The sequence below is a fragment of the Zea mays genome, chromosome 10 (genome assembly GCF_902167145.1).
Source record: "Zea mays cultivar B73 chromosome 10, Zm-B73-REFERENCE-NAM-5.0, whole genome shotgun sequence".
NCBI lineage: Eukaryota > Viridiplantae > Streptophyta > Magnoliopsida > Poales > Poaceae > Zea > Zea mays.
The window spans coordinates 93,378,983-93,451,071 of record NC_050105.1 but is presented as its reverse complement, the minus strand read 5'-3'; the positions used below and the strand labels follow the sequence as shown (position 1 = coordinate 93,451,071).

General features: G+C 45.6%; 1 protein-coding gene across 1 annotated transcript; it reads right to left on the bottom strand.

Moving 5' to 3' along the window:
* Positions 1–42,359: 42,359 nt before the first annotated feature.
* On the bottom strand, positions 42,360–52,632 carry LOC103641401 (AT-rich interactive domain-containing protein 2). Its single transcript, XM_008664756.4, has 2 exons — positions 51,583–52,632; positions 42,360–43,755 (listed from the first exon to the last, which is right to left on the bottom strand). The coding sequence occupies exons 1-2, from the start codon at positions 52,288–52,290 to the stop codon at positions 42,925–42,927; spliced, it is 1,539 nt and encodes a 512-aa protein (XP_008662978.1). The 5' UTR covers positions 52,291–52,632; the 3' UTR covers positions 42,360–42,924.
* Positions 52,633–72,089: the final 19,457 nt, after the last annotated feature.

The window sequence follows — 72,089 nt, the reverse complement described above, 5'->3', positions numbered from 1 at the left end:
TGACCACGATGGGTCTTAAAGGCTGTCTTATGCTCATCTCTATCCCCATTCTTATTTGGTGATAACCTGCAGTCAGGTCCAAACTTGTGAAATAGCGAGTGCCTGCCAACTCATCAAGAATCTCATCCACAAGAGGCATTGGAAACCTATTTTTGATTGTCATATCATTAACTTTTCCATAATCCACACAAAACCTCCATGAGTCATCTTTCTTCTGCACAAGTAGCACATGAGAGGCAAAAGGGCTAACTCTTGGCACTATATGGCCTGCCTTTAAAAATTTTGCAACTTGCCTCTTGATTTCAGACTTGTGCAATGGTGAATACCTATATGGTCTTGCATTCACAGGCACTAATCCTGGAAGTAAAGGGATATGGTGATCATAAGGTCTGGTGGGTGGTAGAGCCTTTGGTGTTTCAAAGATGTCCTGAAATTCCTTTAGTAACTCATTCAGAGGTTCATGCTCCACATTTTCCACTAGTTCAGGAACAGGTTCGAACAGAACAAATACCCAAACATGATTTCCTTTTACCCATTTCTGCACCTTCAGTGTTGCCACTTCTGGAACTTCGGTCACCAACACAGAATCCCCCTTCAACTGAATTTATTCTCCTTGATGAACAAAGGACAGGGTCCTATTTTCCCAATCACATTGCATTGGACTATAGAATTTTAACCAGTCAAATCCCAGAATGGCATCATACACACTAATATCCAAAACCCTCATAGATGACACAAAAGTGTGTCCCCTGTCCACCAGTCAAATGATGAAGTCGTTGTTTTTTAAGAGTTTCTTTAGAGCGGGACTTCGTGTACGAAATGATCAGTGAAGTTTTGAAGAAGTTTGAAATCTATCTTCATAAACTGACTCCAAACGCTATAGTCATGCTTAGCGTGTACATATGGGCTTTACGAAGTCAAAGAAAAAGTGCTAATGCTGAAGGATTCTGTAGAGTTCACGAGCTTCATTATCAAACCAAAGCAAGGGAAGATGGCTTACATAAAAACTTTAGATGCTACAATTTTGCATACCGGAAAGACACAAAGGCTCCAGTGATTGGCTATCGTACCAAGTGGCCAACTGGTTGGAGAAATGAATGGTTTTATGAAAAAGCTGATGAAAAGAAAAAGGAAAAACTTATGAGTATGGTAATGAGTCCCTTGAAATTAAGCTTCGACATGACGAGACCATTGTGTAACATGCAGTTCGGCTCCCCATGCCAATTGGCCAAAGTGGAATTTAGAGTCGTGGCAAAGCACATTAGTACTCGAGATTTGGTGCAAGAATATCTGGCTATCAAAACCTTTCCAACATCTGGTGGGTGGGGAATGCCGAAGAAGAAGGAAGAAGGGAAAAATTTGAGCTTGTTCGGTTGCCATATCGGTTCAAGCTTCAGAACACTTTTAGTGGTTCACATTCTTCACCTGTAGGCCTATATAAACAAATGAGTTGGTGAGAAGTTACCACAACATTCATTGCTATTGCATCGTTGTGCTGTTGAAATTTTTTACTGAAGCCAAAGCTTTCTGCTTTCTGTGTGCTTGATGTGTAAGCTTTGGACAAACATCAAGTTAGTTGAATTTAACTTCGTCTTAAGGATCAGGTCTACTGCTAGACTAACAAACGAAGGTGAGGATACTGAAGCAACTAAGAAGGCCCCAATCTCAGAAGTAATGAAACGTTCTAGGCTGGTTGTTCAAGAGGGAGAAGAGGTTATCCCGGAGAAGGATGATGCTATTGCCAAAGCTACTACTGATGATGAACAAGATGATGGCATTTTGAGTCCAAGCAAGCCTAGCCATATTGAATTTGTAAAGTCCACTGTTAAGGCAGAAGATTTGATTTTAATGAAGAAGCTAGGATATTTTGGAAAAATGTTGATGAATTGATACAGTTCACTAGGGATGAAGTAGTTCCAGAATCAAGAAATGATGAAGTCGTTGTTTTTAAGAGCTTCTTTAGAGCGGGACTTCGATTCCCTCTACACGAAACGATGAGTGAAGTTTTGAAGAAGTTTGAAATCTATCTTCATAAACTGACTCCAAACGCTATAGTTAGGCTTAACGTGTACATATGGGCCTTACAAAGTCAAGGAAAAAGTGCTAATGTCGAAGGATTCTGTAGAGTTCACAAGCTTCATTATCAAACCAAAGCAAGGGCAGATGGCTTACATAAATGTGACACCCCAGTGTCACCTAGGGTTCTTCTCAGTACTAGCTCAAGTACCATCATTTCATGTAAGCCAAATTGAGCAAGAAGCACCAATCAACTTAAGAATAAAAGATCCACTAAGTTATAGCTAAAGAATCATGTCTAAAACAAATGAGGTTTTCAAAAAAAAGAGAAAAATGTTGAAACCCTAATACCAACCCTAAATAAGCCACTTAAGTAGAGAGGAAGAAAAGGGATGAAAGACCATGAAAAACATGAAATCATGGCTTAGGCCAATTATAAAAATTGAAACACACTAACTAAGCTACAATAAATATTATAAAAGTTTGGCCAAAATAGTTTGTTAAAAACTCCAAACAAGCCATTCAAGTGCAGGTTTAATGGGGAAATCTAAAATTCAGATTTCTGAATTTTTAGCCTTTGAACCAAAACCAAGTGCGTTCACCTTGATCTCTATCTCAAAACTCTAAGCTCCCATTGACAAAAATGTGTCTAACTAACCCCTATACCTCATACCAGAAGATGGCATCGGGACGCATGCTCTGGGCACGTCAAACCCGGGATCTTCTCTCTGTGTTCGGCAGTGAGACAAACCCAACTTCACCCCTCCATATCTCTTGATCCAGTCAGCGAAACCTGCAAGCCTCCACACACAAACGACAAAGAAATGTCAGGGGAAGAGATCTCTCAATGGGATCATGGCCATAATCTCAAAGATTTGGAGCCAATCCGCGCTTGAACACGACCTCTCTCTGCGCTGCCTCGTGCTCGACGTTGTGCTAGACGCTAGAGCGCGCACTCGTGCTCGCCCGCGCATGCCTCGAGCGCTTGTCAGAGCCTCCCCTCGACCGCACTCGCCCGCGCCTTTAAAACCACCCCCGGGCGCGCCTCACCCCACCCTGCGCTCACCCTCGCTGGCCAGACACCCCTCCCTTAGCTCCGGTGAGCCTTCCTCCGCCCGCCATCATTGCCCAAGCCTCGGCCACAGTGGCCAGCTCGCTCCAGCCGCGTCCAAGTTGCGCATGTCTCTCGGTTAGCATCGCCAGTGTCTCATGAAGCTTTCCAAGCTCTCAAACCCGACAGAACCTCACCGGAGACCCAAGATCGCCTTCGCCGGAGTTCGGTCGCCCGCGGCCGCGTGTAGACCGAGCAATCCAGTGAGCCATTCTCAAATTCCTCGTGCACACATCTCCTTGATCTCTGGTGAAGCTCCCTGATCCATTTAATTTATCTATCACGCCCTGGTTAGGCCGGATTCCTCGCTGCAGACAAGCTCCCCCGCCTGCGCGCGTGGACCGACCTCCTCCGACCACCGTCGCCGGCGATCCGCACCTCGACGTGATCGCCAGAGACTCCCGGACCTCACCCGACCCCTCACCGGAGCAACCTCGCCACCGGTAAGCCCCTCCACCCTTTTCCTCTGCCGCAGTCACTGTTCCATTATGGGAAGGATCGCGGGTTCGATTTCGGGAAACCCTAGGGGGTTTTCTGCAGAGCATAGACTCAGATGAATAGTGAATCGAGGACCTGTCTGTAATACATTTAAAACCTTTCTCCAGGGACCCCAGTGCAAAACCATTTTTCCTTTATCCATTTCTATTTAATATTTTTAAATTCAGCAGAGAACTTAGGAAAATTATATCTTGAGTTATATTCAACCAAATTTAACCAAACCAATTTTGCTGGATTAAAAATATTATGAACTATCACCTAAAAATACTGAACCCTATGCTTTTTGTTTTAAATTTTAGAGTTTGAAATTAATTAAGGAAACTAACCAAACCTTATTAAAATAAGAAAAATTAGTTATGCTTCTGTGCTGAACTTAAGAAAATTTGTAGAAGTTCAAACCTCACTTAGGCACTGTTTAAAAATAGTGAGCACCCCAGTATTAAATATTTAGACAAGGTTACTTATTAAAAGCCATATTTGCCCAAAACTTAGAAAAATGAGAAAGGCACTGGAAAATAATGAACAGTGAATGCAATTATTTTTCCTAGTCCACTTAAGTAATAAAGAACCTAAGAAAAATAAAGGGAACCCTAGTCCAGAGCAAATTCTAGGTGAAATGTTTTATTAGGCACTGACCAAACTAGAAAAACAATTATTAGAATTATGAAAACAATTCCAAAATTGTTAAGAAAAATCCAGTGGATTTGTAACCTCTCGGACACCACTACAAAAATGATAAACACCCCAGCCCATCATTCTAAGTAGGATGAATAAATAGAACTTGATATTGAGCCATAGTTCAATTAAATCATGAGCAAGCCAAAAAGAGTGCAACAGTGGGCAAATAAATTTTTACCAGATTAATAATGAAGTAGGCCACCAGAGAAAAATGCAAAACCCAATTGAAAGCGGCAAAATAATACCCATTACCCCTAGTTCATGAAAAAGGCCATTTAGTTCAAGAAATTCCTACCACCCTACCCTTAAGCAAAAAAGTTACCAAACTTCAGAATGATTGCTCTTGCACAAAGAAGAAGATAGGAAAAATTAGAAATCTATTGTTTGATATTTTTCAAATATAGTGGAAGTAGAAAGCACCCCTTTGGCTAGAAATTTTAGAAAATCATAACAAAATAACTAATAAGTATTAGTGGCTAAAACTTTGTACAAAGTCATGTTATAACATCTACATGCCAGAAAAAATATGTATTATAAAATAACCCACTGTTAAAAAGGAGTTGTAGTTCAAAACACCCCCTCTGCCCTAATATTTGATAATTTTATACAGAGGGAACCCCTCACTGTTTAGGCCCCAAATTTTGAGACAGAGAATTATACACCAGTAAGAAGCCACTATAAGTTTTGCAGAATTTGTGAAAAATTATTAAGCTATCTTGTAGTTCAAACCCACCTTAAAAACATAAAAAAAATAGAAAGGAAGAGAGGGAATAACAAATCTCACTCCAATAAGTTCAGCTAGAAATCTTAATAAACTCTCACTAAGACATAAAAGAAATCAGTGGAACACCAAAATGGACTTACCAATTAGCTTAACTAAGCTTGACCCTAATTTGCTAAGTGTACCCCAAAAATCTTCAGTAGTAAGAATAAGCCCTACCTTATTAAATTGATCATCCCCCCATCAAATCTTAATTGTAATTACATATCATGCCATGCATATATCTTACTCATTGCACATATCATCACTTATGGAGAGTACGTGCTCATCCCTGAGCAAGGAGCTGTCCACGAGGAAGACCAGGAGCAAGCTCCCGAGACTGCCATCGAGGATCTCCCCGCGGCCCCAGCTATTGAAGGCAAGTCCCGGTTTTATGCATAACTGTATCTATATATGCTACTTTACTACACTTAATGTTTGTAGGATTGTAATGTGCACTTAAGTATAGGAGTTGCTTGAAACCTCTAGTTGCATGAACTCAAGATCCTTTTTGAGATGGATACTAGTATGCTAGGTCGAGTAGCTGCTTTGCTAATCAGGATCTCGGTAGAACTCGAGTGATTTTTATAGCACTCGCGCGAGGTCAGAAATTGACTGTATTCATCTTGATAACAGAATCTATGCTAGTCTATGGACTTGGATCCAGGGAGGATGCCTTGTCCATAAGACGGGAAAAGGAATTAAGGATTAATGTGTGGATACCTGAGTCAAGCGTTTGAATGTTTGAATGTACTAAGCACATGTCGGGAAATATGATAACCGGTAAACCTAGTACTTGAGTGAAGCCGGGCGCGGACTTTACCCCTCACGCGACCTGAGACTGGGTCTCCCATGCTAGCTATGGTGGGTACAAGTGCGGCCACTGCACGGCGGCAGCCGGGTCAGTGGAGCATTGTATGCCAAGGCGGTGAGGCCTGGCCGCGAACGGGGAATCGATGGGGACGGTTGACGTGTGTGGGGACGGAGTGCCCTGACATGTCGTGTGTTTAGGTTTACCTTGCAAGGCTTTAAAACTCGATTTGAATCATCTACTTCTCGCAGCTGATGAGACTGCTTGACCCCTTGTACTACATTGAGTAAGAAGTGAAATGAGGTTTACTTGAGATAACTTGTTGATTGTACTAAATGCTTGCTACCATGTATGCTTAGAAGGAGCAAACTTAGCTAAGATAATGATGCTAGAAATTGAAAAGCTAAAAATTGATTTTAGACTCAGCTAGTGCTTTTGGCAAACCAAACCCCTCAGCCAAACAGCTGCATGGTCTAGAGGTAGAGGAGTAGACTCCTCACACCGGGTAAGTCTAGCTGAGTATTAGTATACTCAGCCTTGCTTGTGGCATAATGTTTGCATGTACGCTTCAGGATATGGTTGATGGTGTGACTTGGCCTACTACCCTGCCACTGGATTGGACGGTCGAGTGGGATGCTGCTCCAGCAGGAGAGGAGCAGGAGAAGTAGTGGGCTAGGCCTTGCCCTATTCCTCGCTGTGACGACATCGATTATCCGCTGCAAATCTATCTTATGAACTATTTCAGTTTACTTGAGAAACTCTGATTTATGTAATAACTCAGTACTTTAATTTGAGGTTTTCCTGTTTTATTGTATTTCTTCTATGACTCACCATCGAGTGGGTTTGTGCTATTTGATCCTGGTTAAGTGGCTTTATCGGACTAGATCTGAGGGACTGACGGGTTATTTCGATTTAAGTGTGTTACGGCCCCTGAGGCGTGACTTAGGCACTTAAGCTGGAATAATTCGGGCGATTCTGCCACAGCTGGTATCGGAGCAAATACCACCACAGAGAAGGACAATAAACCATGAACACCGATTTTCAAAAATCTAAAACTTGCTTAGAAACTAGTATGAATCGTCAGGACTAGAACGCTAGACCTAGGACGAAAGGCCCTAGGAATAGAGGGAGAAATAGGTGGCTAAGTAAGTAGGCCCTGTGGGCCAGTTTTTAGATTTTTAAAAGATTCCCTAAGAGCACCCTTTTATTCGGGGAGGAGACATTATTTTTAGCATCCATGCATTATAACACTAAAAGGATTAAAAATTAAAGAGGTAAAAATTTGAGCTAACCCGCTTCCTTTTAAACCACCCAGGGTCTTTTTATTTTTCCTCTTCCACCATAATCTTTACATCTGATACCCTTCCGCAGATGACCTCACCTACCCCCGCCAGTGGAGGAGACACTCGTTTCAGCTCTGACTTCCTTTCTCATGATGGTTTCCTTCCATCTTGTGGGAAGTGCTTAACTCCGCCGGTTACCCTACGCCCCCTTTGTACACGGTGCAGTTGTACGAGGAGCATCGGGTACCACGTTGCCAGGTCTGGCTGACTTTGGAGGCTCATCCCCTTCAGTCAGGTTGGCGTTCTCTTGACTCCGAGACGATTGGATTCAGGACGGACGACACCACTAAAGTGGAAGCGATGAAGACTCTGATGACTTTCTGTGGCTACCATCCCCTGGAGATGGTGATGCACCCCTTGGGACTCTTCCCTACTGAGAAGAAGGATGACCCCATGTAGTGCAACCATGTGAGCCATGTGAAGGATGTGTGGGCAATGTATCCTGACTTGGTTGGGAGGGTCATTGTTCAGTGCATGAGTGTGCTGTACCGCCTTTAGGCCCTGCAGAGCGACACTATGGCACATCTTGCTAACATCGCTCAAACCATCAAGCTCACCCTCGACAGCCGAGAAGACTTTGTGGTCGACTTGTCCTCCGAGTTGGTGGAGAAAGACCTACAGGTGGAAAGGCTGAGCCAGCGCATCACCACCTTGGAGCAGCAGGTGGAAATCCAAGACAACACTATTGATGTCTTGGAGAACCAGCTCCATGATGTGCAGCAGGAACTTGAAGAAGCTAATGACCACCTGGACATGCACCACTTAGAGATGGAGGCCAATGAGGCTGGAAGCGAGGGAGAAGAGGCTCCTGAGGAGTTAGGACCAGCCCCTGGTGCCAATGGGACTACCTCCGCGATGCCCCCTTCACCCGCATCCAGTGTCACTTCTACTACTTAGGGTTGATAAGTCATTTTGACGCTTTAGCCGGGTAGAAACCTACGCAAGCTTAGTAATGGCAGATTTTTGGCTAGGCTTACGGGTACTTCCCTAATTGATGTAACCCTTGTGAACTTTTGAGATCTGTGGGATGTTTGTAACCATGTTATCTTCATTCGAACCTAATGTTATGATTATGGCAATTTTCTTTCCATAAGAGATAATAGCATGTTGTTCAAAATTGTGAATTGGGATAACAATGGCGACGATCTCTATTTTCAGATGGCAGCTAGGCAGCATCGCGGGCATAACGAGCAAGTTCCCCCGCCACCTCCTCTAGCTCCCACAGTGCAGGAGCTGATGGCCCAGCAGAACGAGATTCTGTGACAGCTCTTGCAGCGCCAGCCCCACCCTCAGCAGCATGGTGGAGGCCAGCCGCAGCGACCTCCGGCAGCGGCAACCTACCAGGAATTCCTGAGCACGTAGCCGCCCTTGTTCACTAAGGCAGAGGATATGTTGGATGCCGACGTGTGGTTACGCGTTGTGGAGTCCAAGTTTCGCCTCCTCGCGGGAGACTGCCCTGATGATACCAAGGCTCGCTTCGCCGCGCAGCAGCTTCGTGGCCCTGCTCGGACTTGGTGGGACCACTTCCGTGCTATACTACCTGCTGATCGTGAAGTGCCTTGGGAGGAATTCAAGACTGCTTTCAGAGGGCACCACATCCCAGCTGGAATTCTCGATCGCAAGCTGAATGAGTTCCTGGCACTCAATCAAGGAACCCGCACGGTATTGCAGTACGCTCAGGCCTTCAACAACCTATGCCAGTATGCAGGTTATCATGCTGATTCCGATGAGAAGAAGAGAGACCGCTTCCGCAGGGGTCTCAACACCAAGCTATGTGAACGTCTCAACACTGTCCGAGCTGATAGCTTCAATGAGTTGGTCAACCTGGCCATCTCCTAGGAGGATTGTATTATAGCTCACCGGGCAGAGAAGAAAAGAAAGGCACCAATGGCAGCACCCTCCGCTTAGACCCAGAGGTTTAGGATTGTTTCTCACAACCAGAGCAGGGGATTTCAGCAGTAGGCAGGCAGATGGGTGATTAGGCCACCTCAACAGCAGCAGCCGGCACCCACTCGTTTTCCAGCTCCCGCTCCAAGGAACAATCAGCCTCCTCAGCAGCAGTTCCGCCATGGAAATGAGAACAAGTGCTTCACTTATGGCAATGTGGGCCACTATGCCAAGAATTGCCCAAGAAATCAGCAGAGGCAGATGCCAGCACCAAATCAAGACAAGGGAAGAAAGCAGAAGGTACAAGTCAGGCAAGGGAAGCTCAACTTCACTACTCTGGAGGAGTTACCTGAGGGAGCCCCCATCATGACTGGTATCTTTTCAGTTTATAATCAACCTGCATTAATTTTGTTTGATTCTAGTGCATCTCATAGTTTCATTAGCCAAAAGTTCAGTGCTAAATGTCAACTGCCTTTCTATCACACAAAATGGTCTTTCATGATAGCCACACCTGGGGGAAAATTTGCAACTAACCAATTAAACCAAAGTGTGCCTATTCAACTGGGAAGCCACATGATCAAAACCACCCTCCTTGTTTTGGGTTTGGAGAATGTGGATATTATTCTGGGAACCAATTGGATGACCAGACACCAAGTAGTGCTCGATGTAGCCAGCCGCATCGTTGAAATCAATTCCCCAATCTGTGGGAGTTTCACCTTGTTTCTGCCCAGTCAAGATTCTACTCAGTCATGTGCTTTTGCTATGACGGAGTTACCCCTCAAGAAGATTCCAGTGGTCTGTGAGTATGCAGTTGTTTTTCCAGATGAATTACCAAGAATGCCACCAGACCGGGATATCGAATTCGCCATCGAGTTGCAACCGGGAACGACACCTATTTCCAAGAGGCCTTACCGGATGCCACCCGCTGAGTTGGCAGAATTGAAGAAGCAATTGCAAGAATTGGTGGACAAAGGTTTTATCCGCCCAAGTACTTCGCCTTGGGGATGTCTAGCCTTGTTTGTAAAGAAGAAGGATGAAAGCTTGAGGCTATGCATAGATTACCACCCACTTAACGCGGTGACTATCAAGAACAAGTATCCTTTGCCTCGTATTGATGTTCTTTTCGATCAGTTGGTCAGAGCCAAAGTGTTTTCCAAGATAGACCTTCGCTCCGGCTATCATCAGATCAAGATACGAGCAAGCGATATTCCGAAGACCGCCTTCTCGACCAGATATGGGCTGTACGAATTCTTGGTGATGTCTTTTGGGTTGACTAATGCACCAGCATATTTCATGTATCTGATGAACTCTGTTTTCATGCTTGAATTGGACAAGTTCGTAGTGGTTTTCATCGATGATATCTTGGTGTACTCAAAGAACGAAGAAGAACATGTCGGGCATTTGCATGTAGTGCTTCAACGTCTGCGAGAGCACCATCTTTATGCCAAATTGTCAAAATGTGATTTTTGGCTAAAGGAGATCAAATTCTTGCATCACACTATCTCTCAGGCAGGTATAGTTGTTGATCCTGATAAGGTGCAAGAGGTGATGAACTGGAAGCTGCCAACGACTGTCCGTCAGATTCGAAGTTTTCTGGGATTGGCTGGTTATTACCGAAGATTCATTTCGGATTTCTCTCGAATTGCGAAGCTCATAACTGAATTGCTCAAGAAAGAAGCCAAGTTTGTTTGGGGTCACAAGTGCGAAGATTCCTTCCATGCATTGAGACAACATCTGACCACAGCACCGGTGTTAGCGCAACCCGACAGCAGCAAGCCATTTGATGTGTACTGTGATGCCTCTGGCACAGGACTAGGTTGTGTCAACCGAGTCATTGCTTACGCATCAAGAGCACTCAGGCCTCATGAGCAAAATTATCCCACTCATGACTTGGAGTTAGCAGCCATGGTCCATGCATTGAAAATGTGGAGACACTATTTGATGGGAACCCACTGCAACATCTTCACTGATCATAAGAGCCTTAAGTATATCTTTACTCAGGCTGATCTCAACATGAGGCAGAGAAGATGGCTAGAGCTGATCAAGGACTATGACCTAGAGGTACATTATCACCCAGGAAAGGCCAATGTAGTGGCAGATGCCTTGAGTCGGAAATTGCAATGCAACTGTGTTATGATGGATTCTCGCATTGACACCGTGTGTGATGAGCTGAGCAAAATGAAGATTGAAGTGATTCCTTTTGGTGCTTTGTCTCACATTTCCGTTGAGCCAGCTTTGCAAGACCAGATCATCATGGCCCAGCTCAATGACAAGGGAGTGCAAATTATTAAGGAGAACCTCCATCAGAAGACTGAGAAGTATAAATGTTTCCGCTAAGATGGAAAGGGTATATTGTGGTTTGAAAGCAGATTGGTGGTTCCTAAAAATAAAGATCTCAAGAAGAAAATCTTGGATGAGGCCCATCTCTCCAAATTCTCCATGCATCCAGGGAGCACCAAAATGTACCATGATCTGAAGCCCTTGTATTGGTGGACCAGAATGAAGAGGGATATAGCCCAATATGTATCAGAATGTGACACCTGTCAGAGGATAAAGGCAAGCCACTTGAAATCAGCTGGAGCTTTGCAACCCCTATCTATACCTTCGTGGAAATGGGATGACATCAGCATGGATTTCATTGTGGGTCTGCCCAATACCCCTCATCATCATGATTCGATTTGGGTTATTGTGGACCGACTGATGAAAGTGGCACATTTTCTCCCAGTGCACACCAATGATAAGGCTCAAAAGTATGCAGAGTTGTACATTGACAGAATCGTGTGTTTGCACGGATTGCCCCGGACCATTGTTTTTGACCGAGGAGCCCAATTTATTGCCAGATTTTGGGAACAACTATAAGAGTCTTTGGGAACCAAGCTAATCAGAAGTTCAGCTTACCACCCACAGACTGATGGTCAGACTGAGAGGGTAAATCAAATTCTTGAAGATATGCTGAGGGCTTGTGCGATCGATTGTGGCAAGAACTGGGATAAGCACCTCTCCTTGGCAAAGTTTGCTTATAACAACAGTTATCAATCTAGCCTAAAGATGGCACCCTTTGAATCACTCTATGGGAGAAGGTGTAGAACACCCCTCAATTGGTCTCAGACTGGAGAAAGAGAAGTTTTCGGACCTGACTTAGTGACTGAAGCCAAAAGGAAGGTCAAACTAATCAGGAAGAATATAGAAGCTGCTCAGGCCAGGCAAAAGAGTTACCATGATATGAGAAGGAAACCTCTCCAGTTCGAGGTGGGAGATTTCGTATATCTGAAGGTATCACCCACCAAGGGAGTGCAGAGATTCGGGATCAAAGGCAAGTTAACCCCTCGTTACATTGGACCTTATGAGATCATAGAAGCATGTGGACCCGTGGCATACAAATTGAAGTTACCTCCAAAGATGTCTGCCATCCACAATGTATTCCATGTATCCCAACTGAAGAAGTATGTTCGATTGTCGACTGAGATCATAGCAGAACCAGAATTGGAGATAGAGCCAGATATATCGTACCAAGAGTACCCTTCCAAGATTCTGGATTGCAAAGAAAGATCAACTCGGGCTAAATCGATCAAGATGTATAAGATCCAATGGAGTAATCACTCAGAGGAAGAGGCTACTTGAGACTGAGGAATTTCTGTGTTCCAACTTTCCCGATTATCTAACTACGGAAATTGGTATGTAATCATGCATAACCCCTCCCCTGCCCTTCGAATCAAAACATAAGAAAAATGATCTTAAATTAGAAAGAGTTACTTGTAAAGCAAAAATTTAAAAGAACTTCCTTCTGAAGTTGCAAAGAGAATGACATTCGAAGAGCAGTTGCCTTAATAAATAAAGCACCCACTTCAAGTAAGTTTCACCCTTCGCTTCACCCCGGGAGGACTCCGACCTGAATCTCGGGACGAGATTCCTTTAAGGGGGGAAGGTTGTGACACCCCAGTGTCACCTAGGGTTCTTCTCAGTACTAGCTCAAGTACCATCATTTCATGTAAGCCAAATAGAGCAAGAAGCACCAATCAACTTAAGAATAAAAGATCCACTAAATTAGAGCTAAAGAATCATGTCTAAAACAAATGAGGTTTTCAAAAAAAGAGAAAACTGTTGAAACCCTAATACCAACCCTAAATAAGCCACTTAAGTAGAGAAGAAGAAAAGGGATGAAAGACCATGACAAACATGAAATCATGACTTAGGCCAATTATAAAAATTGAAATACACTAACTAAATACAATAAAGATTATAAAAGTTTGGCCAAAATAGTTTGTTAAAAACTCCAAACAAGCCATTCAAGTGGAGGTTTAATGGGGAAATCTGAAATTCAGATTTCTGAATTTTCAGCCTTTGAACCAAAACCGAGCGCGTTCACCTTGATCTCTATCTCAAAACTCTAAGCTCCCATTGAAAAAAATGTGTCTAACTAACCCCTCTACCTCATACCAGAAGATGGCATCGGGACGCGTGCTCTGGACACGTCAAACCCGAGATCTTCTCTCTGTGTTCGGCAGTGAGACAAACCCAACTTCACCCCTCCATATCTATTGATCCAGTCAGCGAAACCTGCAAGCCTCCACACACAAACTGAAAGTCGCCTAGAGGGGGGTGAATAGGGCGAATCTGAAATTTATAAACTTAAGCACAACTACAAGCCGGGTTAGCGTTAGAAATAGAAACGAGTCCGAGAGAGAGGGCGCAAAACAAATCGTGAGCGAATAAAGAGCGAGACACGATGATTTGTTTTACCGAGGTTCGGTTCTTGCAAACCTACTCCCCGTTGAGGTGGTCACAAAGACCGGGTCTCTTTCAACCCTTTCCCTCTCTCAAACGGTCCCTCGGACCGAGTGAGCTTCTCTTCTCAATCAAACGGGACAACAAGCCCCGCAAGGACCACCACACAATTGGTGTCTCTTGCCTCGGTTACAATTGAGATGATCACAAGAATAAAGAAAGAAAAGAAGTGATCCAAGCGCAAGAGCTCAAATGAACACGACAAATCACTCTCTCTAATCACTAAAGCTTTGTGTGGAGTTGGGAGAGGATTTTATCTCTTTGGTGTGTCTTGTATTGAATGCTAGCTCTTGTAAGGTGTAGAAGAGTGGAAAACTTGGATAGCCATTGAATGTGGGGTGGTTGGGGTATTTATAGCCCCAACCACCAAAAATGGTCGTTGGAAGGCTGCAGTCGTATGGCGCACCGGACAGTCCGGTGCGCCACCGGACACTGTCCGGTGCGCCTGCCACGTCACGTAGCCGTTGGATTCTGACCGTTGGAGCTGAAGTCTTCTGGGCCATCGGACAGTCCGGTGGTGCACCGGACAGGTCCTGTAGACTGTCCGGTGCGCCTTCTCGCGCGTGCCTGACTTCTGCGCGCTCTGGCGCGCATTAAATGCTATAGCAGGTGACCGTTGGCGCGGAAGGAGTCGTTGCTCCGCTGGCATACCGGACAGTCCGGTGACTCACCGGACAGTCTGGTGAATTATAGCGGAGCGCCCTCTGATTTTCCCGAAGGTGACGAGTTCGAGCTGAAGTGCCCTGGTGCATTGGACAGTCCGGTGCGCCAGACCAGGGTGCCTTTCGGGTTGTCCTTTGCTCTCTTGTTTGAACCCTTGTCTTGGTCTTTTTATTGGCTTATTGTGAACCTTTGGCACCTGAAGAACTTATAGACTAGAGCAAACTAGTTAGTCCAATTATTTGTGTTGGGCAATTCAACCACCAAAATCAATTAGAAAATAGGTGTAAGCCTAATTCCCTTTCACAAACAACAAAGGAATGTCAGGGTAAGAGATCTCTCAACGGGATCATGGCCATAATCTCAAAGATTTGGAGCCAATCTGCGCTTGAACACGACCTCTCTCTGCGCTGCCTCGTGCTCGATGCTGTGCCAGACACCAGAGCATGCACTGGCGCTCGCCCACGCACGCCCCGAGCGCTTGTCAGAGCCTCCCCTCGACCGCGCTCGCCTGCGCCTTTAAAACCACCCCGGGCGTGCCTCACCTCACCCCGCGCTCACCCTCGCTGACCAAAGACCCCTCCCTTAGCTCCGGCGAGCCTTCCTCCGCCCGCCATCACTACCCAAGCCTCGGCCACCGTGGCCAGCTCGCTCCAGCCGCGTCCAAGTTGCACCTGTCTCTCGGTTAGCTTCGCCAGTGGCCCGTGAAGCTTTCCAAGCTCTCGGACCCGACAGAAACTCACTGGAGACCCAAGATCGCCTTCGTCGGACTTCGGTCGCCCGCGGCCGTGCCTAGACCGAGCAATCCGGTGAGCCATTCTCAAATTCCTTGCGCACACATCTTCCTTGATCTCTGGTGAAGCTCCCTAACCCATTTAATTGATCTATCGCGCCCTGGTTAGGCCGGATTCCTCGCCGCCGACGAGCTCCCCTGCCTGCGCGCGTGGACCGACCGCCTCCGACCACCGTCGCCAATGATCCGCACCTGGACGTGATCGCCAGAGACTCCCGAACCTCACCTGACCCCTCACCGGAGCAACCTCGCCGCCGGTAAGCCCCTCCGCCCTTTTCTTCCGCCGCGGTCACTGTTCCATTAGGGGAAGGATCGCGGGTTCGATTTCGGGAAACCCTAGAGGGTTTTCTGCAGAGTCATAGACTCAGATGATTAGTGAACCGAGGACCTATCTGTAATACATTTAAAACCTTTCGCCAGGGACCCCAGTGCAAAACCATTTTTCCTTTATCCATTTCTATTTAATCTTTTTAAATTCAGCAGAGAACTTAAAATTATATCTTGAGTTATATTCAACCAAATTTAATCAAACCAATTTTGTTGGATTCAAAATATTATGAACTATCACCTGAAATACTGAACCCTATGCTTTCAGTTTTAAATTTTAGAGTTTGAAATTAATTAAGGAAATTGACAAAACCTTATTAAAATAAGAAAAATTAGTTATGATTCTGTGCTGAACTTAAGAAAATTTGTAGAAGTTCAAACCCCACTTAGGCACTGTTTAAAAATAGTGAGCACCCCAGTATTAAAGATTTAGACAAGGTTACTTATTAAAATCCATATTTGCCCAAAACTTAGAAAAATAAGAAAGGCACTGGAAAATAATGAACAGTGAATGCAATTATTTTTCCTAGTCCACTTAAGTAATAAAGAACCTAGGAAAAATAAAAGGAACCCTAGTCCAAAGCAAATTCTAGGTGAAATGTTTTATTAGGCACTAACCAAACTAGAAAAACAATTATTAGAATTATGAAAACAATTCCAAAATTGTTAAGAAAATTCTAGTGGAATTGTAACCACTAGGACACCACTACAAAAATGATAAACACCCCAGCCCATCATTCTAAGTAGGATGAACAAATAGAACTTGATATTGAGCCATAGTTCAATTAAATCATGAGCAAGCCAAAAAAGAGTGCAATAATGGGAAAATAATTTTTTACCAGATTAATAATGAAGTAGGCCACCAGAGAAAAATGCAAAACCCAATTGAAAGCTGCAAAATAATACCCATTACCCCTACTTCATGAAAAAGGCCATTTAGTTCAAGAAATTCCTACCACCCTTCCCTTAAGCAAAAAGTTACCAAACTTCAAACTGATTGCTCTTGCATAAAGAAGAAGATAGGAAAAATTAGAAATCTATTGTTTGATATTTTTCAAATATAGTGGAAGTAGAAAGCACCTCTTTGGCTAGAAAATTTAGAAAATCATAACAAAATAACTAATAAGTATTAGTGGCTAAACATTTGTACAAAGTCATGTTATAACATCTACATGCCAGCAAAAATATGTCTTAGAAAATAACCCACTATTAAAAATGAGTTGCAGTTCAAAACACCAAAATGGACTTACCAATTAGCTTAACTAAGCTTGACCCTAATTTGCTAAGTGTACCCCCAAAAATCTTCAGTAGTAAGAATAAGCCCTACCTTTTTAAATTGATCATCCCCCATCAAATCTTAATTGTAATTACATATCATGCCATGCATATATCTTACTCATTGCATTTATTAGATTGCAATCTCGCTGACGGAGAGTACGTGCTCATCCCTGAGCAAGGAGCTGTCCACGAGGAAGACGAGGAGCAAGCTCCCGAGACTGCCATCGAGGATCTCCCCGCAGCCCCAGCTATTGAAGGCAAGTCCCAGTTTTATGCATAACCGTATCTATATATGCTACTTTACTACACTTAATGTTTGTAGGATTGTAATGTGCACTTAAGTGTAGGAGTTGCTTGAAATCTCTAGTTGCATGAACTCAGGATCCTTTTTGAGATGGATACTAGTATGCTAGGTCGAGTAGCTGCTTTGCTAATCAGGATCTCGGTAGAAGTCGAGTGATTTTTCTAGCACTCGCGCGAGGTCAGGAATTGATTGTATTCATCTTGATAACGGGTTCTATGTTAGTCTATGGACTTGGATCCAGGGAGGATGCCTTGTCCATAAGACGGGAAAAGGAATTAAGGATTAATGTGTGGATACCTGAGTCAAGCGTTTGAATGTACTAAGCACATGTTGGGAAATATGGTAACCGGTAAACCTAGTACCTGAGTGAAGCCGGGCGCGGACTTTACCCCTCACGCGACCTGAGACTGGGTCTCCCATGCTAGCTATGGTGGGTACAAGTGCGGCCACTGCACGGCGGTAGCCGGGGTCAGTGGAGCATTGTATGCCAAGGCAGTGAGGCCTGGACGTGAACGGGGAATCGATGGGGACGGTTGACGTCTGTGGGCACGGAGTGCCCTGACATGTCGTGTGTTTAGGTTTACCTTGCAAGGTTTTAAAACTCGATTCGAATCGTCTGCTTCTCGCAGCTAATGAGACTGCTTGACCCCTTGTACTATATTGAGTAAAATGTGAAATGAGGTTTACTTGAGATAACTTGTTGATTGTACTAAATGCTTGCTACCATGTATGCATAGAAGGAGCAAACTTAGCTAAGATAATGATGCTAGAAATGGAAAAGCTAAAAATTGATTTTAGACTCAGCTAGTGCTTTTGGCAAACCAAACCCCTCAGCCAAACAGCTGCATGGTCTAGAGGTAGAGGAGTAGACTCCTCACACCGGGTAAGTCTAGCTGAGTATTAGTATACTCAGCCTTGCTTGTGGCATAATTTTTGCAGGTACGCTTCAGGATATGGTTGATGGTGTGACTTGGCCTACCACCCTGCCACCGGGTTGGACGGTCGAGTGGGATGCTGCTCCAGCAGGAGAGGAGCAGGAGGAGTAGTGGGCTAGGCCTTGCCCTATTCCTCGCTGTGACGACATCGATTATCCACTGCAAATCTATCTTATGAACTATTTCAGTTTACTTGAGAAACTCCGATTTATGTAATAACTCAGTACTTTAATTTGAGGTTTTCCTGTTTTATTGTATTTCTTCTGTGACTCACCATCGAGTGGGTTTGTGGTATTTGATCCTGGTTAAGTGGCTTTATCGGACTAGATCTGAGGGACTGATGGGTTATTCCGATTTAAGTGTGTTACGGCCTCTGAGGCGTGACTTAGGCACTTAAGCTGGAATAATTCGGGCGGTTCTGCCACAATAAAAACTATAGATGCTACAATTTTGCATACCGGAAAGACACAAAGGCTCCAGTGATTGGCTATCATACCAAGTGGCCAATTGGTTGGACAAATGAATGGTTTTATGTAAAAGTTGATGAAAAGAAAATGGAAAAACTTATGAGTATGGTAATGAGTCCCTTGAAATTAAGCTTCGGCATGACGGGGCCATTGTGTAACATGCAGCTCGGCTCCCCATGCCAATTGGCCGAAGTGGAATTCAGAGTCGTGGCAGAGCACATTAGTACTCGAGATTTGGTGCAAGAGTTTTGTCGGAGAACAAAGAGTTGGACCTACGACACTTGGGTGGCCAGGAACTCTTCGAAGAAGATATCTCTGAGCTAAAAGAATTCGTTACTGCTGGGGGTTACAAGCCTGGATCTGTGCTCTTTGGTGGTGTTGACAAACAAATTCTAGGGTGCATCTCAGATCGTGTCGAAGCAAAGATTGTCAATACTTTATCAAAGATCATCGAATTCTCGAAGCTCGAACGAGATCTAAGCAACTATAGGAGGCAACATATTACTGGAAGCTTGTTCTATTAAAATTTTAAGGTACATATTTTAATGTTTACCTCTTCAATTTATTAATTTTTAAATTTCAATAGTTTCTGGCTAACAAAGCTTCGACTTTTTCAACAGAGCCTACTTCTGAGCAAAGCTTTGAAGCTACAACAGGAAAACATAGATAGAAAGAACGAGCTTGTTGTTAGTAACTTGGAAGAAAAGGTGAAATAACTTGAAAAACTTCTGGAAGAAAATGATTATAAAATTAAAACTGCCAAAGCAAACCTAGCCGAAGCTCACCTTCGGATTGAAAATCAAGCTACTCAAATTTCTGATCAAGACAAACAGTTGAAGAGGTTGAACATAGAGTTTGAAAACGTGAATTCAAATTTAAAAGAAGCTAGAATTTGCTATGAGCATGCAATTAAAGAACTAAAAGATGAAGTTAAAGCCGAGGCGGAGAAAAATTCTAAGCTAAGTGAAGCCATCAGACTACTTCGGGACACCTCCTCCGGCTTCGTAACTCGGTGCTCCCTTTGTTTGCGTGAAATTTTTAATTCGGTCGGGGCAATGTCAGGAGAAGCGAATTATTCTGCCGACGATATTACAAAGGTGTTTGAGTTTGTCAAGAAAGAAGTCAATGAATTTGACGAAGTCATGGTGGGGCATGGAGATTTTGTGCCCTAGTGGCCGCCTGAGGGACTGCTACTATATTTGCAAAGGCTGGGTGTAAACATTTGAAAAATGTTAACAAACCCACCTTCATCATCTCCCTGGTAGACCTTAAAAATATTCCAAGCGAGGCTCGAAGTGTGGGTAACAGATTTATTACCCAAATCTGGACGAAGGGTGGCCGAGAACTAGCTGGAAACGAAGCTCGGGCTCTCCTTGACGAAGTACGAAAACGCACTTACTCTCTCCCTCTGTTTTTTCCTGCTTCCAACTGCTAAGCATTTTATATGATAAATTTTTCAGGCTGATATTGGCGAAGAGTGAAGAACCAAAGCTGAAGGATTTTGGTGTAGTCTTAGAGATTTTTGTAACTTTTGTACGAAAAATGTATTTAGGTAGAAAAATTAATGTAATGGAAACAATGAAAAGTTGGCTTGTAATTTTCTATTACCTTTGCAATCTTACCTTCATCTGTTGTCCCTTGCTTTGTTATGGACAAAACCACCTTGTTTGTTGAGTCAAAGGCGAAAAACACCTTCCCTTCTTTTCATTCACATCAAAGCATTTTCGGGCCGAAGTAAAAAAACATCCTTTTTATTCATAACGAAGCATTTTGGAGCCGAAGGCAAAAAAGCGCCTTCCCTTAGTGTCTTATGCGATGTGCCATGATGTGATGAAGCTACTGATGTCTAATGCATGTTTGTATGAATGCAAAATATGATGTGATGAAATGTGCAAGTGTATACCAAGGATAAAAATCCCACACAAATACGCACCCAGACTCTGCATCCCCTTAGGAACGACTTTGGAGTCTCTCCACCTTTTACTTAGGTGGTATTTTAGCTCTGCATCCCCATAGGAACGACTTTAGAGCTAAGCTCTGCATCCCCTTAGGAACGACTTTGGAGCTTCTTCACCTTTTACTTAGGTGGCATTGTAGCTCTGCATACTCGTAGGAACAACTTTGGAGCTACTTCACCTTTTACTTAGGTGGCATTTTAGCTCTGCATCCCCATAGGAACGACTTTGGAGCTTTTTCATATTTTTACACTCGATGTGTAATCATAGATCTTTACATTTTACATATGGTGGAAATTGGCCCTTGCATTGGGCAGGGCTGCAAAAAGAAAATGAAAATTACAACCTATGGCCCCATTAAAAACCTTTCTCCCCTCTTGAAAGGAAAAGGGTGTCGTAGGGAAAAGAAAATTACATGGTTGTTACACATAGTATCTCCGAAGCTCGTCTACATTTCAGGATCTTGGAATATCATTCCTGTCCATGTCTTTTAACCTGTACGATCTAGGTCTCGACGAAGATACTACCAAGAAGGGGCCCTCTCACTTGTGTTGTAGCTTCCCTATTGTTTCTGGGTTGGCTATTCTTCGAAGCACCAAATGTCCTGACTTAATATTCTTTAGTCTCACTTTCCTGTCCTGCCACTTTACTGTTTCGGCTTGGTATTTATTGATATGATCTATTGCTTGAAGTCTAACCCCTTCTATGGTGTCTTTTGATACTTTGCAAGTGTCTTCGTCCTCTGCCGAAGCTAGAGTCTTTATCGATCCTGTTTTTGCTTCTTCCGGTGTTATTGCTTCGTCTCCGAACAAAAGCTTAAATGGAGTGAACCCTGTTGACCTCGAGACAACAATGTTATGGTTCCACACTACTTTCACCAATTCATCTGGCCACTTTCCCTTTGGTAAATTAAAGATTGATTTCATTATCCCTGTGATGATGATTCCGGTTGCCCGTACTACCAAACCATTGGATTCTAGATGTCTCACTGATGCAAAGTGTATCTTCGTTCCAATCTGATCACAAAAGGTTGTGAATGCTTCAGAGTCAAATCGTGCTCCATTGTCAACTGTGATAGCTTTCGGCACACCGAAGCGGCAAATGATGTTCTGCTAGAAAAACTTTTGAACTGTGGGTGAAGTTATCGTAGCTAGTGGTTTAGCTTCGATCCATTTTGAAAAATATTCCACTGCTACCACAATATATCTCAAATTCCCTTGGGCTGGTGGAAGTGGGCCCAATAAGTCTAGTCCCCATCTTTGCAATGGCCAAGTGGGTTGAATCAGTTGTGTTAGAGATGAATGTTGTTTCTGATCTTTGGTACACTTCTAACAATTTTCACATTTTTGTACCAGATCTACTACATCTGAAGCAGCCTTCGGCCAGTAGAATCCTTGTCTAAAAACTTTTCCAATGAGTGGCCTGGATCCAATGTGGGCTCCACATATTCCTGAGTGTATTTCCTTCACCAGCTCTTGACCTTCAGCTCTGGATAGGCATTTTAGTAATGGGGAGAAAACTCATTGTTTGAACAATTCCCCCTCTATAATCACATATGGCCTTGTCTGGCATGCATCCTTTTTATGTAAACTTCATCATCCGAAGGATAGTTGCCCTGGAGGAAAGATAAAATTTATGTTCTCCAATCTTCGCTATGTACAGGTGAAATTGTAAGCACTACTCTTTCCATGAGTTCAAGCGAAGGTGCTTTGAGAGTTTCAAAGAATACTTCTGGGGAAGCGGAAGCCCTTGTGCCGCTGATTTAGCTAGTAAATCTACCTATTCATTGTCTCCTCTTGAGATGTTTTTCACTGAAAATCCATCGAAGGAAGCTTCCATCCTTCGGACTGTGTCGAGATATTTTTCAAGCTTCGGATCTCTTGCCTTACTGCTTTTGTCAACCTGGCCTATGATGACTTGAGAGTCAGCTTTAAGCATTACCCTTCTTATCCCCATGGCCCTAAGCTTTCGAAGCCCCAAAAGGACATCTTCGTATTCTACAATGTTGTTTGTGCAATTGGACTCTGTCGAAGAGGGAATTATCCGGCCGGGTGGCGGAACGCACCCGCCCTAAATCCTAAGATGAGGAGGGGCCTAAGCGTTTTGCCTGCTAGATGGAATCGGGAAGAACACAAGAACACACTAGGGTTTAGATTGGTTCAGGCCGCCGAAGCGTAATACCCTACTCCACTGTGTGATGTATTGAGCTTGAGAGCTTGTATGAACTTGTGAGTTTGAGTGAGTGTGTGAGCCTAAGTTGGGTCTCCCTTGTAACGCCGTGTGCCCTCCCTTTTATAGCTCAAGGAGGGTACGAACAAGGGTGCTGAGCCCCGACATGTGGGCCCAGGGGCAAAACGAAGGGAATACATATAGAAGTATCCAACGCCAGTGTCGCCCAGAAGATCTCCGAGCGCCATAATGTCCGTAGTCCATATAGTATTAATATCTTGCGGCTGCTTCCTCGGTAACGCGCGAGCCATGATGAGCACAGCGTATGCCGTAGCACGGGCGTACTGCCTGCCAACGGAATGGACAGGCATGCCGCCCGTCAGCAGAGTGGACATGGCACATTAAATGCCGAGGCGGCACATCGCCTGCCAATGGAGTGGACATGGCTCATTAAATGCTGAGGCGGCACATCACCTGCCAGTTTGACAGGCGTCGCGCCTCATCCGCAATAAATGCAGAGGACGTGAGGCCCAGAGGCCTTACGTCAGGCTCCGCCCGCTGGCTTACGTCACGGGCAGCTAGCCATGTGGTAGCATCGGGTCTCCGCCTGAGCGGGGAGCAGAGGCGTATGCGGTATGGTCCGGACACGTGTCGGCTCCGGACCCCCGCCTGGCCTTGATTAAGGTTCAGGTACTCTTTGTCCACGAATCTCGGAACCCTGTTGTGAGTGGCCCGGACCCTGCACAGGGGGGGTCCGGGACCCGTCCTAGGGGTCCGGGCACACCCGTGGAGGTTCTGGACCTTACCCGGAGGTCCAGTCCGTACGCACAGGCGTCCGGTACTTTCCCATGGGGGTCCGGACCCACTGCTGATGCCTTGGAGCACATCGTCTTTTCTGGCCACATGGCGGCCCCGGAGCCGTCCGCGTGGGCATCGTATCTTCATGTTGTAGTAAGGGGTACCCCTGTTTCAGGGTACCGACAGTGGCCCCCAGTCCCACCTCAAGGGAGGACACGAGCCTGCAGGTGGGCCAAAGCCTGATTGACGATTGGTGTGCTACTTCCGTGCTTGCTGACGTAATCACTGCCAGTCCACCTTCGGTCACGCCAACTGCCACGTTTGTCCCCGCGGCTGACTGACCCGTGGCCTCCGCACTTGATGGATTCACCGGGCCACGCGTGGGAGGCCTCGATACCGCTGCATTGGTTTTGAAAATTCATCTTCTCTGTCCTCTGCGGCGGCCCCGAGGAGGCGCGGTACTGGCACGAGCGGTGGTTCGAGTTCTCTGCACCCAGGAACCGGCGCCCAAGGAGGATGACTCGTGGGCCCAGGCCCCCGCATCAGAGACTAGCTCATTGGTTTCGGCAGAGGTGAAGAGGCACACTACCATGGGCAGCGGCCCGCTCCTCACGCGATGGTTCGCCTTCTTCACACTCTGAGACCGACGCCCAAGGGGCATGACTCGTGGGCCTGGGCCCCCGTGTCAGAGGCTGGGCCGCTGCTTTTGGCGGAGATGAAGAGGCAGACTACCGCGAGAGGCGGCCCACTCCTCAAGCGGCGGTTTGCCATCTTCGCACTCGGAGATCGACACCCAAGGAGCATGACTCGTGGGCCCTGGCCCCCATGTCAGAGGCTGGGTCGCTGCTTACGGCGGAGATGAAGAGGCACGGTGGTTCGCCCCTCGCGCGGCGGTTTACCTTTTCCACACTCGGAGACCAGTGCCCAGGGAGTATGACTCGTGGACTCGGGCCCCCGTGCCAGAGGCTGGGTCGCCTTGCGCGTCGAGCGAGATTTTCTACAGCGTCCCGGGGCGTGAGCGGGAGAGTCTTCCTTGAAAAGGGATTCCCCCGAGTGCGGCAGTCATTCTCCTCACTCGCCGCGCCCTTTCGCCTTCGAGCTCTCCGCGCTCTCCTGCCGCCGCAGCCGCCATGGCCTTGCTAGACCCTCTCGAGTGCTTCCAGTCCGAGGTGGCACTCAACTTGGTGCGCAACCTGCTCGGATGGGGTGCGCCGACGTTCGCCGAGAGGATCCATGTCGGTGCCTCTCCCCTCGGCAATCTCGCCGCTAGGGAGTTCGTGCCCTTCGTCTCCAACCTCCCTAGCGGGTTGGCACTGCCGAACTCGTCTTTCTTCGTGCTGCTGCTGGAGGTGCTCGGCCTCCAACCTCAGCACTTCACGCTCCACTTCATCCTCTAGGCGGCCATCTTTTCTCACCTCTAGGAGATGTTCGTGGGGGTGGTGCTTCTTCCGCCAGTGTCCAGGCGAAAGGGTGTCGTGCAGCAACATTTCGGAGGTGGGAAGTGAGGTGAGCTGAGGCTCCATCTTTCGCGTGAGCTTCACCAGCATCCCATGGTATGCCTCCATGAACTGGTCTAACTCCATCTCCATGAGGTGGAAAGCGAGCTGAGCTGTGGCTCCATCTTTCGCGCCTCCATCTCTTTGGCTTTAATGGCTTCAATGTTGCCTCCAACAATGAGGGCTCCTTTGCCTTGGCGCACGCATCGAGGAGGCCACCGTCGCTGGCAAGCTGTAGCATTGGGTTGCCGCCAGCGCCAAAGATGACGTGGAGATGGCGGCCGCACGCTTCCAACGTGACCCTACTGATGTCGAGTAGCTCATACCTGTAGAAATGAGGCTAGGGCTCCGCTTGAAGGCGGATGTAATAACTCTTGTTTTTGTAAGATACTTTTGGGAACTATCAATTAAACAGCTCTTACCTTTATGGTGCTTGTTCTTGTTGTGTGTGGTTTTATCAACCCCTCTCCTGGTACCTGGCCCCCCTGGGATGTAGGCTCGACATGTCGAGGCTAGATACCAGCATATCTTAAGAAAGAGTTGTTGTCCCGGCCCCCAGGAGGTAGCCTCGACTGGGACCTAGACCTGCACACAGCTTCGGCTAGGAAGAGTTAGTAGCACACCCATTAGGATCCATCGTCTGGTATCAACCATCCTTTGATTCATGCAACAGGACCTGCAGGATTTGGCCTGGGAAGCCAAGTCGTGGGTCCGGACCCCCTGAATCACAGTTCCAGATACTACGACACCCATCGCAGAGTGGTGGAGCGTGTAGGCTTACGGTATGGGACTAGGCTAAGCGGCTACATGGCTCTAGACCACCCCAGGGGACATGCGTCCATTCTCTAGAACCGGACCCCAGGTTCCCGGACCCATGGGGCTATAGTTCCAAATACTAGGATACCCATCGCAGAGTGGTGGGGCGTGCAGGCTTAGGGTGCAGAACCAAGCTAAGCGGCTACACAGCTCCGGACCACCCCAGGAGACGAGTATCTAGTCCCTAGAACTAGCCCCCAGGCTGCCGGACCCCCCTGCTTTTGTAGAGGGGTCCTAAACTGCAAGCCTGGCTACTCAATTCGGATGTCATGATACCAGGAAGGGTGGGAGGCTGTATGGGTGGGTTAGATAGATAAAAAAATAATATCTAGAATCTTTAGCAGAATAAAACCATCACAGGAGCACATCTGAGGGGGTAAATCCTTTCTTTATAACTCGATATGCATGAGTGCAGACCAACAGGCCGGGCTTATGAGGGCAGACCTCACCGGGCTGGCACACACGTATGCACAACCTGGTTACAAAAAAGAAGGAACCCCAACCCCTCAGACCTGCTCCTATGGATAGAACTTATGGAGATGCTCTATGTTCCAGGGGTTGGGAAGAGGCACTCCTTTAGTTGTGGCGAGGCGGACACACCCGAGTTGGCATACTTCCGTCACCTTGAAGGGTCCTTCCCGACTGGGGGAGAGTTTGTGGAGCCCTTCTTGGTTCAGTACTCGCTGTAGGACCAGGTCCCGAACCCCGAGCTCCCTACCATGCACGATCTGCTGGTGGTAGCGCCCGAGCACTTGGTTGTAACATGCATTTCGGATCGCTGCTTGCCATATGCATTCGTTGATGAAGTCCACGACCTCACGCCGCAGTCGTTCCTGCATAGACTCATCAGAAGACTGGGCCCGTGGGGAGCCCATAAGGGTTTCCAGGGGAAGACAGGCTTCGGACCCGTGGACCGGGAAGAGCGGGCTCGCCCTAGGAGCCTGGCTAGCTGTAGTCACCGGAGTCGGAGCCTCCGGTGAAGATGTCCTTTAGGACCCCCTCGGGTGACTGATACCCGAGGTCCCGTTCTCCCATGGCCACCTCGCCGCTGTCGACCCTTTCCTTGCCCGGGCGGCGACGAGGTGGGGAGCCATCTCTGGAGGTCTGCTCGCGCCGCTCGCTGACGCGCTTCACGAGTTCGATGATATCGCGACACTCCGCGGCGCTATGGCGACTGTTGGGGTGTACAGGGCATGAGCCGCTGTTACCCCTCTGCGGCCGTGGGCGCTTGTTGCGCTCGTTACGGCCCCCAGTCGTGGCTACGACGACTAGAGCGGCAGACGACGGCTTCTCGTGGCCGTGGTTCTTTTTCTTCTTCTTTTTGCCGTCCTGAGCGACAGCACCCGAGCCAACCGTATGGGCAGCCCCGGTCTGTGGCGCCGAGTGCCACGCACGGCCCTCGGCGGCTCTAGCGCACTTGTCAGCCAGAGCAAAGAGCGTGGTGACAGTTTCCACGTCATGCGTGGCAAACTTCTCCAGCATCTTTTCATCACGTACCCCCTGGCAGAAAGCAGTGATGATGGAAGCATCAGAAATATGAGGTATAGTGTCTCGTACCTTGGTGAAGCGGGAGATGAACGCTCGGAGAGTTTCCCCGGGCTCCTGCCTCACTGCGTGGAGGTGATCCTCCACGCCATGCTGTTGGTAAGCGCTGGCGAAGTTCGCTGTGAACCGCGTGCAGAGCTCTTCCCAGGAGTAGATCGATCCTAGGCCAAGGTTCATGAGCCAAGTCCGGGCCGACCTAGACAAGGCAACATGGAAGTATGTCGCCATTACGGTGGTGTCTCCACCGGCTGCCGTAATGGCGATGATGTAAACCTGCAAGAATTCCGACGGATTTGTCTTCCCATCGTACTTTTCCGACAGGTGCGGTCGGAACTTGGATGACCAAGTTGTCGCGCGGAGATGATCCGCCAGCGCGGCACAGCCTACGCCGGCCAAGGGGACACCCGCCTGGATCGGGGCGCCCGTTGGTGTCTGTGGTGCAACCGCAGCGAAGTCGTAGTCGAGGTTGCGACCCTCGACGTTCTATCGGCGCTCACGCGCCCTCTCTAGGCAGACGTGGGCATCCTCGCCCGCACGCCTACGGTTGAGTTCTGCCCGCAGGTCATTAGACCTCTCTAGAGAGACTGGAGCGTCCTCGACTGCTCGCTGATGGTTGAGCTCCGCCCGCTGGTCCTCAGTCGGCGTGGCCCTCACCGAGGGGGAGCGCACTGATGCCGATGCCTCATGTTGACGCCGGGACGACCGAGGCCTGGGCCTGGTTGAGCCAGAGTGCGCCATGCCTAGCAGGCGGTCGACGTCGTCGCACCACTGTTTCATGGCCCCTAGCGAGACCGTGGAGCTAGGAGGGTGGCGCAGCAACTCTCTGGCTGCGGACAGCGCCCCAAGCGCCGCCCTAGACGTCCTGGACGTTTGCGCGGGAGTGTGCTGTCGCGCAGAGTGCACAGCAACAGCTGCACCAGGTGCAGGGAGGTTGGTGGCCCGCGGTGTGGAAGAGGCTGCCGCCTCCTCCACCATGAAATCCTCGGGCATGAAATCATGGTGCTCGACGATGTGAACCATGGCGTCGAGTAGGAAAACAAGCAAAAACCTAAAGCCTAAGCCCCTACCTGGCGCGCCAAATGTCGGAGAGAGAATTCTCCGGTCGGGTGGCGGAACGCACCCGCCCTAAATCCTAAGATGAGGAGGGGCCTAAGTGTTTTTCCTGCTAGATGGAATCGGGAAGAACACAAGAACACACCAGGGTTTAGAGTGGTTCGAGCCGCCGGAGCGTAATACCCTACTCCACTGTGTGATGTATTGAGCTTGAGAGCTTGTATGAACTTGTGAGTTTGAGTGAGTGTGTGAGCCTAAGTTGGGTCTCCCTTGTAACGCTGTGTGCCCTCCCTTTTATAGCTCAAGGGGGCACGTACAAGGGTGCTGAGCCCCGACATGTGGGCCTAGGGGCAAAACAAAGGGAATACATATAGAAGTATCCAATGCCAGTGTCGCCCAGAAGATCTCCGAGCGCCATAATGTTCGTAGTCCATATAGTATTAATATCTTGCGGCTGCTTCCTCGGTAACGCGCGAGCCATGATGAGCAAAATGTATGCCGCAGCACAGGCGTACTGCCTGCCAACGGAATGGACAGGCACGCCGCTCGCAGAGTGGCCTGGTCGCCGCCCGTAAGCGGAGTGGACATGGCACATTAAATGCCGAGGCGGCACATCGCCTGCCAGTGGAGTGGACAGGGCTCATTAAATGCTAAGGCGGCACATCACCTGCCAGTTTGACAGGCGGCGCGCCTCATCCGCAATAAATGCAGAGGACGTGCGGCCCAGAGGCCTTACACCAGGCTCCGCCCGCTAGCTTACGTCATGGGCAGCTGGCCACGTGGCAGCATCGGGTCTCCGCCTGAGCGAGGAGCAGAGGCGTATGCGGTATGGTCCGGACACGTGTTGGCTCCGGACCCCCGCCTAGCCTTGATTAAGGTCCGGGTACTCTTTGTTCACGAATCTCGGGACCCTGTTGTGAGTGGCCCGGACCCTGCACAGGGGGGTCTGGGACCCGTCCCAGGGGTCCGGGCACGCCCGTGGAGGTTCTAGACCTTACCCGGAGGTCCGGTCCGTACGCACAGGGGTCCGGTACATTCCCATGGGGGTCCGGACCCACTGCTGATGCCTTGGAGCACATCGTCTTTTCTGGCCACGTGGCGGCCCCGGAGCCGTCTGCGTGGTGGGGTTGGGTGTTGTTCATCACGCGACTAGAGATAGCCGCGTGGGCACCGTATCTTCATGTTGTAGTAAGGGGTACCCCTGTTTCAGGGTACCGACAGACTCCAATCTGGCTGCAAAGCAAGTTTTGATTTTTGATGGTGAAATTAGAATAGCGGTTGCACCTGCGCCGAAGGTTCCCCATGATCCATCACAAAATATTGTCCAGGCTTCGGTGTCTATTGGGTGTACTTCTTCATGAGCCCCAGGTGTCCAATCGACAATGAAGTTTGCTAGTGCTTGAGATTGAATCGAAGATCTATGAATAAAGTCAATGGTGAACTCATTGAACTCTGCAGCCCGCTTGCCAACCCTTCATGTAGCTTCTCTGTTTCTTATTGTTGGGGACCTTCGGCCTCCGAAGGTCCTCAAAAACAGGATTTAACAGTATTTCTGGAGTATAATGTGTGAACAGGTATCTTCGGACTCAAGTCGGCATCACAGTAGACCAGAATAATACGAAGGTTGGTTCAGCGCCGAAGGTGTGAGCAGGAAAGCTTCGGCGTGACAGCAGAAGGTGAAACCGACTTAAAGATGAAAAGGCTATTTAGACCTCGACATATTACTATAGAATTATTATCAAGTGTAAAGGGCATGAATGTAATTTTGTATGGGTTGTGTCCCGCGCCTATAAATAGGTGAACAGTACCCCCGTACTGGGCACGCTGACTTGGCATTCGCTTTTTGCGTCACGCTTGTACTATCATCTCCTTCCAGTTGAAGGTACACTTGTAATTCAACGATATTTCTGTTTATGCTTAATAACAATATATAATTGTTCATGTTGTCATTTATATTCCTTGCATTTCATCCTTCGTCATTATATAATGAACTTATGAAGGTACATCCTTCATAACCTTCGTCCGAAAACCATTATACCCTAAGGGAAATAATGTTTCGAAGGACGAAGGACTTTAACGATTAACATTTTCTATGTTGCCTTGTTCTTAACTCATAGCATTTGAGAACAAGTCCCCAACATTGGCGCCCACCTCCGGTGAACTCACTTCCACTCTTTGAAGTTTTTTGAACACCTTCGGCGATCATAAACCTTCGTTATGGCGCCGAAGAAAGCTTCAGCGACTGGGGCTGCAGCTCTGCAACCACTAGACCACAATCAGGAGACAGTCTCCCTTCGGGAGGCCCGAAGCCAGAAAAGGAAGGTTGTCAGCCCGACACCACCAGAGGACGAGATAGATCAAGAAATCAGAGATATGGAGATGCTTCATCAACAAGTACAGAGGAAGAAAGAAAAGATGGCCAGGCTAGCTGAACTGCAGAGGCAGATAGACGAAGCCTCTGAAGAAGTTCGTCATCTTGCCCAGGATGAGCAGCACCGAAGGCCTCAGCACCAAGATCTTCATCAGGAGGGTTTTCCCAACGAAGATGACTGGTATGACAATTTCCATCATGGGAATTTTGTTTTTGATGATGCTTCTCCTCTGTCCGCTGAGCTGCAGGCTACACCTTGGCCTCCGTCCTACAAGCCGCCTCAGCTTCCTGTATTCGATGGCCACTCAGACCCGAAACAGTTTTTTATGAGCTACGAAGCAACAGTATCTTCGTATGGTGGCAATGCTTCAGTCATGGCCAAATCTTTCGTTATGGCTGTCAGGAGTGTTGCTCAAACATGGTATTCCTCCCTTCGACCAGGAACGATCACTTCATGGCAAAAGCTGAAGGATTTGTTGTTAACTAGCTTCCAAGGGTTTCAGACGAAGCCGGTCACTGCTCAGGCTCTGTTCCAGTGCACCCAGGATCACGAAGAATACCTTCAGGCGTATGTCCGAAGGTTCTTGCGTCTGAGGGCACAGGCACCAACGGTGCCCAATGAAATTGTCATTGAGGCCATGATCAAGGGGCTTCGGCCAGGACCGTCAGCTCAGTACTTCGCTAGGAAGCCCCCTCAAACTTTGGAGAAGCTGCTCCAGAAGATGGACGAGTACATTCGGGCCGATAATGATTTTCGCCAAAGAAGGGAGGAGGCCTTCAAGTTTTCTGAAATGACCAGGGGCTTCGGAGGGAGGTTCTACCCGAGGCACGTTAGATCAATTCATAACTCTACACAAAATGATGATAGAGGGAGCCAGCAGCAAAGGCCACAATGTTCCTCACAGGCTTCGGGGCAACAGCAAGGCTCCTTCCGACCACCAGCTCCAAGGGGCAGAGGCGCCAGGGGCTTCGGAGGAAGATTTGGTGATCAACCGAGAAGAATCTTTTGCTTATTCTGTGGAGAGAACAAAGGTCATACCACCAGGATGTGCCATGTTACCATCCAGAAGCAAAAAGAAATAGCCGAAGCGGCAGCACAGCAGGCTCAGCCGAAGCAGGTCATGCACACTGCTTCGTATCATTCGCCTTACATCCCAGAGTATGTAGGCAATCACCCTGCAGTTTCTGTTGCTTCGGCGAGTCAACCTCAGGCTTCCTGGCAACAACCTCCGCCTCCACCACCGCTGCAACAAGGCCAGCAGCCAGAAGGGAGTCAATATGCTCCACACCAAAGGGACTTCAGTGAGCAGTCCGAAGCTCGCACAGTCAACAGCACTGTGCCAGAATCAAAGCACATCTATTAACAAATATCCTACCTTAATAGCAATCTTTTTCATTCAGTTTTATTTTCTGTAATAAAGGACATTGTTCAGGTTTCATGTAAATAGTTTCGTCGATTCCCACAAGGAGAATATATTTTCTTCACAGGCTTAAATTGTTGAAAGACTTGTGGCAACAAAGAGGACCTTTGAACTATTGAAAATTCTTCGAAGTAACAAAAAGTCGTTCTAAGGAACGCAGAGTAAGTTTGCCGAAGTCACAAAAAGCCGCTCCAGAGGGAGCGCAGTGTAAGTTTTCTGCTCCAAAGTCGTTCCAAAGGGAATGCAGAGCATACAGCGAAAAGTCAACGCTGATACCGCCTAAGTAAAAGGCGAAGCGCGAAAAGTCAACGCGAATACCGCTGAAAGTAAAAGGCGAAGAAGCTCCTAAGGGAGGCTTACAGTGAAAAATAAACGCTGATTCCGCTGAAGTAAAAGGCGAAGAAGCTCCTAAGGGAGGCTTGTAAAAAATTATGTGTTTTATTACAGGGATGCGTGTGCATCTTCGGAATACGCATCGCATCACATAACATAACATCATCGCATCATTTTGCATAGCATAAGCATCATACATCATGTTGCATATGGTACAAGAGGTGGGCACAATATCAATCTACAGAAGAACGTTTTGAAAAAAGGGAAAAATCATAATGTCACAAGGAGATACATTATCAATCTTCGGAGGTATAGCTTCGGAAAATATTTTCACGAAGCCTGGATATTATTCATCAGAACACTGGATATTGTTGAAAAAATTCTTCTTCACGAAGCATGAAAAGAAGGGAAGGTGTTTTTTCGTCAAATACTCAAAAGCGGTACGTGTAAAGTTTCATGCATCGTAAAGAATTAGGCAAGAAAAACAGGTATATTACACTCAGGGTTACAAAATGCTACAATATATATTACATTTCAGAAGTTTTTACAATAATACTTAATCCTCTCTCAAGACGACTTCTGCAGCCTCGTTTAGAAGTCGATTGACGACTTCGTCCATAATAGCTTCAGCCATCTTTTTTATTTCGTCGTCTCCTTTCGGCTGAGTGTCCGAAGAGGCTTTAGCAGAATCTGAAGTAGAACAGGATACGGCTACATTGCTATGACAAATTGCAAACGAATCTTAAAACCTAAAATTACAGCACAATAAAAACTATTAGATAATACCTAATTGACCTTCGGGCTCTGCGCTCTTCTCAGCAGCCTCAGCTACTTCTCTAGCATCGTGAATCCCCTTTTCGCTTCTTTGAATAATCTCTCGGGCCATTTCTCGTCCACCATTATCCCAGATATCGGTGAAAAATTTTCCACCAACCATGCTAGCTTCGGCCGATGGATCCCTTGCATCTTCGAAGGACAAAGCACCTTCGGATTGCGCTAGAATCTTTACATGTTCGCAGCCTTTTTCTCTAAAATAGTGGCAATTCCTCTGGCACCCGAGAAGGCACATATATCTCCACGGCTATTTAAAATTTCTTCGAAGGCTTCAGCTTCGTGGTCGATCCATTCGATGGGACCTTCGGGATTGCCTCTCGTAAAGTTTTCCTCACTTGAGAATGCGCCAACCTTGGCGAAGCTAGCCTTTAGCTTCTTAACACATTCTATAGATTTGTTATAGCATCTCTTTTTGGACGACCGAAGCTCTTCAACAGTTCCTTCTAAGTGATCTGCCCATTGGTCGCTGAGTTCTCGCTTTGTTTCTTCAAGTATACGTTCTTCCTTGGCTCTGGCCAGTTGTTTCCGAAGATCTTCAAGTTCGCGTTTATGAGCTTCAGCTTGACCTTTAAAAACAGCTTCGTCTTCCTTTATTTTATTTATCAATGAGTGTAATATTTTATCTTTCTCGAGACCTTCGTTCCTCAGTTCAATTACTTCGGAACGAAGGTTGCTCAGGGCTATAGTACACCCTTCGTCTTCAGCATCTTTCTGTGCCCTGAGGGCATTGCTAAGTATCAGGCCCTGCAAAGAGAAATATGTGTGTGTCAATAGGTTTAAACAAACGAAAAATTTTGGTCTCAACAAAAAATGCAAAGATTCCATCTGTTGCACCTTCAAGCTATTATACGCCAGGCTGTCGGCCAAATCATTTTTCGATAACACTGAGAGCCCGTCTTCCAGTGTTGGGAATCCGAAGCTCTTGCTCATCTCCCGACAGACAGAAATCTCTTTGCTGTCAGGGAGACAATACAAAAAGTCTTCTTCTCCACTGCCATTGAATATTAATGCCCCCTTTGGATACTTCAGTTTTTGGGCGTAAAGTTGGGCCTCTTGTTTTTCTTTTTCTGATAGTTGTTTCCTCGAAGCATGGCGAATAATATAATCAAGGACTTTGGGACATGCTTCGGGGGCAGCAGCACTGATTTCTTCAACAAAAGTTGGCTCTGCAATTTTTTCTTCCTCAAAATCCAGGGATTTTATTTTCGTGGGTTCTGAGGACCCAGCTTCGGCTTCAGTTTCTTGTTCTGGAGCTTTAGTGTCAGAAATTTCAGTTTTTTCTTCGGGGATGACAACAGTCTCCTTCGGAGGTGTGCTTGAAGATGTAATTGTCTCCAGAACATCTAGCACGTTGACCATTCTCTTCCTTTTCGGAGTCAATGCTGGCACCTTTTGGTTTTTTACTGCCTCAATATTTGCTGCAGGACTCAAAACTTCTGATGTTTTTGATCCCTCAGTTGCTTCTTTTACTTCTTCCATTTTTTCTGTGGACGGCGCTTCGGCCTTCTCTTTCGTTTCTGATAACAAAGTCTTTGATTGTTCCAATTCTATTTTTGTTGGCATTTCGGCCATTTCTGTGACTTCTGGCAGCAAGGTTGGCTCGGTTGGTTTTTCAGCTTCGGTGGCCGAAGAGGTTTCCCCGGTAAACTCAGGCACCGAAGCTGGTTCAATATAGCGCGGCCGATGTGTGAGGACCTTTATCTTCTTTCTTTTCGGTTCTGGCTCGCTAGGAGCAGTTGCAGCTTCTTCTTTTGCAGAGGTTGTGTTTTTTCTCTTCTGCCTTCGAATGGGATAGCAATAGTCAGGGTAGACAAACCCGATTGCATCAAATACCCGATTTAGCCTTTTCTTTTTTCGGCCTCCGAAGGCTACTGACATTGCAGTGTCTTCGGCCTTCGAATAAACCCCAAGCAGTTCATCACTTAAATTTTCAATGCTTTTTAACCAGTCATCATCTGGCTCAATGAATTTATCTCCAAATTTAAAAGTGTACTTCAACCTGATAAGTCCACCTTCGTCGGCCTCTTTTATGGTTTCTTGTGGCATTTCTCATTTCTCCACGAGCGGCCATACCCTGAAGGCAATATGCTCTTGTACTATGTTGGGGACCTTCGGCGTCCGAAGGTCCTCAAAAACAGGATTTAACAGTATTTCTGTAGTACAATATGTGAACAGGTACCCTCAGACTAAAATCGGCATTGCAGCAGACCGGAATAATACGAAGCTTGATACAGAGCCGAAGGTGTTGAGCAGGAAAGCTTCGGCGTAACAGCAGAGAGTGGAACCGACTTAAAGATGAAAAGGCTATTCAGACCTCAATAGATTACTATAGAGTTATTGTCAGATGTAAAGGGCATGAATGTAATTTTGTAAGGGCTGTGTCCCGTGTCTATAAATAGGTGAACAGTATCCCCGTACTGTTCACGCTGACTTGGCATTCGCTTTTTGCGTCACGCTTGTACAATCATTTCCTTCCGATTGAAGGTACACTTGTTGTTCAATAATATTTTTGTTTATGCTCAATAATAATAAATGATTGTTCATGTTTTCCTTTACATTCTTCATATTTCATCCTTCGTCATTATTTGATTAATTTATGAAGGTATGTCCTTCATAACCTTCGTCCGCAAGTCATTATGTCCTAAGGGAAATAGTGCTTCGGAGGACGAAGGGCATTAACGATTAACATTTTCTATGTTGCCTTGTTCTTAAGCTCTTAGCACTTGAGAACAAGTCCCCAACATACTAAGTCTCTCGTTCCAATAAAAGAACAGATAACGCCGAAGGCCCTCTGGCATTCTTCGGCAGCTTCATTCATTTCAACCTTCGGCTTCCGAAGGCCGAAGCTTTGCCAAATAGGGCGCATAATTATACCTTTGATATCTTCTCGTACTGTCAGATCATTCTTCACATAAAACCATTCTGTCATCCAGTCGCCGGGCCATCTCTTCCGAAAGGTTGGCACGGGGCAGCTTGACCCGGACCTAGAAACGAAACTGTAGCAGCCAAAATTATTGTGATACTGTTCCTTACCCCAAGGTTTTGTTTCATATGATAATTCATGTATATTGCAGAAGCTTTTTGCGTCAGGCTTCAGACCTTGGCTTCTCACGGCCCACACGAAGATATTCAGCCTTATAATTGCCTCGGGGGTAAGTTGATGGAGATAGACTTCGAATATTTTCAGCACCTCTACAACGAAGCTGCTCAAGGGAAATCGCAGTCCAGCTTTCAAAAAGCTTCGGTACACTACGACTTCATTCTCTTCAGGGTGTGGGCAAGTTTTTTCCCCTTCGTCGGCCCTCACAATGGACAAATCCCGGAAATACCTTCCTCTCATGTTGGCAAGATGATTCTCTTTGATCGTCGATTTACCATAAACTGAATGGCTTGGTCGCCAGGGATGATCTTCGGAGTCCTCACCACCACTGTCCACATCATAGCTGTCACTGTCACCAGTATCTTCAGACAAACCTTCCAGAATCTCCTTGGTAATTTTTTCTGTGTTGGTCTTTGACATTGCTATAAGAAACCCCAAGTTTTTCTCTTCGTCGAGGCTCAGCTTCATCTCAGCAGCAGTCTTCTTATCTTCAGACATCTTCGGAGACACTAAAAAACTATTTTCAAAGCCGAAGCTTCAAAACTAAAAGCTTAGCAAATCGAAGTGCACAAGAGCTAAAAATTGAGTGAGCGGGAGCAGTTGGCCAGAGAGCGTGTCAAGTGAGTTTGCGGTATGGCCGTATTTATACGCCAAGTGCGTTGAAAATTGAAAGACCCCGCTTGTCAGTGAATGTTGCTATTCTAGCAAAGGGAAGGTGTTTTTTCGGACCTTCGGCGTAAAGCCTTCGTCCATGTCGCAATCTAAATTTATTATTTTAAACAAATTAATATTGCGAGAGGCTACTGTTGGGGACCTTCGGCCTCCGAAGGTCCTCAAAAACAGGATTTAACAGTATTTCTGGAGTATAATGTGTGAACAGGTATCTTCGGACTCAAGTCGGCATCACAGTAGACCAGAATAATACGAAGGTTGGTTCAGCGCCGAAGGTGTGAGCAGGAAAGCTTCGGCGTGACAGCAGAAGGTGAAACCGACTTAAAGATGAAAAGGCTATTTAGACCTCGACATATTACTATAGAATTATTATCAAGTGTAAAGGGCATGAATGTAATTTTGTATGGGTTGTGTCCCGCGCCTATAAATAGGTGAACAGTACCCCCGTACTGGGCACGCTGACTTGGCATTCGCTTTTTGCGTCACGCTTGTACTATCATCTCCTTCCAGTTGAAGGTACACTTGTAATTCAACGATATTTCTGTTTATGCTTAATAACAATATATAATTGTTCATGTTGTCATTTATATTCCTTGCATTTCATCCTTCGTCATTATATAATGAACTTATGAAGGTACATCCTTCATAACCTTCGTCCGAAAACCATTATACCCTAAGGGAAATAATGTTTCGAAGGACGAAGGACTTTAACGATTAACATTTTCTATGTTGCCTTGTTCTTAACTCATAGCATTTGAGAACAAGTCCCCAACACTTATGATATCCTTTAGAGGCTGAGATGAAGGTACTACGATGTGGTAGGACCGTGGGACTGGAAATAGTGCCGAAGCTTCCTGGAGGCCATCAGTATAGCATAGAGTACCTTCTCCAACTCTATGTAGTTTCTTTTCGATGGACTTAGTACTTCGAAGACGAAGTAAATTGGGACTTGTTTCTTGTTTGTTCATCTTGCTTTTCTTGCACCAGCATTGCATCGTGATCAAAATAGTTTTGATTGCATTCTTCATGTTCTTGCTTGTGTTCTTGATTGCGCTTATAGGGATAAGCCTTCGTGGCGAGGTCACTCGTGTGTCAGGGGTGATAACCAACGGAGTAGTGGTGTAGTGATTGCGAGGATCCGTTAGCTCGAGCCTTGGATCATCAACATCGAGATCTCCACCCAATCAAGTTATCGTACCTCACGTAAGATCGGGCCTCGTCCATTCCATCGAGTGGTATCAAAGCGTAAGCTCTAAAATACAATTGACTAGGTAAGAACGAACCTAGAGATTTAGCTGTCGTGCACATGCTCCTGTTGTCGGCCCAAGCATTATTTGTATGGGAGTGATATTCTCATCAGTTGGGCCACTTGGTTTCTCCATTTTTGTGCTTAACTCCAAAGGGGGATAATTTAGAGGCCAAAGCAACTAGACCAACCACTATTTAAGTTTTCAAAAGAGTTTTGGGTTTTAACTTGTCTTTTGATCCAAAAACCCTCTTGTTGTGAAAATTGCGTAAAGTTAAGTTTTTTATGAAAAATAGTTGATATAAGTCAAAATAGATTTGATTACAAAACTCAAGCGTATTTGACTTAGAAAAAGTGAAATGTCTTAGTTTGCAAAACCAAAAGAAAGTGGTGGTCTAAATATTCCAAATCGTTGAAAAACTTCTTTATCTTTCACTTGGTTGAGTTTGAACTTCAAATTGCAACTCCTATCTCATATTGCAATTAAGTTAGTTAAATTCTAGTTGTTTTAGTTGTGTTGGCATGAATCACTAAAAAGGGGGAGATTGAAAGGGAAATGGGATAGAAAGCCATTTCTACCTATTTTGGTGATTGAATGTACAACAAACATCATGGACTAACTTGTTTGATAAGTGTATGAGTATAGGTTTACTCGGATGCAATTTGGAGGTTTCTAAGTCCAAACGAGCTTAAAAGAGGCCAAAAAGTGCAAATCTAATAAAAGGATAAAAGTGTGAGGTTTGAACCTTTAGATATGTTGCATAGACCTTTTACAATGTTTGTAGCACTTTCATTTGGTCGCTAACTCAGTTCTGTGAGAAATGTGCATTTTGGACTTAGTTCGGGCCATAATTCAAATCCTAGAGAAACTGAGTAAAAGGTGAGTTTCCTAGACTTAGTCAATTTGATTATGTGCTAACTATATTTGTCTAAGTCGTAGGGAAGCTCACAAGAAAGTCCAATTCAAATGGAACAAGTTTTGAAAGAAAAGGACTTTTTAGTGCAGACTAGGACTCACTAGTCTGGGTGCTCCAGACTGTCTATAGTACTGGTTAAGAGGTGCACATGACCTCCTCCATACGAACTCTATAGTCCTAGGAATTTTATTTATAAAATTCACCAAACCATCTACAGTAGTAGTCGGTGGTGCACCGGACCGCGTGGTAATGGCTACTTCAGTGCCCAAGCTACTTCAATGGGAGGCAGACATGTGGTGGTCTAGTTGTGGACTGGACCGGTCCAATGCCAGCCTATTTTGGAAGTACCCAGTCTAGATCCCAGAGGACCCGTCCTTGTTCCCGGTCCAGTGCGCTAGTCGAGAGCTAGATTTCTATAGCTTTTCGATGGAAGGAGCAATGACTATGGGGCATGTTTACTATAAAAGGACGACACCCCCATGTTGACCTCCTTCAGTACCCAATCATACCAAGAGCACATACATCACTCCTACTCATTTGTAAGACATCCCGAAGCGATTCGAGCGCCGTTTATTGTGAAAAAGTGTTGTTCTTTTGTTTTGCGTTTGTTTTGGGACTTTACGAGGTTGTTCTTTTCCCTTGTGTGTGGTATTCATCTTCTTTGTGATGTTCTATGTTGTAACTCGTTCATCTTATGTACCACTGCAAGAGACTCCAACTTATGGAGATCCTTGCGAGGGGATTTATATTAATGATATAAGGAAGACCGTACACTCAAGTTGATCATTTGATCACTTGAGAGGGGTTGAGTGCGACCCTTGTCCGTTAGAACACCACAACATGGAGTACACAAACATTTTAGGCTTGACCCAACCACGGTGTAAAAATCGTCATGTCTCTTGTCTTTGATCTTTGCGATTTTTACATCCTCTTTTCTCTCTAAGTTCTTCACTTGTGATATTGCTCAATTTAATTCCACCTCTTGTGAGAAAATCTAGCGAAAGAATCTCTCCTCACTCTGATTTGATCTTGTTTTTGCTCTAACACCTAAATTGGATCAAGTTTTTGTTTAAGTTGTGTATTTTAGGCAACACCTATTTACCCCCCCCCCCCCTCTAGGTGACTATCACAACCTCAACCAACAGGATCTGCTTTGACTTACACTCGCCTAGGCACACCGGATTGGTCCAGTGCACGACTGAGCCCTACCACATGTCCTACCACATCAGCTAGACGTTGAAGACGATCATTGAATGTTGAAGTTTCCATTGCACCCGGTAGGTCTGGTGCACACCGGACTAGTCTGGTGTGCCAAAGTGCTTTGGGTTCCTTTTGCATACCTCTCTAGAAAACTCGTTCAGCGTGCCACCGGGGCACCAGGCAACAACTGCGCTTTTGTAGTGCTCTCTAGTGAATTGGTCTAGCGCACCACCATACTGGTCCAGTGCGCCGGGCCACCGAAGCCATCTATAGACGCCTCTAGGAAGGTCTAGTGCGCCACGGCGCCACCGGACTGGTTCAACCCCAGAACAGCTAAAACTTGACAGTTTTTGGCATATCTTCTTCCAATCAAATTGTCTGAACTTGAGAGCTTGCCTATGACTTAGACAAACTTATTTAGAGTATATACACCATACAATAGGAAAGATCATTAACTTGGACCAATTTTCTTATGAATAGATACCAAAATGTTGCGAAACTCCAAACAAAAATTTGACATAAAACCCCTCTACCGGGTTTCACTAGGAAATAGGAACTACTCTCCTCAGCCGATCAACAGGAAAGAACTAAAACAAATATACTCAAACTGAATAAACAAGTCTTATGTTGCAAGAATGATATTTAACATGCTTTTATGGCTTATGCATCTGTTGGGATGCAGGCTAAACCAGACCTCGATAAACCCTTCGAGAATAAGCCCCCAAGCCAAACTAACCATGTCCGACCAAGCGCAACCAGAGACTCCGACAAGCGCACCAAGACCGGTGAAGTTTCCGTTCCCTGTGGCCAACAACAATCACACGAAGACGTTTCCATGGGGGCTCACCTAAGAACCAAGGCCCCTGCCACGCCAACCAAGCGAAGGCCGAGGCATGGTGAGCCGAACAACCCGAGGACGAGGGCTCCCTACGCAGATCACTCCTTGGATGGTGCGAAGGGTTCCAAGATGTAGTTGATAACCGGAGACATGAATGTATTTTAGACTACCAACCCCTGGTTACCCTATAAATATCTCTGTCCTATAGCTAAATTGAACGTGCTTAACAAAACGCTACAGTTCCCCAACCTAACATTTGTCATGCATCGTGGTTCTCACCTACTCCCGCGTGTTGGGGTCCACCTATTAGGACTCAATAACACGTGTTGGGGTACACCTATTAGGACTCAATAACATCGAAGATATGCACATGAAGAATCCCTTCTAGACTTGTGAGAAAAAACAACGTTTTCTTGTTTTTTCTTATGGGCAAACATAGATCATGTCACTGATCATGTGATTGGATACATGTATATGTGCAGCACGGCTCGCCGGAGCCTGGCCAAACAAATACGCAACTTTCACACGTATCCACAGATACACGTAAAAACTCCCGCCTAAAACGTAAACTACATCTGCGCATGCAAGTCTGATATGCGGCCAACCGAACATATGCAAACACTTATAGAGTGTTTGGTTTGAGGAATCAAATCGTCCAAACTGAAGTGGTGCATCATGAGTTCATTTCTCAAATTTGGTGGAATAACTTCATTCCTCATATTAGTACTAACTATAAGGAATGAGGTGGTGATAGACTAACTCATTCTATTCCATAAACCAAACAAAAATAGTGAGGAGTAAGAAGATGATAGACTAACTCATTCCTCAAACCAAACACCCTATTAGTCAACGCATATGACTAGCCATGCTACCGACGTACCCACAACCAAACACACGATGAGTGAATACGTGTAGCACGGCATCCATATGAAAATTTTCAAATATCAGACTGCTAGCATGCCATTCGACTGGTTGGAAAAAGAAATCTTCACATAAGTTTCTCAGAGACAAACAGAGTCTACAATGAACAACAGTACTACTTTCAGAACACTAACATCTACATAGATGCTCACTGCTCCATCTCGCTCCAGAGAACTACAACAGGAGCCTAGAGCATGGAACCAACATGTATCTTATTGGATAAGGACCCGATTAATAATTCACAAAGAGAAAAAGAAAGCTACAAAAAAGTTGAAACAAACGATACACTGTCAAATCATTGCATTCTCACTTTCTGGATGTGCGTCCATGTAAGTAAGTGCTCAGTGACCAGTATTACCTGAATTCCCTATCAGAACTTGAGTTTGAAATTCAATTGTGGATCAGCCTACAATCCATCTGTGCACAATCCATCTGTGCAGTAACTAATTGCTTGGGTTCTTAGCTCCTTGAACCTCATGCGTACTGTCAGTAACATAACTAAATCACTAAGAGGAATATCATCATTTCAGTCTCCCAAGTGAACTAACTGCAGACCTAAATCAGCTTCATAAAATACAATCAACAGCTACTCATCCAGGTCCATAGAGTGTGTATTTTCAATGCAGGCGGTGTGCTTGGTACTGTGATACTTAGCTGCACGGTGACCAAGTCGATTCCCCAGGAATCTAAATTCTGTTTCTTCGTCATCATCACTGTCTATGTTCTTTGGAGTGATCCTGTTTTGGTAGCACCTCCTTCGAAGCAGAAAACAATTAAAATAATAGCTCACCAGTTCTTTCCTCCCCTTAAATTGAAAAAATAAGTGGAGGCGGTTCCAGAAATTCCTGCCAGAAGACGCAGCACTATGTTGTGCTGCGGCCTTGAAACTTGCCTCCTCTTCATCTGTCCAAGAAAGTGCAATCTCCTCACCCATACGATTGAATCCCCATGCATAGAAAGCTGCACCAAGTTCATGTTTCAACTTAAGTCTCCATTCTGCTACATGAAACCGAACACATTCCACTGATCCAGGATAAACGCAACCACAAACAACTTCTCTGCCTTTGCCAATAGGATCACCACAAAACAATGTTTTACAGCCTTCATTTTCTGGAGGCCAGACCTTTGTTCCCAACCATTTCAGAGTTTCTGGATCATCATAATTTGTAGGCACCTCACTAGTCCATTGTGGCACGTGTATTTGATAGTTGGGGCCAACAGGTATTTCATTTTTCTGATGGCTTTTAAAAAGCCAACCATTAGAAGAGTTACTAGTCCTAGACTCGTGTTTCCCTTCTCCAGTCAAGTTGATGTCCGGTTTTGTGAGGACTGAAGAACCATTCAGTAGTTTTGCTTTTGCACAATTGCCAACACCGGTAGGACCTATACAGCAATTGCAAGCCATTGGGAATATTTCCTGAGACCAAAGAATCAGTTCTCACTCAGTAAGCAATATATAAGTTTATAAAGGATTACAAAGAGAACGAGGTATAATAATAAAAAAATGGACAGCAAACGGAATCATGAAAAAAAATGTTGAAGATGAATCTCAAACCACAGTTTGGTGCTAAAATAAAAATAATTATTATTAAGAGTATACTGTATACATGTCAAGTCTGAGATGCCTGGAAGTTGTGAAAACTGTAATGTGCAACTTCTGATGATGATCTTAAAAAACCATGGTGAACATTTCTACTGAAATGCAGAAGTTGGTCAAAAACTAAAAACCAGAACTGCATGTAGCAAGCAGGTTTTCTTTTTCAAGCTGAAACCACTCTGAAAGCAACATAATTTTGGCATGTCCTATAGAAGAAAAAACAGAGTTTTTTGTGTATGTATTTCATAGCTATGATTTCCCATTAATAGCATTTTGGAGATATCTGATGAGAAACAATTTTATGGAGGTTTATGTGGCCCAGGGACGAGGGTGAAGAAAAGCAGTGGTTGCCAGCATCTGTTTAAAAGCTAATGTGATGAATATGTTGATAAGCCTTAGGGACCACTACAGTACCTTTTGCCAATTGAATGTAAAGCTTTATGACTTAATGGGGCGGCATTCTAAGCTTCTATAATCAAAATTCATTTTACTGTTTATCTACCAAGAATTAAATCGCTAATCAGATCACTAAATTTCACAAATACATGGACCGTAAAAGAATACCTGATTTCAACCATGTAAACTAAGCTCCCCTTTAGATTTTTCTATTATGTCTTATGTAATGGCTATTAGACATTAGGGAGTGAATGTTAATTCTTACTTTCTGAAAGATGTTGGGATCTGATAAACAATAAATGTCGAGTACTACAACACAAGGCCTACAACAGGCTTTGCCCTCTGATACATGGTGTTGCTTTTTCACTGTTTGCATCGCTAGAAACAAGTATAAAAATTGCTAAGAAGAGCAAGATCGCTAAATGAGTAGCAAAGGCACTGGTGGTGTTGAGATATTTGGAACCAACAGTTTTATTCCTGGAAAACAAAATGGCCAAACAGGACTAAAACTAAGGGGAAAAACTGTATAGCAATACATAATTTAAGAGAAAAGGATGTGAAGTTACATATTAGAAACCATAAATGAAGGTCTTCAATTGGGGTCTGTCACATGATAAATAGTGTAGGATTCATAATTCAGAAGATTGTACATGTATCCGCACAGTGTAGTCAAAAGGAATTGTTATAGAAAAGAAAACCTGGAATCATGTCAATGGCATTGTTTCACAATTATCGTTCCTACACACCCAAATCTAGTACTAAACCAGAAGCTTTTTTTTTTCTCGAATATGCAGGAGAGCTGCATATCATTATATTAAGAAGGAAAAATGTGAGGTTTAAAGAAACCTCGAAAAACTCCATACAAAACTCACGCCTTAAACTAGAAACTTTACAATAGAAAAAAAAAAGAAAATAACTGGACCCTTGACCTACTAGACCCAAAAAACCGAGCTCACTGGTTGGAAGGCTGGAGCGCTAGGATGCTAGAGAATCCACTGGCTCCAGCCCTACACCAATTCACCAAAGGTGGAGCTCATCTTTGATCCCATTGATGAGCACACTTATGTTAGGCTGGGCGCCGTTGAAATCAAAGCGATTGTGATGGTTCCAAATGGCCCAAGCCCCCAAAATGATTAGCCCCTTATTTGAACGTCCATCAAGGGCCAAAATAGCACCTTCCCACCATTCATCAAAGGAAGGAGAATCATGCCTGGGAGCAAGGTACTGCAGACCGACAGAACGCAGGGCGGTGAACCAGACTTCCCAAGTGAAAACGCAAGTAACCAACGGATGGTTAAAGGTCTCCTCCTCCTGGTCACATAGCAAGCATCGTTGTGTGTGAGGCAAGCCTTTCTTAGCCAGCCTGTCAGCAGTCCAACATCGACCATGGGCCACAAGCCACATAAAAAAATTGCATTTTCCAGGTGCTCAGCTCTTCCATATCCTCTTCCAAGGCCTAAAAGTTGTTGATCCTATCAATAATCCAGCATAAGCCGATTTTGAAGAGTATATTCCAGAATTAGAAAGGTGTCCGGGGACTCTCAAGATGGCCAGCTGTGATGTGCGTCTGTTGATGGCTTTCTATATGGTAGTATGTCATTGATTTCTGGTTGAAGTGTTCTATGTAGTGGTTCATCCTGAATCAGGCTCTGCTCTGTGTACCTCACTGGAAAAACTGTTGTCTGTCCAGTAGGTGCTACCAGAAATTGCCTCTTTTTTTGTGTCTACGATGAGGATGCTCATCTGTAGATCGGCAGGTCTATACATACACTCAAACGCTTCTGTATTTCTGTTATGAAAATAATAGAAATGGGAAATCCCCTCGTTGAAAAAAAATATTCCAGAATTAGAGAGCAGCCATATATGCTTGTCTTCCTGATCTAGATACAAAGTCCAATCTGCAATAAGGTTCCAAACCTTAAGAAATTCAGTCAAGACCCTTACAGTTATAGCCCCTCTAATATCTTGCACCCAGTACCCTGTGGAAAGAGCCTCGAAGACAGACCTGCTTTTGGCCCTAGAGGAGATCATCCTGGATAGGTGAGGTGCCAAATGGTGCAAGATCTGGCCATCTATCATATTATCTATCCAAAACAGAGTGTTTTTTTCCATTCCCACCACAGAAGAAACTGCCGCTGAGAAAAACGGCTAAGCAGTATGATGAGCATGAATTTTGAAGGATGCCTATGGTCGTACGTGCTCAGTTTTTTGGAGCCAAAGCAAGCACAGCTTAAGGGCCCAACTCATCTATTGCAGACTAGAGATGTCCAATCCTCCAAAGAAAGCTTCTTCTGATTTTGTCAATAGCCTTAAGAGCCCAAGAAGGAAGGTCCAATGCCATTGCTAAGTATATCATCATTGAAGTGAGGACGGCCTGGACAAGAATTAATCTTCCAGCTCTGGTCAACAACTCAGCCTTCCAACCCGGGAGCCGATCAGCAATTTTATCAATGAACTGCTGGATGTGCGGCTTATTAAGTCTCCTTACTGATAGAGGCATTCCCAAGTATTTGCATGGGAAAGTGGCAACAAGGCAGGGAAGAAGATTGTGGATGTTATCTAAATTTTCCTCAGAGCATTGGATGGGGAAGACACTGCTCTTACCCATGTTTTTTTAAACCTCAAGCTTCACCAAAGATATTTAGGATGTCCATAGTGATCTCAATATCAAAAGGTACCGGATGGAGGAAGATAACCACATCTCAATCTCTTGGCTTTGTCAAGGCCAAGTCAAACACATCTTTATTCATCTACTAGTGTGGCAGCGACTATGTTGATGACATTGTGCTCATCTCCTCTTTGGCTCTCCTGTTTCGGATCATCACCGTAGTTCAGCATGAGTTCGCCATGAAGGATTTGGGCCCCCTTCACCATTTTCTAGGGATTGTGGTTGAGCCTCGTCTCAGGGGGCCTCTTCATCCAGCAGTGACAGTACACTCTGGACATCCTTGAACGAGCTGGCATGGTCAATTACAAGCCTTGTGTGACCCTGGTCGACATGCAGGCCAAGCTCACTAGCAAAGGCGCTTCTGTCAGTGAACCCACCGCCTACCGGAGCCTTATCGGTGCTCTTCAGTATCTGACCTTCACCAGGCCCAACGTCGCCTACGCCGTTCAGTAGGTCTACCTTTATATGCATGACCCTAGATAGCTGCACTTGGGTGTGATCAAGCAGATCCTTACCTATCTTTGGGGCACTATCGACTACCGCCGACTTCGACGCTCCTCCACCAATGCCCTAGATAGCTGGTCGCCTACACCAATGCCGACTGGGTCGGGTGCTCAGACACTCGTCGGTCGACCTCTGGTTATGCGATGTTTCTTGGGGCCAATCTGGCCTCTTGGTTCTCCAAGCATCAGCTTGTGGTCTCCCATTCTAGTGTTGAGGCTAAGTACCTGGTTGTCACGAATGGGGTGGCTAAGGCGAGCTGGCTGCGCTAGCTTCTACAGGAGCTTATTAGCCCCCTCTCCCGGATTACTCTAGTCTACTGCGACAATGTCAGCGCCGTCTACCTCTCCGTCAACCCAGTCTAGCATCAGCTCACAAAGCACGCTGAGATCGACCTCCACTTCGTCTGTGATCGTGTTGCTGTCGGAGACGCCCGCGTCCATCCTGTATAAAAAGGTCATAGTTTGCCGACATCTTCACCAAGGGTCTTCCCTCCTCGATGTTCTCGGAGTTTCGCTCCAGTCCAAAACATCTGTTGTAGCTAGAGTTTTGACTGCGGGGGTATAAGATTATTTTGTGTGTTGGCTGATGTAATGGGCTTTGACCCAGCCCATGTATTGTCCTCTCATATACATATACATACAGTTATCTACTCTAATTAGGGTTAGGGTTTCCAACAAGATGCATACACTACCCATTTTTCTTTTAAGTAATACATATTTGATGAAGTAATTGAATGATCTTTGTGGTTTATGGTAAGCAAAATCAGATGATGAATTGAGTACTACTCGCTCGGTCCCAAATTAAAATTTGTTTTAGTTAATTAATAGGTTCATACAATACTTAATGTATGATCATTGCCCGCTGCTTCTTGGTCTAAAAGACAATATTGTTGGCAAGAGAAGGTTCCATTTTGAGTCCTTTTGGACCAAAATGGAGGGATTTCAGGACGTGGTGCTGGAGGCTTGGAATTCTGTACAGCCGGTCAGCTGTCCCTTCATCACCCTGGATAGGAAACTCAAGGTGACAGCCATGAGGTTACGCAGCTGGAGTGATAAGCAGGTAGGACATATTGTTTCGCAGCTTTGTCTGGCAAAGGAGTTGCTGCATAAACTCGAAATCGCTCAAGATCACAGGGCCCTATCTCCGGCTGAATGCTGGCTTAAAAATAGACTCAAGAAACAGTCCCTGCTGCTGGCCTCCTTCAAGCGTACCATGGCAAGATTAAGATCAAGAATATCCAGGATTAAGGAGGGGGATGCAAACACCAAGTTTTTTCATATGCATGCTAGATATCGGAAAAGGAAAAATCTGGTGACCTTGCTGAAAGACGGTGATAATATTATTACTAGCCATGCTGCCAAAGCAGATTTAGTGGATCAGTTTTATTCCAACCTTATTGGTCAGTCGGTCTCCAGGGAGAATACCATTGATTTAGTTGCTCTCGGCCTCCCAGCTCATAACCTCTCCATCTTGGACGCCCCTTTCACTGAGCAGGAGGTCCTAGCAACTGTCTTGAACCTACCTGCTGACAAGGCCCCTAGCCCAGATGGTTTTACTGGGAGGTTTTATAAGGTTTGTTGGAACATCATCAAAGTGGACGTACTCAATGCAGTTTCAGCAATTTGGTGTAGGAACTTCAATAACTTGGATAAAGTTAATTCTGCATATATTACTATGATCCCAAAGTTTGATGGGGCTGATCAGGTGAAGGATTTCAGACCGATTAGTCTTGTGCACAGCTTTGCAAAATTGGTAACCAAGATCCTGGCCAATAGGCTTGCTGGTCATCTGCATGAGCTTGTCTCCCCAAATCAGAGTGCCTTCATCAAAGGCAGATTTATACAGGACAATTTTATGTTAGTGCAGCAAACTTCAAGATTTTTACATCAGCAAAATATGGCATGTCTTCTTTTTAAGCTCGACATCACAAAAGCCTTTGACTCGGTTTCATGGCCTTTTCTGATTGAGGTGCTGTAGGCTTTGGGTTTTGGCCAAATCTGGAGAAATATAATTTGTGGGTTACTTGGTTCCTCAACTACTCAAGTGCTGCTCAATGGGTGCCCTGGCAATAAAATCCAACATAGAAGGGGGCTCAGGCAAGGGGATCCCCTCTCCCCCATGTTATTTATTTTAGTCATGGATGTCCTTTGCCTTCTATTTGCCAAAGCTGAAGAGACAGGGTTGCTGCAACAATTGTCCAACAGAAAGAAACTTCATAGAATTTCTATTTATGCTGACGATGTGGCCCTCTTCCTGCTCCCAACTCAGAATGACATTTCCACTACTCTGGACATTCTCAACATCTTTGGGAATGCCTCAGGTCTACACAACAATGTGCAGAAATCCAGTATTTATCCTATCAGATGTTCGGAGCAGACCATCCTGGAGGTTCAAAGCTTGTTACCTTGTGGGGTGGAGTCCCTACCTTGCAAATACTTGGGTCTCCCTCTTTCTCTACACAAACTAACCAAACAGCAGCTCCTGCCCTTTATTGAGAAAATTGCAGATCTTCTCCCAAGCTGGAAGGCAGAGTTGTTGAACAAAGCTGGCAGAAGAATTCTAGTGCAGCATGTCCTAACTAGTATGACAATCTATACTGCAATGGCTATTGATTTTCCTAAGTGGGCTTTGGATGCAATTGATAAAATTAGAAGGGGATTCTTATGGAGAGGCAGAAAGGATGCTAAAGGAGGTCACTGTATGGTAGCCTGGGAAAAGGTTTGTAGGCCTCTACATATGGGAGGCCTCGGGATTTCTAACCTGACTAAACTTTGTTGGGCTCTCAGAATGAGGTGGTTGTGGCTGCAAAAAACTGATTCTTCGAGGCCATAGGTGGACCTACCCATTCAGGTCCCAAGTATTGCCAGGTCCTTCTTCTCTGCAGTGTTGATGTCAGAGGTTGGCAATGGTGCGAATACTCTTTTTTGGGTGGATAAATGGATTAATGGGAAAAAGGTAGCTGATATTGCACCAAGACTGTTCTGCACCATATCAAAAAGAATTGCCAATAAAAGAACAGTGCAAGAGGCAATGGACAATAGGAGATGGATTAGTGATATTAGGGGCGCTCTCTCAGCAGGGGCCTTGATTGATTTTCTGCATCTCTGGGAAGCTTTAACGGATTTTCAGCTACATCCTGATATTGAAGACAGACACATTTTTTCCATAGCGCCAGATGGTAACTACTCAGCAAAAGTTGCTTATGAAGGGCTCTTCCAGGGATCGTGCTCCTTTCTTCACCACAAAAGAATCTGGAAATCCTGGATGCCACCCAAGTGCCATTTCTTCCTGTGGCTGGTGGCACATGATAAATGCTGGACTGCTGATAGGCTGCAGAAAAGAGGCATGAACCATCCGGCTAGGTGCCCTCTTTGTGATCAAGAACCTGAAAGCGTTGATCACCTGCTGGTTTCCTGTGTGTTCTCAAGAGTTTTCTGGTATAGGCTTTTGAGAAAGTTTGGGTTACACAGCTTATCCCCTCAGCAAGTGGAGCCTTCCTTCCTTGGTTGGTGGGAGAATTCCTCGGCTCAGGTCCTCAACATGAGAAAGAAAGGACTGGACTCCCTTGTTGCTTTAGGGGCCTGGATGATTTGGAATCATAGGAACAAGGTGGTGTTCGATGGAAGGACCCCCTCTATCTCCTTCCTTCTTCAAGCTGCTGAGGATGAACAGGAGACGTGGCGGCTGGCTGGTGCCAAGGGGCTTTCCTTTTTTGCCAGCCAAACTACCTAGCTCCTAGGGCTGTAGTGTTTTTTGTCCAGTTTTATGGATAGCTTTGTGTATGCTTGTTTCTGGCCTCCATAAGGAGTGCTTGTACCTAGGTCCTTATGGCCCTTTATTTTCCCTCTACTTTAATATATGGGTGCGCAGTCCTCCTGCGCTCTTTCGAGAAAAAAAATACTTAATGTATGTGTTTTATTTATGTGTCTACATTTATCTTCATCCACTTGAATATGGACATAAAAAGCAAGAGCTAAAACGAATATTATTTTAGAACGAAGGGGGTATTAAAATGCAATGAGTTAACGTCAAATTGTAAAACGTTTTGCCAACAAACTCTTCAAAGGTATTGAAATCACCTGAAAAAGTGAGGCGTCCAACATGCTTGCTCGGCGAGCCTTCTTCGTGGTAACCATCTTCCTGACCGCCAATGCCATTGAGAAGCACTCAGCCGACGACCCAGCAGAGACAGCAACATCATTGCCAGCATTCTCGGCCATCTCCCTCACCCAACCCAACATCCCAACCACGTCCCCCCTCTTCCTCTTAAGCATCACATGCCGCTGCTCCCTCCCATTGTAGCCCAGGAGCCCTTCTTCTCCCTCCACTCCATCGGTACCAATGAACAGCTCTTGCCTCTTCCTCATGTCGCCGTCCAAGAAGGGCCCATGTGCTTCCACGAGCCTCTGGATCCAGCGGTCTAGGGCACCAAGGTACTTGGCGTAGACCAGCTTGACGGGCGCCGCGAGGGCGGAGTCAATGCCAGCAGACTCGGCGGCGGCAGCCCAACCACCGGGAGTGTTGGGCACGCCGGCGTAGCCCCCTGCAGCGCGGACGGCCAGGAAGAGGCGGAGAAGGTCAACGCATCGTCCATTTCCAAGAGCCACGGGGATAGGCCGCGCCTCGCGGCCGCCGGTGTAGGCCTCGCGCAGGAACGTGGCGAGGACGGCGTCGAACGCCTCCGAGGGGTCGGAGGCCGCGACGGCGTCGGGGACCCGGAGATCGGCGCAGAAGCCGAGGGACTGCAGCTTGCTGAGGATGGCGAGGACGCTGGCGGCGGAGTCCATGGACCGGTGACCGGCGGCGAGGTCACGACGGTTGGCCGCGGTGGCGCATATTCTCCTTTTTTTTTCCTTTGTTTTGCCTTTTTTTTGGCTGTGGGTTGAGTATAGATAGAACGTTTAGTGTGGATTTATGTTTTTTTTCTTTTAACCTTCCTGTTTTTGAATGAAATTTGAAGGTTTGTTGTGTCCGTTCGATGCATAGGATACAGAGGATTTTTATGTGGGCCTGTGATGGCTTTGTCGCCTTGATGGGAGTAGTAGATGGGTTATGTGTTGAGTACTAAAAATATCTTCAATGGTCATATCTCATATCTTTTAGAATAAAAAATTAAGTGACCACTTAAAATGCTAACTAAGCGCTGGTCCCAATGATAGTAATTTTTACCATTGCAAACCTGAATGCTAAGGGCATGTACAGTGGTGTTTAATGTGGAGTCTCTTAAGGTGTTTAAGGGGGTTATTTGCAAAAAAATCTTAGAGCCGTCTCTCCGTGAAGAGACGCCTCTGGCTCGTAAACCAAGTAGCAACAGACGTCTCACTTCCCACTGTACGAATTTGTCGTCTGTTCTATCGATCTGATGCTATACAAATACATTTAATTCTGTATTTATTAATAGACTACGTTTATAGACACTCCATTGTACAATAGAGTCTCTTAGTTGTCTCCTGTGCTTGGAGAACCGTTTTGGTGTCTCTCCACTGTACATGCCCTAAAGATGGCAATGGTGACATGATATCAGATATTAGGTTATTGGCGAAGATAATTTTATTTGAGCTTATCTTCATTAAATATTCTGACACATAAGAAAATACGATGACATAACGATGATATAATAAGTAGAGAGATAAAGAAAGTTTTATACGAGATGAGGGAGTCTCATTTAAATGGAACTCAAGATGCATTTCGTAGTTAAAATTGATTTGACATTATTGAAATTATCTAATAAAACTATGCACTAAGAATAATCTTAAAATCTAAAGATTGAAGAGATGTCGGTTAGTATAACAACCAAATTTGATAAGTATTAGTTGCCTGTTAGGCATTACAATCCTTCTAGAACCTTGTTCTTTTAAAAAAATGAGCTTGCTGATGTGTCTTGTAGCGGCTAACTCGTAAAACCTATCAGATTTGTGAGGATAAGGCTACTAAAATCCTAGATTTATTAGGGTGTATTTGGTTCTGCTTTTAAAATCTACTTCTACTTTAAGAAAGCAGAAGCTGAACCAAATGGATTCAATTTTTTCGCAGCTACATTAAAAAAGCAACTTTTCTTTAGTACAAATTTGAAAGCACCATGAACACTACTTTGATGTTTATCGAAGTTCATTATATTAATAAATAAGCATGATAAATTTAAACTAAAATAGAATTAAAATAATTAAGTATTATAATAAATGAAATAAAAATATTTTTAATAAAAAATTTATTACAAATGGAATTAAAAACTTTATTTTAAAAAAAATCAGGAACACAAATGTGAAATTATTTTTTAAATTAAATATAATGATTAAGAGATATAATTAAACAGAGCGCATATAAACAATATAGAGTCTGTTTACATTGTATATAAACAATATAGAGTTTGTTTACATTGTACAACTCAGTAGTTTAAGCCAATCAGCTTTTTCTCATATTAGCTTTTTCACAGCGGACAGCTCGCAATAGTTTTTTCACAACTCACAGCTAAAACCGAACACACCCTCAGGTGATTTAATGATTGCAAGAGTTGCAAGTATAAGATTATCTATCGTGTGATTTAAATCACAATTGGATTGCTACAAAGAAGATGAAATGGTATCTCGGGAAACTAAGAGTGTAAGTTGTTGGATTGGTGATAAGTGGCTTCAGTATGTTATCCAACCCTGAGGAAGATATCAAAGGGTATTTATGTAATTTCTATCACTATAGTTGTATGAGCGCGCATTAAACACTAATGAGAGAGTACTTAATGAGCGTGGTAGTAGGTTTACTTCAAAGATGCTAGAGGCTCTTATGTACTCACATGATTGGGTGCGGAACATATGCAAAAGTATGTTCATTGTCCTGTTTTGTGGTTTGGTTTTGTTTTGTATGATTTTATCCTGATTGGTGTTTTTTAGTTGATAACAAGGGAAAAAATCTCTCACTTTCTATATTGCCTCTAAGATATTAAGATGGTCACCAAGTTAGTGCATATATTTAAATTAAACTAGTGTTGTGCAATTGTACTCTTATTTTGTTATTGTAGAATTTGTCGTTGTATTGTCATATAGGGACTTGAACTTTGAGGAAGAGCTAATAGCCTCTGAAAGGATCACGATGCCCAAGAGGGGGGGTGAATTGGGCTTTTCTAAAAATCAACACTAATTAAAACCTAAGCAAGAGCTAAACAAGAGCCCAACTTCACCCCAACAACTAGCACTAAGAAAATAATACTAGAAATGTAACAAGGCTAAGACAATGCTTCAAATACTTGCTAAACAAATACACAAAGTAAATAGCTTGAATTAAGTGCGGAATGTAAAGCAAAGTTTAGAAGACTCCTCCAATTTTTCCCGAGGTATCGAAGAGTCGGCACTCTCCACTAGTCCTCGTTGGAGCACCCGCGCAAGGGTATCGCTCCCCCTTGGTCCTCGCAAGAACCAAGTGCTCACTACGAGATGATCCTTTGCCACTCCGGCGCGGTGGATCCCTCGAGACCGCTTACAAACTTGAGTCGGGTCACCAACAAGATCTTCACGGTGATCACCGAGCTCCCAACGCCACCAAGCCGTCTAGGTGATGCCGATCACCAAGAGTAACAAGCCATAGACTTTCGCTTGACCAAGAGAAGCCTAATGCAAGTGGTGTGTGCTCTAGGTGGTTCTCCCTAGCGCTAATGAGGAACAAGCATGAATTATGATTCTCTAATCTCCTCACAAGGCTTTTGGTGCTTGCAATACTCTACCAAGGTGCTGGAATAAATGTGGAGTGCAAGACATTGAATATGGTGGGTGGAAGGGGTATAAATAGCCCTCACCCACCAACTAGCCGTTACAGGCAAAGTCTGCGTGATGGCGCACCGGACAGTCCGGTGCGCCACCGGTGCGCCAACGGTGCGCCACCGGTGCGCCAACGGTCACTTCCAACGGCTAGTTCTGACAGCTAGCCGTTGGACTCATGGCGCACCGGACAGTGAACAGTTCAATGTCCGGTGCACACCGGACAGTCCGGTGCGGTGTCCGATGTGCCGCTAAAATTCATTTCCGAAGGCTGCGCTCTCGGGTTTCTGCGACTGGGAGAGTCCCTGCCGTGGACCAGCCTGGCCCACCTGGCAGAGGGTGCACCGGACAGTCCGGTGCACACCGGACAGTCCGGTGCCCCAAAGCCAGAAACTCTAAGTCTTGTTTTTCAGCTGATTTTCAAATCGGTTTTCGTTCTAACTTTTGTGTGAGTTCTAGAGTGACACCTAGCACTGTATATGAGTGTGATTGTGCACCAACACTACACTAGAACTCTCTTGGTCAAACTACTCATCGACAACCCCTCTTTATAGTACGGCTAAAAGAGAATAAAAGACCTAACTAAATCGCGAGTGTCCACATCTCCTTGACACTCGGACTCTTTAGACCTTCACCTTTTGTTCCGTCGTTTTAGCCGTCGCTTCGAGTTCTTATCTTCGGGATTGTTTTCACCGTTGTAGTACTTCTACCTGTCATGCGACCTAACTTACCATTTGTCTCTGCAAAACACACGTTAGTCACATATAATATTACGTTGTCATTAATCACTAAAACCAACCAGGGGCCTAGATGCTTTCAATCTCCCCCTTTTTGGTGATTGATGACAACCCTACAAGTTTTGAGAGAGTAGTTTGTTTTGAAGATTCTGTCAATAGAAAGAATGATTAGTTATACTCAGTAATCTTTGACAGAAAGAATGTGTACCATAATAATAAAAGTGAGCGCATACACATCATAAGATTCTTGTTCATATAAAAGAGAAAGTAAATTAATGAAACAAGAGCTAAAAGACTGGTGATATGATATAAGGTGAAAACATAGTACACACAGTCAAACATACGCGACGAGAGTATATGACGAGTTTGTGAGCCAAAAACATAAAGCTAGTACAGAGAGTAGCAGGCACAAATATTACATCAAAAGGACACTGACTCTCTACTAACTCTCTAACTCCCCCTAGCTCTCACAACTCATATCTCTCCCCCTTTGGCGTCAAACACCAAAAGGGACCTAAACATCTGACGCAGGAGGAGGCGGCGGGGGCGCATCCGGTCGAGGTCGAGGTAGCAGAGCGAACGCCGACGGAGGGTCAGAGTCAGTCTCGGATCCAGGATCTGCGGTAGAAGCTGGAGCTGGTACTGACTCGGACGCAGGCAGCGCTGCAGGAGCTACCGGAACAGAAGCGGTCACAGATACTGCCACAGCGGTAGTGGTAACAGCAGATGCTGGTGGCACTGGCGGCTGCGGGCAGACAGAGCTGAGAACCGGAGAAGTGAACGCCAAGGTGATCGGCCGGAGCGGAGAGGTAACAACAGGGGGTGCAGACAAGATCGAAGGCACCACTGGAGCATGAAGCGAAGAAGGCGGAGCAGACTGAACTGGAGGAGCTGAGATACCAGAATGCTGAAGCATGAGGGCCATGAATGCCCTATTCTCTGCCCTATCCTGAATAAGCTGCTGCTGAAGAGCATCCTGCCTGTCCTGCATGCTCTGAAACATTGAGAGCATCGTCTCGGATAACCGGGCCTGCTCGGCTGCCAGGTTGGCCAGAATCGCCGCAAGAGCAGGGTCCATAGCCGGAGGAGGAGCAGGAGCAGCACGAGAACTCCCAGCCTCATGATCATGGGAGCGTGGAGGCATAGGAGGCGGAGGCGGAGGAGGAATCCCAAAATCATCATCATCATCATCATCAGCTGCTGTACCCTGGGTGTCAAACTGTCGAAGTGCTGCATCCTCGGCCTGAGTGTCATACACAGGAGCATAAGCTGGCACTGGAATCTCAGGAGCAGGACGGTAAGATCCAAACACAAGGCGTGAGGCCTCAAGGGAACTCTGAAAACGAGGTGGCTGGATCAGCTGCGCAAAAATGTGGCACAAGTAGTGAGCATAGGGCAGCTGTCGTCGAGCACGAATCCCATCCAGAACAGTGTCCTCAATCTCACAGATCAGAAAGTCAACAACATCAAACTCAGAGTGGGATACCAGGGCACCAAGGAGCCAAAGCTGGATATGAGTGGTGGCCTCCCTGTATCCCATCCTAGGGAGGAGTGTCCGTCTGACGAGCTCATATAAGTACTTCGCTGCAGTAGTGAAGTCTGCTGGAGAACGTCGCGACCCATCTGTGAAAGGCGGGCGGAACAAAGCCGCGACGTGAGCTGTCCCTGGAGCCACACCGCCGTGAGGGCGACGTGGAGGATCTGAAATGCCGTAGCAGAGACTGTGGAGGCGAGTAGCCGACTCAGGGAATCCAAAAAGCTGTCTGATCTGACTGGCAGTGATCGTGACATCCTCGCGCTCAAAGCGGAACCTCATCCAATGATGATCCGGGTCAATCCAAACAGAGGCATAGAAGACACGGACCCACTCCTCAACATATCTGCCGCTGATAGTCAGAAAGGACAGAAGGCCTGGCAAATAGGTGAGATGCGCTTCAGACTCAGCACCGGCTGCTAGCAAGAAGGCTGGAAGATCCAATAGGCGGTGAACTCGTAGCGCAATCTGAGCAGACATCTGAGCCCTGAAAAATGACTCCTGAATCCGAGTGCTGAAAAGAACTCCTGCTGCTGGGTCTCTCTGAGCTGGCAGCCAAGACTCCACGGGTACGTACCTGAACCGACGTACCCGGGCTGCAGTAGCACGCTGAAGATCAAATAGACGAGGATCCGAAGCCAGAGGACGGACCTCAGTCTCATCACGCTCCCGGAAGCGAGGTGGAGGGACAGGTGGAGTGGAAGCGGGAGCGGGGGCAGGGGAAGCAGTGGAAGCTGGCGTAGTGCTGGTAGGGGGTATGGCAGTGGAGGTGGATGGAGCAATAGGAGTGACTGGGGCAGGCAGAGTGGGTGGCGGAGTGGAAGCGGAGGTGTGAGTGGAGGAGCGAGACCGGGAGGCGAGACGACGAGCACGGAAAGCAATCTGATCTGAAGGAACATCCGGCTGATCTCCAAGTGCTGCCTGGGCAGCGGCTGCTGTAGCTGCTGCTGCTGCACGAGCCTCTCTGTCCGAACGCCGCTTCTTGCGGCCTTCCTGCTGCTCCAAAAAGACAGTCTTCCCCTTCACCTGCCTGAAGGGGCGACGAGGGTCCTCGTCATCGCCACCCCCTGACGCCGACGCATTCTTCGTGCGTAGCATCCTGAACTAAAGTCTGCAAATGAGATAGAGAGACTAAGCACAGAGCAAATAGTGACTGATAGATTTAGCAAAGAGTGAGATGTCTACCTGGAAAGGTCACACGAGAGGTGACGATCCAGGCAGGACGGGAGACGCCACACGGTCACACAAGGTCACTGAAATGACAGAAGAGGTGAGCACGTATTAGTCACATAGTCATAAGCATATGAAATGTGAATAAATACATACACAGAGAGATATGGCACGAGACAGGACGATCAAAAAGTCAAACGACGTGAAAACGACGTTTGACAGACAAATAGTGACATAGGATGATTGGAATTCGAATTGAGGCACGAAACGATATGGGATTGAGCCGATACTTCACGAATAGGTTTATATAGGTCAATATGAGTGAAGTGTGTGCTTGGTTTGAATTTAGGCGAAGAAATAGGGTTTTGGGCACTCGGCTCGGAAACGATCGCGCAAAACGGGAATTTTGGTGAAAATTAAGCTTGGGATCTCGGATTGGCGTGAAATTTGGCAAGTAGGTTACTGGAAGTGTGGTGAAGGTGCCTGAAAAATTTGGGTTCAATTGGTGCAAGTTTGGCTGGTTTGGGCATTTCACCGAGCACTTGGTGTGCGGGGATCTAGGGTTTTGGTGAAACGGCCATTGGAGGTGGGAATGCCCTCCCGAAGGAGCTAAAACTTGCAGGGATACACAATGGGGATAATGCAATGCATTCCACCAGCAGGATTCACAAAATTTCACAAAGATTTGAAGAAATTGCTCGAAAGGAAGAGGTGGGAGGCTCTGCTCACCAGAACAGAGAAGAACTAAGGGACGAGGGAGGGAGAGCCGCTCACCGAGGAGGGTAGAGGAAGGGGACGAGGTCGCCGGAGATGGTGGCCGCCGGTGGCTGGGAGTTCGCCGGCGGCGGAGGGGTGAGTCGCCAGAGACAGAGAGAGCTGAGAGCTTGCGGGCGCTGCCTGGAGAAAGGAGGCTTCTGGCCCGGCTCGGGCTGGGGGCCGTTTTTTAAAACGCGAGATGGGCACACCGGACAGTCTACAGTGGCTGTCCGGTGCACACCGGACAGCGCACAGTAGATGTCCGGTGAACCACCGGACAGCGCACAGGAAAAGAGGAATTTTGCGCGCGGCTGCCGGTGCACCGGACATTGCACAGTGCAGTGTCTGGTGCACACCGGACTGTCCGGTGAGCCCAGACAGAGGGGAGTTTTGAAAATTTTGAATTTTTCTATCCAACTCCTAACCAAACCAAATCCCAACTTATAATCACACAAAATAACACTTGTTGGGACAGGTATTGGCACCCTCATATACTTTTCAAAATATTTTGCCATAGGCTAGATAATTTTTAGAGAAAATAACCAAATGGTGAAATTTGCATTTGGGCTTGCACTAGGGGTTTTCAAGAGTGATTTGAGTTTTGAAAACTCCCCCTAAGTGCAGTACCTCATGCATATTTCAAGAACCAATAATTGCATGAAAAGAAAGAATTTAAGTGCTAAAAGCTTAAAAACTAAGACTTGTCAAGTTTGACCCGAGTTAAGCTTTTTCACTCGCTTTATTGGCGGTTATCTCAACTAGGTTAGACAAGCCCTAGATGCAATACAAAGAATTTAAATATGCAATGCAAGCTTGACAACACCATTTGACATTTCACATAAAATTTCTGAGATCAAGGATATTTAGTTCATTCCTCAACATGCAAAAGCGGGTCTTATCAAGTGGCTTAGTGAAAATATCCGCTAATTGATCTTCCGACCTCACTCCTTCTAAAATGATATCTCCTTTAGCAACATGATCTCTAAGGAAGTGATGACGGATATCAATGTGCTTGGTGCGAGAGTGTTGTACAGGATTATTAGCAATTTTAACAGCACTCTCATTATCACACAACAAAGGTACTTTTTCTAGAACTACGCCATAGTCTAGAAGAGTTTGCTTCATATATAAAATCTGTGTGCAACAAGCACCTGCGGCAATGTATTCCGCTTCGGCAGTTGACAAGGCAACACTATTTTGCTTTTTGGATGTCCATGAAACTAGTGATCTACCAAGCAGATGGCATCCCCCAGAAGTACTTTTCCTATCAATTTTGCAACCGGCATAATCCGAATCGGAATAGCCAATTAAATCAAAAGTAGCTCCTTTGGGATACCACAGACCAACGCTTGTGGTGTGCTTGAGATACCTAAGAATCCTCTTAACAGCGCGAAGATGAGCTTTCTTAGGATTAGATTGAAATCTAGCACACATGCAGACACTAAACATAATATCGGGCCTAGATGCGGTAAGGTATAATAAACTACCAATCATAGAACGGTAGAGAGTTTGATTGACCGGGTTACCTCCCTCATCTAAGTCGAGATGTCCATTTGTAGGCATGGGGGTCTTGATTGGTTTGCACTTCTCCATGTTGAATCTTTTCAACAAGTCTTTGGTATACTTCTCTTGTGAGAGAAAGTTGCCATCTTTCATTTGCTTGACTTGAAAACCGAGGAAGTATGTTAGCTCACCAATCATTGACATCTCGAACTCCTTCGACATCAACTCACCAAATTCCTTGCAATGACAGTCATTTGTCGAGCCAAAGATTATATCATCAACATATACTTGACAAATGAAAATATCACCGTTATGTTTCTTTGTGAAGAGAGTTGTGTCGACGGTCCCGATTTTGAAGCCCTTTTCGATGAGGAAGTCGCGAAGACGCTCATACCAAGCCCTTGGAGCTTGCTTTAGCCCATATAGCGCCTTGGACAACCTGTAAGCATGGTTAGGATATCTAGGGTCTTCAAATCCAGGCGGTTGCTCAACATATACAAGTTCATTTATGAAGCCATTTAAAAATGCACTTTTTACATCCATTTGATAAAGTTTTATATCATAACATGATGCATATGCAAGTAGGATACGGATGGCTTCCAGTCGAGCAACCGGTGCAAAGGTCTCTCCAAAATCTAAGCCTTCAACTTGAGAGAATCCCTTTGCGACAAGTCTTGCCTTGTTTCTTACAATCACACCTTGATCATCTTGTTTGTTTCTGAACACCCACTTTGTTCCAATGATTCTTGCATCTTGTGGGGGCTTCTCCAGGGTCCAAACTTCGTTACGGGTGAAGTTGTTAAGTTCTTCATGCATGGCATTCACCCAGTCTGGATCCTGTAGCGCCTCATCTATACAAGTAGGCTCAACACAAGAAACAAAAGAGTGATGTTCAATAAAATTAGCATGTCTATGTGATCGAGTAATAACCCCTTGTGAAGGACTCCCGATGATTTGGTTTTGAGGATGAGCTTGAAGTAGTGATGAGTTTCTCCTGTCAACCACTTGGGAAGAAGATCCTGGAGCATCAACATCTTCGGCTTGTACCCTTGCTTGTTCATGAGAGACAAATGTATCTTCATTTGCATGCCTCTCATCTTTTTCATCATCTTGTGGTACACTTGATGAAGAAGGCCTGTCAATGATTTGCACCTCTTCTTCATCTTCTTTTGGTTTGATAGCTCCAATAGGCATGTTCTTCATTGCTTCCCTAAGTGGCTCATCACCTACATCATCAAGATTTTCAAGTGCTCCTTGGGAGCCATTAGTCTCATCAAATTCCACATCATATGTTTCTTCTACCACGCCAGTGGCATGGTTGAATACTCGATATGCTTTGGACTTTAATGAATAACCCAAAAGAAAACCAATATCACAACGTCTTTGAAACTTCCCTAGATGATGGCGTTTTTTGTAGATGTAGCATTTGCACCCAAACACCCGGAAGAAAGAGACGTCTGGCTTTTTCCCATTTAGCAGTTCATAAGGAGTCTTCGCAAGTAGCCGGTGAGGAAATAGCCTGTTTGATGCATAGCAAGCAGTGTTGACAGCTTCGGCCCAAAACCTCTCCGGTGTGTTATACTCATCAATCATTGTTCTTGCAAGAGTGATCAAGGTCCTATTTTTCCTTTCAACAACTCCATTTTGTTGAGGTGTATATGTGGCAGATACTTCATGCTTGATCCCAATTTCATCACAGTACTCATGAATGTTGGTGTTGTCAAATTCTTTGCCATTGTCACTTCTAATCTTCTTAATCTTGCAATCAAATTCATTTTGTGCTTTCTTGGCAAACTTCTTGAATATAGATGCAACTTCAGATTTGTCATGGAGAAAGAACACCCAAGTGTATCTTGAGAAGTCATCAACAATCACTAGACAGTAGAGGTTGCCACCGGCACTGACATAATTTGTAGGTCCAAATAAATCCATATGAAGTAGTTCCAGTGGCCTTGATGTTGACATGAAAGCTTTAGTGGGATGTGTATTAGCAACTTGCTTTCCAGCTTGACATGCACTGCATGGCTTGTCTTTTTCAAACACCACATCCTTTAATCCTCTAACCATATCTTTCTTTAATACCTTCTTGAGTGTGCTCATCCCAACATGTGCAAGCCTCCTATGCCAAAGCCATCCAAGAGAAGCTTTGGTGAAGAGGCAAGTTCTTAAGTCTGCATCTTCTGAAGTGAAATCCACTAAGTAGAGGTTGTTGTATCTAAAACCCTTGAATACCATTGATTCATCATCCATTTTTGTTACAATAACCTCTGATGGAGTGAATAAGCATTGAAGTCCAAGATCACAGAGTTGTCCCACTGATAATAAATTGAAGCTCAAAGGTGCAACTAAGAGAACATTTGATATTGATAAGTCATTTGAGATTGCCACCTTGCCAAGTCCTTGTACTTTTCCTTTTGAGTTGTCTCCAAATGTGATTTTATCTTGACCATCAACATTCTCATCTAATGAGGTAGAACATCCGTGGGTTGCCTGTCATATGTTGTGTGCATCCACTGTCAATAACCCAATGGCTCCCACCGGTCTTGTAGTTCACCTACATTCACAGACAATTCAAGCTTGAGTTTTGAGAGCCCTATATTGCATAGGACCAGTGACTCTCTCAATTAAGGACTTTGCCACCCAGATTTGTCTAGGTCTACTCTTATTTGGTGGACCTAGGAATGTAACTTTAATCTTTCCATTTGCAACCTTTCTTAGAACATAGTGAGCATTGAAAGCAAATGGTCTTGAGTGCTTAGGCAAGGGAGTTGGTGGTTTAGCTTTGCAGTTGTGGGCAAAATGACCTTCATTTCCACACTCAAAGCATTTGATAGGCTTGTGAGTCTGCATTGGCTTGTATTGAGTGATAGCTTTCTTTTGCACAAAAGCATTGTATCCAATACCACTCTTGTTATTTTTCATAACAGTGTTCATAAGCAGCTCATTTTGGAGGTATTGACCCTTGTTGAACTTTTGCACACTTGTTGCAAGATGTTCATTTTCACTTTTTAGTTTCTCGACCTCATTCTTAAGCCTTTGATTATCCACTGCCAACTCATTGTTGAAATCATTGTTCTCAATAGCAACTTTTCCTCTAGTAGTTGCATCAGTCAAGTAATTCTTCAATTTTTGGTTGTCTAAAGTCAGGACTTCAACTTTTTCAGTCAATTCAGCATGTAGACTAGTTTGCTCTTCTTGAATCAAATCATCACATGAGGTTGCTACATCAAGCTTATCAACAGGGTTAATAGCCTCATGTGTTTTGCAAGATAAAAGTTCATTTTTCAACAAGAAGATTGTCATGATCAAATTTAATTTGAGTATAGTCTTCCTTGATCTTAACTAGTCTATTTTGCAACTCCCTATTAGCTTCATTTAATTTGTCATATTTCTCCTTAGCATCTTTTAGGGAGTTTGTGAGCTCATTTACAGTTGATGACATAGTTTTATTTTCTTCTTTTATTTCATCACTAGCCTTTATAACTATGTCATACTTGGCACTTAAAGATTCATTTTCATTTTTCAACCTATCACATTTAGCTTTTGACTTTCTAATGATTTGAGTATATTCTTTAAGTAAGTCAGCTAACTCATCATATGAAGGTGAAGCAAATTCTTCATCACTATCACTATCACTAGCATCATCAATATTAATATCATTTTGTACCTTTCGTTCACCCCTAGCCATAAGGCACAGGTGAGAAGTGGATGATGGCGATGGTGGTGGTGAAGAGAAGTCCCCGGCGATGGCCGCAACTTTTTTATCATCCTCTTCTTCACTTGAAGAAGATCCACTTGATGATTCGACGTCGGTGAGCCAGTCGCCAACAATATAGGCCTTTCCATTCTTCTTCTTGTGGAACCTCTTTTGCTTCCCATCCTTCCTCTTGAAGAATTTCTTTTCCTTCTTTTCATCATCGTTGTCATCTTCCTTCTTGCCCTTGAACTTGTTCTTCTTGGGCTTGTTGCATTGATGAGCAAGATGACCAAGCTCACCACAGTTGTAGCAGTCCATCTCAGAGATGGGCTTTCTTTTGTTGGAAAAGAACTTCTTCTTTCTTGAATCAAATTTGATGCCTTCTCTATTTAGCTTCTTCAACATCTTGGTGGTCTTCCTTACCATCAAGGCAATGTTTGCATCAAGGTCATCATCACTTGAGGATTCTTCCTCAACTTGTATTTTCGCTTTTCCCTTTCTTTCATGATTTGCTTTGAGAGCCAAATCCTTTCTCTTGGAAGATGATTCTTCTTTGTTGATGTGCATGTACATCTCATGGGCATTGATCTTTCCCAAAATTTGTGTAGGTGTGGTAACTGAAAGATCCATTTGATGTAGCACAGTGACAATGTGTCCATATTTGTCTATTGGGAGGACACTGAGAATCTTCCTCACAACATCCGGTTGTGAGATTTGAGTAAGCCCCAATCCATTGACTTCCTCTACAAGAATATTAAGTCGTGAGTACATAGCATTTGCATTTTCATTAGTAAGCATTTCAAAAGAGTTTAACTTTCGCATAGCTATGTGATATCTTTCCTCACGTTCACTTCTAGTTCCTTCGTGTAGAGCACAAATGTCCATCCACAAATCATGAGCATTTTTATGATTCCGAACTCTATTGAACACATCTTTGCAAAGGCCTCTAAAAAGGGTGTTTTTGGCCTTCGCATTCCATTTCTCATAATTGAACTCATCACCTATAAGATTTGTGGGATCTCTAGGTTGGGGAAACCCTTGTGTGGCGGCTTTATAGACACCAATGTCTATAGCCTCTAAGTATGCTTCCATACGAATTTTCCAATAAGGAAAATCGTCACCATCAAAAACGGGAGGAGGTCCATCCCCACCGGACATCGTAACTCTAGCGGTTAAGCTAATCTATGAGCAACAAGGCTCTTATACCAATTGAAAGGATCACGATGCCCAAGAGGGGGGGTGAATTGGGCTTTTCTAAAAATCAACACTAATTAAAACCTAAGCAAGAGCTAAACAAGAGCCCAACTTCACCCCAACAACTAGCACTAAGAAAATAATACTAGAAATGTAACAAGGCTAAGACAATGCTTCAAATACTTGCTAAACAAATACACAAAGTAAATAGCTTGAATTAAGTGCGGAATGTAAAGCAAAGTTTAGAAGACTCCTCCAATTTTTCCCGAGGTATCGAAGAGTCGGCACTCTCCACTAGTCCTCGTTGGAGCACCCGTGCAAGGGTATCGCTCCCCCTTGGTCCTCGCAAGAACCAAGTGCTCACTACGAGATGATCCTTTGCCACTCCGGCGCGGTGGATCCCTCGAGACCGCTTACAAACTTGAGTCGGGTCACCAACAAGATCTTCATGGTGATCACCGAGCTCCCAACGCCACCAAGCCGTCTAGGTGATGCCGATCACCAAGAGTAACAAGCCATAGACTTTCGCTTGACCAAGAGAAGCCTAATGCAAGTGGTGTGTGCTCTAGGTGGTTCTCCCTAGCGCTAATGAGGAACAAGCGTGAATTATGATTCTCTAATCTCCTCACAAGGCTTTTGGTGCTTGCAATACTCTACCAAGGTGCTGGAATAAATGTGGAGTGCAAGACATTGAATATGGTGGGTGGAAGGGGTATAAATAGCCCTCACCCACCAACTAGCCGTTACAGGCAAAGTCTGCGCGATGGCGCACCGGACAGTCCGGTGCGCCACCGGTGCGCCAACGGTGCGCCACCGGTGCGCCAACGGTCACTTCCAACGGCTAGTTCTGACAGCTAGCCATTGGACTCATGGCGCACCGGACAGTGAACAGTTCAATGTCCGGTGCGGTGTCCGGTGTGCCGCTAAAATTCATTTCCGAAGGCTGCGCTCTCGGGTTTCTGCGACTGGGAGAGTCCCTGCCGTGGACCAGCCTGGCCCACCTGGCAGAGGGTGCACCGGACAGTCCGGTGCACACCGGACAGTCCGGTGCCCCAAAGCCAGAAACTCTAAGTCTTGTTTTTCAGCTGATTTTCAAATCGGTTTTCGTTCTAACTTTTGTGTGAGTTCTAGAGTGACACCTAGCACTGTATATGAGTGTGATTGTGCACCAACACTACACTAGAACTCTCTTGGTCAAACTACTCATCGACAACCCCTCTTTATAGTACGGCTAAAAGAGAATAAAAGACCTAACTAAATCGCGAGTGTCCACATCTCCTTGACACTCGGACTCTTTAGACCTTCACCTTTTGTTCCGTCGTTTTAGCCGTCGCTTCGAGTTCTTATCTCCGGGATTGTTTTCACCGTTGTAGTACTTCTACCTGTCATGCGACCTAACTTACCATTTGTCTCTGCAAAACACACGTTAGTCACATATAATATTACGTTGTCATTAATCACTAAAACCAACCAGGGGCCTAGATGCTTTCAGCCTCCATCTCCAGGTGAAGCAAAACAAGACATCAACAAAAACTAGCAGTTATGTTATCATATATATATATATATATATATATATATATATATATATATATATATATATATATATATATATATATATATATATATATATATTGAGTGATATAAACTTAAAAATTTAATTTATATATCCCTTTTGGCTATGTAGTGATTTATGTGATGGTCTCATGGAACTTGTGAACTATAATATCTTAAGTGCTAGTGGCTATTGTTAGTGAAGTATGTTACCTTCTAATGCAATGTATGGATCATGGAATTCTGGTGTCCTACGACCAGTGGTTGCAGTAGACATTATTATGCTATTATTTTGTCTAAATTTATGTGTGATGTGACTAATGATTGTTGCTAATTTTTATGTGCTTAAATGAATTATTAGAGGGTACGCATGACCTAACATTCTAATTTATATAGTCAGGTATAGTCTAAAAAATCTCCACCCTGGTCAGGTATGGGGACTAGTGATCTCTAATTGTTATGGTGGAATGGGTATGAGGTGTCAATGCCCGATGAGGATTTATCGATTGTCATCTTTACTTAAGGGCATAGAAAGTATTGCACAACGCCGTAAAATTTTGCATGAGTCTCTATAAATCAAAATGTTATCTTCTCTATCTATATCTTTTTCCCTCTTCACTTAGTGCAAACTCTGAGCACGCCAACGGGATAAGATCCATTAGGAAGGGTAAGAGAGGGGGCCAAGGTCCGCTAAATGGTCACCTCATTGAGTACGCAAGGCTTAGGCATAGGTCACGTGAGCACAACACAGGCACGAGCTCAGGCTTAGTGTGACCCTGTCATGGTGTGGCAACATGTGGCTATGATGAAGTGAGGCAACCCAGGCCAAAGCACTATAGGGAACAATGACGCTTAACAGGGAGGGTTAAATTAGGCAATCTAATTTATTTTCATGTGTTACCCTCCTTTATTCATTCTCTCCTAATTTGTTTATTCCTCATTTGTGAAAAAAGAAAAATATTTTTAGTATACGTGTAAAGCTAGAGATTTAAACCCTAAAGGAGTTTGGTTGATGCATCATGCTGGAGCATATTTGTAACACCCTGAATTTGGGGTGTAAAATTTTTTTTCTAATATCCACCAAATTCAGGTGTTACCCTCTTTCTATCCTTCTTTTCTAATCTTTTTCCAAATAGTGGGGAGTTATTTTGTTTTATATATGTAAGCCTACTAAAATAAAACCTTAGAGGTGCTTGAGTGTTGCATTCATGCTGAAGCATATATTTTGTTTGAATTAATTTGAAAATCCAATTTACGAATTCGATCTTATGAAGAAAAATCTCATTCTACAAAAATAACTAATTGCTAAAATAAGGTTTTAATAATTCTAGTTTATAATGGTAATCATGGTAATAAACCTTTCATTGAAGTGTTTGTTCATTTGGAATGATTTTTGGAATGCTCATTTTGAATATTGAATATCATCTCTTCTTAAATGAAAATTCACATAAATAATATATTTAGTCCAAGAACTAATATGTTATTTATAAATAATTTTGGTTTGATTCTTAGGGATTTTATGATTATTTAAATACGTATTTCGAAATTTGAAATAAAAAGGAAATAGAAAAAAAAGGAAAACACAAAACCCTAACTAAACTGGCCCATTAGGCCCAGCCGATCGCCCCTCACCTCCACTCCTGCCGCCTCTCACTAGCAAGCGGGCCCCACCAGCGCCTCCTTCTCCCTTCTCCCCTGGTTCTTCCCAGCCGCCGCCACGCCCAGCTCGCACGCGCGCGCAGCCGCTCGTCCAACCGCCGATGCACTGCTCTCCCTCCGCGCACTCCTCGCCGCATCCTAGCGCGCGCAGTAGGAGCGCCGCCACCTCGCCCATGGGCGCAGCCGCGTGCTCGCCCTGCAGCCCGCGCGGGCCATGGCCCCGGCGGGGAGCCCCTTGGGCCCTGCTCGCGGTGCGCCGCCGTGCCGCAGCCATGGCTGAGGCCCTTCCCCGACGAGCTCCCTAGGCTGGCGCGCGAGCCCGACCTCGTCCTCGGTGCGGCCAGCCGGCGGCTCGCCCAGCGCGCGCGGCAGCAGGCGCGGCTAGCCCGCGCGGTCGGCGGCCAGCGGCCCGTGGCGCGCAGCCAACGGCTCTCAGCCAGCGTGGCACGGCGGCCAGACCCAGCCAGCCCTAGCCGCAGCAGCCCCGTGCGCGGCGCGGCTCCCTGCCCAACGCAGCGGCGTCGCGGTCGGCCCTTGCCGACCCGTCCGGAGCTCGCGTCGCGTCGACCGCCAAAGCTCCATGTGTCGTCGTCCGTGCTCCCACTGGTGTTCATCGTTGTGAGGTGAAGCCCGTCGCTTACCCCCCCCCCTCTCCCATGCCCTTCCCTGCGCTTGCCATGGTCGGCCCCGATCGAGCCCATTGCGGTGGCGAGGCTCCACTGTCGAGCCCCTCGCACGCCGCCATATGTCCAACCGTCGCTGCGCCTCCGATCCACCGACGACCAGCACCCTCGCCGGGCGAGTCCGAGGTTGTGTCCCCGCGCGCGGTGGTCAGCAGCCCCTGCCCTCCCCTTCGTGCACGAGTCCGCGGCTCAGCCGACCGGGGCACGGTCCCTAGGAGCTCGACGCCAAGCCCCCGCTCTCCTGCTCGTCGTTACCCTCCCCGTCCCTCGGCCAGCGAAGTTGTCCCTGCGCTAAGCCTCGACGTCGCTGGTTCGGAGTGGTCGTTGCGCAACCTGCGCACCCTCGATCCAACTCTTGTGCGCGTCGTTCGTTGTTCGTCGTCTAGTCATACACGTACCCTCGCTCGTCGAGTTGGGAGCACGCGTCTACCCCTACGCACGGCCCCCGCATGGTGCGATTCGCCAAACCACGCGCACTGCAGCCCCAAACACCTCCTCACAGCTAGCGCGCACTCGCTTTCGCATATGTGCGGCACGTCGTTGGGACTCTGACGGCGTCTGTCTACCCCTCCATCTACCCCCCTAGATTCGTTCGTCTACCCCCCCTGCGTGCGCGCATTCGCGCTGCTCGCCTCGCTGTTGCCCGCTCTGCGCGTGCTATGTCGTCGTGCTGTGCTTGCTGGGTGCCCTCGCTCGGTCGGGTGAGCTTTCGTGCGCTGTTGTAGCCATCGCCCTCGTGCGCCGTTTTCACGTTGTCCTCGTGTTATTTAATATTTTGATTATGGTAGCCCACACCAATTAGTCATTTCTTGTTTAGTATAAACGCGTCATCTATTTAGTCTTTCTCGCCTGTCGCGCGCGCTTGCGCGCGTGATGTGCTTGTGGTCGCGTGCTGTTTCACGTATCGTTCGCGCTGTCGTGCTGTTTCGCGCTGTCGTGCTGTTTCGCGCATAGTAAACTTACCTGGCTTAGAATCTCTCAAGCTAATTATATTACTTATTTATTTGATAGTTGTTAGTGTAGCCGATTAATCAAACCAAATAGTGGATATAGTTTATAATTGGTAAGGTCGAATTAATTGTTAGCGTTAATACTTGTTTAGCGTAAACACGATATTTTCCCGACCGTCGCTTCGAGTTCGACATTTCTTTCCCTCACGTGACCATAGAATCGAGCTGTATTTTATGCTGCATGTTTTTATAACATTTTATCTTGTATGGTGTAATGTTCTTATGCATTTATATATGCTTGTTTGCATGTGCTTGTTCGTCTTCGCTTCGCGTGGTGATTAGATCGCGATTCGTTTCCTGAGCTTCAAGGGATCGAAGATCGAGCTTCGGCGACCAAGTGATCAAGTTCTTTGAGTTCTACGAGGTAGAAGACACTGAGCATCTATTTGGTGAAGGCAAGTGTCCTCTGACCCATTATGTCCTATCTATTTATAATTCACTGTCCCGCACTACTTAATTGAAACCTAAGGATGGACTAGTTTTGTATTTACCTTGTCCTTGATTACCTTTTGGGTTATTATGGTTCGCTTCATGCTATTGCTTTACTATAATCAATGAACATGCTGTGAATATTTATGATACGATGATGTTATCCTGATGAGGATATTGTGATACTTTAGGGGGCTCGGGCTGTTTCTCGAGTGCCTCTCCGTAAGGACCTGTTCGTTGAGAGACCACCCGGGATAACAATGCAACCATGAGGGTGAAATGGGATGCCCTTAGCTAATTAATTAGAGGAACTAGAGGTGTAGTTGCTTCGCCGTCGTGCCGTTAATGGGGTCCAGGCACAGTGCTTGCTCTGCCGAGGCTGAGTGCCGAGGTTCTTTCGTTTTGTTTTTGTTAGTCACCCTCCTGCGGGGAGAGGTACTGTGTTTATCAAACTGGAGAAACCTAACGGGCGGCTATGACCTCTAGGGAATCTTTGTAAAAGCTACGTAGTGATACCCTGCCGGACCACCTAGGAAGTGATCAATGGGGAGTCATGATCCCCGGGCAAAACGGGAATCACGGCTCATGGGTAAAGTGTGCGACCTCTGCAGAGGGTTAGAAACGGATATATCAGCCGTGCTCACGGTTATGAGCGGCCTTGGGATCCTCTTTGATTAGAGATACAACTGGTTTGAGACTCAATGGTTCTATTAATGTTTTGGTTCGATGATGACCATGATGTTCCTCGAGGAGGAAGCTGTTCACGGGTTGGCTATTACTAAAACTTGGCTTCCACTAATAATAAATATCTGACCAACTAAAAGCAACTGCTTGAGCTTAACTCCACATACAGCTAGTCCACCTCAGCCAAACGGGACATTTGCTGAGTACGTTGATGTGTACTCACCCTTGCTTTCA

Excerpts from the sequence above, each read along its gene's own strand:
- LOC103641401 (XM_008664756.4), bottom strand. The coding sequence starts at position 52,290 with ATGGACTCCGCCGCCAGCGTCCTCGCCATCCTCAGCAAGCTGCAGTCC. Across the intron at positions 43,756-51,582 it reads TGGACGCCTCACTTTTTCAG|GAAATATTCCCAATGGCTTG; the intron begins GTGATTTCAATA and ends CTTTGGTCTCAG.